The following is a 72,089-nucleotide window of genomic DNA, read 5'->3' as shown; positions in this document are numbered from 1 at the left end:
GTGTTTCTTTTGTAACTATATTTTTTTTTTCCACAATATTCAAATTTAATATTTTATCTAAGAATATTTAATTCAATTCTATTCATTCCAATATCTAAATCTGGTCTATTTATACCAACTATGATTTTCTTCGATGAAAATTTTTACCATTAAAACTTCACATATTCTTCTTTTTATTATTTAAATTCTCTATATTTTATTTTCAATTAAAGCTTAAAATTATTCTAATAAACAGAAATATCACATGAAAAAAATCTACCCAATGTATTTTTTTTTATAGACAAATGTCAGATGACAACACTATATTTTTTTATCTAAATATTTAATAATTTTTTATTTCATTTTTTCTTTCATAAAACATACAAATATATCTAATTATAACAATTATACAACACTATACAAAAAATAATTAATTATAATTCAATTCAATCTATTAATTAAATTATATATTCTAATACGTGAATGTATCTAATTATAGATGTCCCAAGAAGTTTGTTCATGCGAATTTGAATCCGAGCAACCTCTAAATGTTTTATATGCAAGGTTGCCACATCTATTGATACATAACTTCCTAATGTACTCACTAAAAATTCATAGAATTCTTCTCTCCATGCATGCACAAACATCACACCCATGCATGCATATCTCTTGTCATATTAAAATTAAGTAATTTTTATTAATAATTATTTATATAAGATTGTATAGTTTAAATTTACATTTCTCATTCTTTGGTAGGAAAGAAAATAGGTTAGATTAGACCAAACTTTAAATATATAGATTGTGTCTATTATATAAAATTAATGTTTAAGTTTGACTTATAATCTATCATAAACTCTCTTTACAAGTTTAGTTTAACTTTTTTAAAGTTTGATTTGACCTATTAACTTATTTAAAAGTCTGTTTAAATTATTAATATTAATTAAGCCAATAAAATTAATTTTTAAAAATTAATAAAATTATTTTTAAAATATATTTTACTCAATATTATTAAAATTTATTTTTTTAAAAAAATATAGAAGAAAAATTGAATCATTTTTTGTTGAAAGGACAATTCATACGTAACCATGTATGTTGATGAACATTCATGCACAATTATAAACCTATAATAAAAAAAATAAATGTACAAAAAAAATATTTTAAATATTGATAATTTACTTTTATTTTATAAATTTATTTATTTATTTATATTTTTAATAAATATATATTATTTTTATTATTATATTATATAAATAAATAAACTGACCTATAAGGTTCGACTTTTTATATAAATAATTTTTTTTTAAAAGTCTAAACTTGATCTTTTTATTAAACAAGTTAGGTTATATAAAACTTTAAAAAAAGTTAGGTCATAAGCCCTTATTTAAGGTTTGACATATTCTCATTTCTACTCTCTCATATAATTATAAATACTCTTCTCATTGGTACATTTTTTGTATTTTATTCAATTTATTTATTTGATGTTAAATTTTTTTATATATATAAATACTAACTAGTATGTTAATTTATATAATAAAAATGTTAAATATTTATTTTATATAACTAAAATTTACAATAAATTATATTATATTTAAAATTTATATAAATAAATATTATTTAAGATGTAAATTATATTTTAAATTTATGATAATAATTTATGTTATGACATAAAATTATTTCTAATTAGTAATAATTTATATTTTTTAAATGTTGAAATAAAATTTAAAGATAATATGAATATTACATAGATAGAAGATTAAAAGTATTTTTGAAAAAAATTTCATTCCAAAAGAATTATTAAAAATATTCTTGTTAAATAATTAATTAAATAAAGCTCTTAAAACAGTCTTCATTCAATGTAGTTATTTTCATTTCTAATTATATATATATATATATATATATATATATATTAATGTAAAATGATAAATATAATTCATATTTTACATTCATAAAAAGTTATATTAATAATTTTTATTAACTTTTTATGAATGTAAAATATGAATTATATTTATCATTTTACATTAATATATATATATATATATATATATATATATATATATATATATATATATTCTCATTTTTTAATATTTACTTAAATATATAATAAAAATTATGTCAAATACTTTATAAATAATTTAATATTATAGAGCGACAATAAAAAATGAAAAATATAGTTTGTTAAAATATGAAATGATAACATAGAGATGATAATATAATAAGAAGTTGAAAGCTATTGAAAAATAATTAATTAAAATAAAAATATTTATAAAAGCTTTTCAGGAACATATAATTGAATTTCTACATAGTTTCCTTCCCCTCTATATAAATCTCTGAATACTAGTGAATAATATATTTTATTCATCAATGAATGGAGAGCTTTATTATAATTTTGGTTTCTGAGAATGCTATTGAAGATGATTCTCTACACACGAGTATGAAAAAGGTTAAAACGAAGGTTTCAAGTGATGATACACCTAGTGCGAAAGATGCTTGTATGGAAGTTTTTGGAGATGATGCTGCAAAGAACAAAAGTCCATCCAAATCATATAGACAGTTTCATGTCATCTGATGGGGAAAAAGTTTTTTCGGATTTCAAAAGCTTAATCAAGGAGATGGAATGTCTAGAGGATGAGTTCTATAAAAATCAAGATGCATCTGAGGGTGATAACATGGAGCTTGATCCTTGCCCTAAGATTCACGTCACATAGGATGAATTTGAAGAATGGTGTGCACCCTGGAAATTTTCTTCGGTCATCAATGTTCTGGGGAATTGGGTGGCTTTCAGAATGTTGGATAACAAAATCCAACGAGAATGAGCAAAGAATCGCACAGTTAGATTAGTTAGATTAGTGGACTTATCCCAAGATTTTTATCTAGTGCAATTCATGTTTGCGGGTGGCTTTCAGAATGTTGGATAACAAAATCCAACGAGAATGAGCAAAGAATCGCACAGTTAGATTAGTTAGATTAGTGGACTTATCCCAAGATTTTTATCTAGTGCAATTCATGTTTGAGGACGATTACAAGCATGCGCTTTTTAGGGTCCATGGCTTATTGCGGATCATTACATCGTTCCAGGATTACCTATTAAGTTCTTCAATGATCGTTTCCTTTGGAGAGTTGGAAGCAAATTAGGTACTATGCTGAAAATCGAAAAACTCACTTCAATTCAATTCTAGGGTCATTTTGCTAGGATATGTGTGGAAATTTATTTAAAAAAAAAACTAGTGGCATAAATTAATGTGTTTGGACATATTCTAAAACTTGAATATGAAGGTCTCCACTCTATATGTTTCAACTATGGAACGTATGGCCATAAACAAGATTTTTGCCCTCGCAATTTGATCAATAATGATCACAATATAGGAAAAAAAGCAGCTGAAACAGAAATGGAGGTTGACGACCAAGTGATAAAGTCAAACAAAAAGGTGGAGAATCGTAATCAACTACCAAAGAGCTCACGGGAGGAAGCGGTTGACCAAATTTTCGAGGATGAACAACATGGGTCGTGGATGCTAGTCAAGCAAAACAAAAAATCCTTTAATTCTCAGGGTAAGAATTTTAAAATGATATCAATAAACCCAAGATTCTAGCATATAAGACCTATGATATGCGTAAAGATAATATACATGGTGTGAACAGTTTATCTTTTTTTTTAGGTTCGTTCCTGGAGTATTCACCGCCGATAGCAGTGACTAATCTCCTTGCTACGTTGGATGTGAAAAGTTTATCTAATCCTATCAATATTGGGACATCATCAACAAATCCTACCAAATCTCAAATTATGATCCGCAACACTTTTGGTGGAAAGAATCTACAAAGTAACCAAAAAAAAGATAATAATAGTCATTTAATTATTGGCAAAAGGAATATTGTAAGAAATGCTTTTGATCAACACCAAAGACATGAGACCCAACGTGAAAATAATAACCAATTTTTAAATGGATCATGCCAAGCAGGTGGGTCCCAAATAAAAGGAAAATTTGATGATTCCATGTTAACCGAGGCACATACAATTCATGCAAAACATGAAGCAAAAAACTCAGAGTTGGTTCTCGCGGGTCTTAAGAATTTTGCTACGTATGAAAATAAGCCCTTCATTAGGGTTTTGGATGCCTTATCCTTTATAATATAGTCTGACGAATAGACTAGGGCCTTGGCTAATCTTCTACCTCGTCACTTCAAAGAGGAGGGGAAGAAGATTTCAAGTTATCTAGATGGAAAGCAAGCTATATTGGATAGCCAGAATGGTTCCAGGGTTTCTAACCCCAATCTTTAACCAAGTTGTCATGAATGTGATGAGTTGGAATTGTAGAGGGTAGGGAGTAAAGACTTTACCCCTCTCGTTAATAATTCCATCAGAGAATATCGTGTAGGTGTATTGTGCTTGTTGGAGACCCACATTAGTGGTTATGTTGAAAAGAAAGTTATTAATCGAATTAGACTTGATAGTTCCTTTCAAGTGTATGCGCAAGGTTTTGTAGGTGGTATTTGGATGTTTTGGGATTCAACCAAGTGAAAAATTGATGTCATGAGCCACTTGAGCCAATTCATCCATACGAAAGTCACTCATGCATCAAGATCATGCTTCATGACTTTCATCTATGGTAGCCCTGATGGCATCCTACTTGCATTAACTTGAGATGATGAGCAAGTGGTGGAATCATGCTTTAGAGTGCAAGAGGTGACATACTCAAAGAACCAAGAGGAGTTGGCTAGACATGAAGGTTTGGGCCAGTCAGGGCCCAATGGGCCTGATGGGCCTGGGAAGGCCCAAGTTGAACTTTTCATGGGCCATATTTTGTTATAGCTATTTTCATATGTTTTGTATACATCATGTTAGTATAGGTATCATATATTTTGGTCTTGTATTTTGGACCACATAGAGTAGCATTTTAGGTTTTAGGCTAGTTGGGCCTAGTTTTGGGCTTCATGGGCCTTTGGGCTTTTGGTACCCAATATTGGGCTCATTTTCATTCTTGTAATTTTTCCTTTCCATTGTAATTGTTTGACCAATGTAATTAGGTCATTAGAATAGGAAAATACAAGGAATACTAAAGTATGCTAATTAGGTTAAATTAGGTTTAATTTAGAAGTCATTTAAGTTACATTTGAGTCACATGTTTAGCACCATGAGTGGCTGAACATGTGCCACTCAAATTAACCCTAAATGACTCTCAAATCACACCTAAATGCACCTTGGTACCTAAATTTTCGGACTTACACATGTGCACCAAAGTTTGAATTCAAAATTCAAATTTGAATTCAAACTTTAGGCGCCATTTTGTGAGGCTTTAGTTTAGGCACCTATGGGTCACAATTCCGTGCATACTTAAGCCATTCTTTCACCTTTTGTATTCACTTTGAACCTTATATGAAATTTGAGAGCCAAGAGCCGAATTTCCTTTTCAAAGTCTTCTTGAGAATTCACCTCAAAAACCTAGGGAGTTCATCTTCTTCCTTCTCTTTGAAGTGAGTCTTCCATTGATCTTTGAGCTTGGATGCTTCCATCCAAGGCTTGATCCTTCATCCATCCGTGTTCCTTCTTCATTCAAACTCCATTTCATTCGGTGTTATCTCCTTAAAGAGGATCCGTGGCTAGGAGGAGCTAAGGAGAAGAACATTCATCACTTCTCACTAACCTCTTCCATCATTTTTGGTATCAAAAGCAAGGTCTTCAAGGAGATAAGTTCTTCATCTTGTTTTGTGTCCGTGCTTGTGTTCTTGTATTTCTCCTTGTCTTGTTTGAGTTTCTCTTCGGATCTATATGTTTTAATTCATATTTTGTGTTCATAGACCCATGATTGATTGTTCTTGATTTTCTTCCACAATCAATGTTTTAGGAACTATTTGCTTTGTGCTAATTTTGAGTTTATTTTGAGTCTCTCCATTCCTTGTATGTGTCCGTGATTGGACCTCATGCATTGCATTTAGATTTTGGTTTTGAATCTATATTTTGTCTTAGAAGTTTGTGTTTAGTCCTTATATGTTGCAAATTCCTTGAATAGCATGTTTAACCTAGTGTTATTTTGAATTTTGTGTCTACATTGTTGATTCGGTCATACTTCATTTGTGCCTACCTATATGTGCTTTTTATTTTACCTTATTGTGTTCATGATTTGCTATTAGTCCTAGCAAGTTTCCTTAGAGTTAGGTTTCCATTGTGTTCTTAAGTTTTCAAATCACTTTCCATTGAAAATCTTATAAAAAAAATTTTGACTCAAAATTTCAAGTGCTTAATTCTACTTCTAGTGCACTCTTTCTTGTGGATTCAATTTTTAAAAAAATTAGAGGCTGAAAACAGAGATAAAACAGAGCCTAAATCAAAAGAAAAGACCTAAATTTCAAAAGAAAAAGTGTTCAAAAGGAATCCAAACCAAAACCTAAAGACTAGTGCACTAGTTTCTCAAGTTTACTTGAATTTTGACCTAATTTTTGGCTAACTTGTAGTCTCGGTTTCTATAGCTTGGAATCTTAGAAAAAAATTGAAACAAAAGGCAAATATACTCTCTGGACTCTTAACTTGAATATAGAAAAAGAAAGAATTAAAAAAAATTAGAGAAAGCATTTTTAAAGTGAAAAAGCCGAGAGGTGTACATTGGTGAAAAATCACTTGATTCCTTGTTATTGTTTTGACTACTACTTGTGCTATACTTATCCAATTGCTTTAAAAAAAAATTTGTTTTGTTCATCTACTCTAGTACCTATCTAGGAACATTCCTAACTGAGTGCTAGCTTTATTTGGAGTCTTATTTTCCAGTTTTACTTGTTGAACCTCTTTGAGTCTTGTCATATATACATATTACTCTTAACTTTTGGTATAAGCTTTCCAAATTGTGCTTCTATTGCTTGTCTAGTTTTCTTTCAATAATTTCCCTGTGCTGGAAGTGGCCTCAAATCCTTGCTCAAGGATCAAGCATTGCTCAACAAAGAGTAGGAAAAGTTTGGACACTAAGACCTAAAAATTTGACCTAATTTAGTGACCAAAACTTCTCCTAAACTTCCTTCACTTGAGTGACCATTCCTTTCACCTTGTGAGGTAGCCACCATTAACCTCTTTGTTGTGTTTCTTTTGCAGGTCCAGTAGCATCATATTGAAGGATTAGTGGCGGATTAAACACTTGATTAAGTGTTGGAAAATTTGCACAACAATCCGTCACTAGTTGGTTGCTAAAGCCGCCACTTTATTGCTTTCCTAGACTAGTTTACATTTTTGCCAAATCTTTTGTATTTTAAACCAATTTGTAAAGCTTGGAGGGAGTATTAAGAAGCTGGTCAGGTATATCTAAATCCTTGTTAGCATCCTCACGTGTAGTGCTAGTGGAAGTGGCTTGGAAATTTCATATGTTTCAAGCTTCCAATTAGGGAACCCGACTAGTTACTTATCTTGATTCCTTTAAGTTCTTTGTCTTTTAATTGCTTTATTTTGCTGCCTTGAAACGTCTAGACTTGTGTAGATTTACTTGCTCACGTTTAGTTTAGTCTCAAAAACAAACAAATTGTGAAAAAGCATTCAAAATTTTTGTGAAAAGTTTTGGGGAATTGGAAGTACCACAAAGGAGTTTAGTGATTTCCATTTGAAAAGGCTTGGTTATTAAGTGGCTCTTTGTAGCTCACCTCCCTTGATAGTGCAACTTGTACACTTAGACTTCCAAGTGCTATTTTCATTCCTAGAAAATACCAAAAATATTTTATAACTTTTTGCATAGCATATAAAATCTTATTGCTTAATCATGAGTCAACATTCTCAAAGTAGTAGTGACTTTGAATCTCCTAAAAGTTTTAAAAGAATTGTCAAGGAGGTTGAGGCACTAAAACTTTGGAAGCATGATGAAATACTTCAAAAACAAAAAGAAAAACTTGAAAAGGAAGTACAAATCATGGCTTTAGAACAAGAGATTCAAAAGATTAAGCAACGAGAAGAAAAACTTTTGAAAAGATTGAATAAAAATAAAAGTCCAAAAGGTTCTTCTAGGAGCTCAACCAAGAGCTCCAATGATTCTCAAAGCCAAGAATATGATGGTAGTTTGAACATGGATGCATACTACCAACCTCATCCTAGGAGAGTCATTAAAGAACACAAAGTGAGGGAATCAAGGGTTGATCTCCCTTACTTTCATGGAAAAGAAGATGTGGATGCCTACTTGGATTGGGAAATGAAAGTGGAGCAAATCTTCACTTGTCACCAAGCAGGTGAAGAAAGAAAAGTTCCCTTGACCACCTTAGCTTTCCAAGGACAAGCTATGTATTGGTGGACATCCTTAGAGAGAGAGAGAAGACTTCACAATGACCCTCCAATCACTTATTGGAATGAGTTGAGGAGTGCTATGAGAAGAAGGCACATACCTTCTTATTATAGTAGGGAGCTTATGGATAAGCTCCAAAGACTCCAACAAAAGAATATGAGTGTTGAGGAGTATAGACAAAAGATGGAGTTGTATCTCATGAGGGCTGGCATAAGGGAAGAGGAAAGATTGACCATTGCTAGGTTTTTGAGTGGTCTAAATTTTGACATAAGAGATAGAGTTGAGTTACTCCCTTATAGGGACCTTGATGATTTGGTCCAACTTTGTATAAGGGTGGAACAACAAAATTTAAGGAAAAATTCTTTAAAAGGAAAAACTCAAGCTAACTCTTATATCAAGAATGACTACAAGAGGGAGGGTCAATATGACTCTTCTAAAAGCTCTAGTAAAAGTCAAGAAAAAGAAAAAGAAAAAGATAAAAAATGTTGTCACTTCTAGTAGTAAAACTAGTGACATCAAATGCTTTAAATGTCTTGGGAGAGGCCATATAGCTTCTCAATGTCCAACTAAAAAGGTCATGATTTTGAGAGGACAAGACATTTATACTAGTCTTGATGAATCTAGTTCTACCACTTCAAGTGGTAGTGAGACTAGTGAGGAAGATCCTAAAATTGAAAAGTTATATCCTGTGGATGGTGATCTTCTTATGATCAAAAGGCTTCTTGGAAGCCAACCTTGTCCCACTTCACTATCTCAAAGAGAGAACATCTTTCATACAAGATGTTTGGTTTCTAAAAGAACTTGTTCTCTCATTGTTGATAGTGGATCATGTTCTAATTGTTGTAGTACAAGGTTGGTTAACAAGTTAGCCCTTACCACCATTCCTCACCCTCACCCTTATAAACTTCATTGGCTCAATGAAGGTGAGGAATTGGAGGTGAATCAACAAGTGAAGGTCAAGTTTTCTATAGGGGATTATAAAGACAAAGTTTTATGTGATGTGATCCCTATGGAAGCTTGTCATATTTTGCTTGGTAGGCCATGGCAATTTGATAAACAAACTATACATGATGGCCTCACTAACAAAATATCCTTCACTCATAAAAATAAGAAAATTGTTTTTAATCCTTTAACACCATCCCAAGTGTTTGAGGATCAAAAGCAAATGAAAAAGAAAAGAAACAAAGAAAAGAAAGAAGGAAAGAGTGTGGATAAAGGGGACTCCACTAAGACCTTTATGACAAAAGAGAGTTATTTTATGACCAAACAAGACTTGAAAAGAACTCTCTTTATTCACAAAAGTCTTGACTCTTATCCTAATGCTGCCACTTATCTTAAAGTTGAGAATGAGGAACAAAATGAATTTCAAGTAAAGAATTCTTCTCAACTTCGAGATATAGTGAAGAAGGAGTGGACTATACCTAGTGTTACTCCTTATACTACTTCCTTGAAGGTGCACAAGGAAGGAAGTATTTCTTTAGATTTCATAAAGCACCCAATTTTCGGTTTACATTGTTTAGTAGATATAACTTGTAATAATCTATATTCTATGTTTGATCTTATGGGAAGTTCTTATTTTTTTGAACTTAATATGCTTCCTTCCCTACAAGACAAAAATAGATTATATGACTATGAGTATCTAATAAACAATCAAATCCAAAATTGTTTAGGACGTTTTTTAGTAGTATTTTCTTTATATTTTAGGAAAAGCCTAGGATACCATTTAGGGTACTTTAGGCAAGATATTGTAGTGTTTAAAAATCAGTCTTTTCATTGTCTTAGTCATAGTGTTCTTACATTTTTAGGTTTTACTTCTAGGTTATGCTTAGAAGAGGAGCCTATTTCTAGAGAGTGTAATATTTTATCTTTCTTTGTTAGGTTAGATACTAAGACTCCTCTTAGGATCCATGATCTTTTATCTTATCATGTTATTTCTTATTCCTTGCATGTTTTATATGTAGGTGTTAATTTTTCTTCTTCCATTCATCCTCGAGATTTGAGGACAAATCCTTTTCAAGAGGGAGGGGATGATGGAATCATGCTTTGGAGTGCAAGAGGTGACATACTCAAAGAACCAAGAGGAGTTGGCTAGACATGAAGGTTTGGGCCAGTCAGGGCCCAATGGGCCTGATGGGCCTGGGAAGGCCCAAGTTGAACTTTTCATGGGCCATATTTTGTTATAGCTATTTTCATATGTTTTGTATACATCATGTTAGTATAGGTATCATATATTTTGGTCTTGTATTTTGGACCACATAGAGTAGCATTTTAGGTTTTAGGCTAGTTGGGGCTAGTTTTGGGCTTCATGGGCCTTTGGGCTTTTGGTACCCAATATTGGGCTTATTTTCATTCTTGTAATTTTTCCTTTCCATTGTAATTGTTTGACCAATGTAATTAGGTCATTAGAATAGGAAAATACAAGGAATACTAAAGTATGTTAATTAGGTTAAATTAGGTTTAATTTGGAAGTCATTTAAGTTAGATTTGAGTCACATGTTTAGCACCATGAGTGGCTGAACATGTGCCACTCAAATTAACCCTAAATGACTCTCAAATCACACCTAAATGCACCTTGGTACCTAAATTTTCGGACTTACATATGTGCACCAAAGTTTGAATTCAAAATTCAAATTTGAATTCAAACTTTAGGCGCCATTTTGTGAGGCTTTAGTTTAGGCACCTATGGGTCACAATTCCATGCATACTTAAGCCATTCTTTCACCTTTTGTATTCACTTTGAACCTTATATGAAATTTGAGAGCCAAGAGCCGAATTTCCTTTTCAAAGTCTTCTTGAGAATTCACCTCACAAACCTAGGGAGTTCATCTTCTTCCTTCTCTTTGAAGTGAGTCTTCCATTGATCTTTGAGCTTGGATGCTTCCATCCAAGGCTTGAGCCTTCATCCATCCGTGTTCCATCTTCATTCAAGCTCCATTTCATTCGGTGTTATCTCCTTAAAGAGGATCCGTGGCTAGGAGGAGCTAAGGAGAAGAACATTCATCACTTCTCACTAACCTCTTCCATCAGCAAGGGAGAGGAAGCCTACTCCAAGGATCAAGCCTTCCAAGGGTGATACGTGATTTAGAGAAGGAATAAGGTGGGATGGACGAAAATGGAGAGTGTGGGTGAAGTGTTTGATGAAAGGTTTGAGAGGGCACTCTAGGGTTTGGCTCACTTCAAGGTAAATGAAGGTCACTTCTAGGGTTTTGCTCTCAAGGTGGAGATAGGATGGGTGGTGGCCGGATTTAGCCAAGGGTGACTAAGGATGATATAAAGGCAAAAATGCTCTCTTTATATTCAATTTCCAAAGTATTTACAAGGTGTGGTGCCTAGGGTATTTATAGGAGTGGGAGGCATCTAGGGTTGCATTTAGGGTGCCAAATGCACACCAAATGAAACCCAAATTAACCCTAGATGCAACTTGGTGGCCAAGGATGGAATCTTTGGGTTTAGTTAGGCTACATCTAGGTGCATGATAAGACCATGCAAACTTTGCCCTCCACTTGGGCCTATGCCTTTCTAACACCAAAAATATGTACAATAGCCACAAAAATATGTCTAGGTTTTTTGTTCCCACCCTAATCAAATACCTTAGCCCAAAAATAAAATCCTATGATCTAAAGCACCCCATAATACAAGGGTAAAATGGGAAATACAAAAGAAAATAAATCCTATGACTAAGATACCCCAAAATACAAGGGTAAAATTGAAAATACAAGTAAAATAAATTCTAAGACTAAAATACCCCAAAATACAAGGGTAAAATAGGAAATCAAATACAAGGAAAAAATAGGAATAAATGCTATGCTAAGAAAATCTTAGGAGCTAAGGCCCAAAAGTGGGCTCACTCCTCCTATGGTTTTTCAACACTAACTCATTCCTTTTTCTTCCTTCAATACATCTCCTCTTGGACTTCTTGGCCTTAGTGTTATTCCATCATTCCCTCCCTCTTCAAAAGGATTTGACCTCAAATCAAAAGGTTCCTCATGGTGGGCATCATGACCAACAAAAACATAAAAATAAGCATTAGAGGTAATAATATATGATAGAAATGGAAAGTGTATCCTAAGAGGAGTTCTACTAAAAATGCTAAAAATATTGTCTAAATTAAAAGGACTAGACTCTTTAATGCGAAAGATAGGATCCTCCCCATGGTGAAGTCTAGATGTATAACCAAAACCTAAAAAGGTAAAAAGGATTTGTTTTTGAATCTCCACTTCATGACTAGTGGCAATGTGGGAGAAAGAGTTAAGGTCTTGATGAATGAAGAGGGTCTTTTTTAAATCATTTTCAATGGGAAAGTGACTCTCTTCAAGCATAAGCCCTTTGGAAGAGACATGATCCTCCTTACTCTTCTCTAAGAGTGTTGGTTGTTGTTTTTCATTTTCTAACCACTCTTGAACTTTTTCTATACTTTTCTTTATTTTTTCTTTCTTTTCTATTTTCTTTTCTTTTTCTTTTCTTCTAAGTTCTACCTCTCTTGTTGTATTTTCTTCCTCATGCATACTCCTAGGAACTCTAACTTCTTTGCATATTTGAGATCTAGGTGGAACATTCCTAGGTTTGGATCCACTAGTTTCTCTCCCCTCAACTAATTTTGCAAGTAATTGTTGTATTTCCTCCTTATTCCTAGCATTTTCTTTTCCCCTTTTTCTAATTTCTTCCTCTCTTTTTATGTGTTCCTCTTCTTTTTTTTCTTATGTACTCTTTTAACTCTCTAATCTCATCTCTAACACTAGACCTAGTACTACAAGAATTATAACCATGTACACTAGAATGATCACTCATCTTTGATCAAGAAAAGGTTTTCACAAATTTGTTTTCAAAAAAGGTTGAAAAAGGTTTTCACAAAGAGTGAGTGATAAAAGGTTTTCACAAAGATTTTTTTAAAGGTGTAGGATTGGTGTAAAAAGGCCTAAGTGTACAAATTGAACTATCAAAGGGAGGTGGACTACAAGGAATCACTTAAAAACCAAGCCTTATCAAGTAGGAATCACTAAGCCCTTTCACACTTTTTTTACAAAACAATTTTTGTACTAAAGTTAGGTGTGTGTGTGCACGGCCCCCTAGTAGGCAAATTGAAGCCTTCTAAAACGAAAACAATTAAAGTAAAAGACCTAAACAATTATACTACCAAAGCATTAAAGCATGCAAAGAAAGCAACTAAAACATGTGCTAGTCGGATTCCCTAGGGTGGAAGCTTGAAGTGACCTTGGTGGTATTCAAGCCACTCCCACAAGCACTACTCGAATTACCCTAAAAACTACTTGGTTTAAAGAGGCCAATTACAAACCAAAATCAATAAAAACAAAGGCCAAAAATACAAGTGGCCAAAAATTGCACAAGAGAAAAACAATTTTTAGAAGAAAATCAAGTCTTCAAGTCTCCAACTTGCTTCCCTTCACAATGAACACCCAAGTTAGTCCTCTCCTTGGTGTTTGCTCTCTAAGTGGTTTTTGATCCTCCAAAGCACCTTGGACACCAATTCGAACAACCCCTCCACTCAATCCACCAAGAGAATGTGTGGTGTTTAGAAGTTTTCCTCACCTAAGCCAAGAATAAACCAAACCAAGAGTACAAGAGGCCAAGGAATAAAAACTAAAAAGGCACAATTAAAAAGGCTAAACTCAAGTGGAGATTGGTGAGACAAACTTAAGAATAGAAGAAAGACTCAAAAACTAAAATTAAGGCACATTAAAGAAAGGTAGGCACATAAGAGAATAATTCTTAGAATGGCACTAGAATAGAATTTAGCAAGTAGGCTTAAAATGGAATGATGCACTTAATATGTTTGATTTAATGTTTCATACAGCCATACACTAGTTTGTTCAAAGGTCCAAGAATAACTCCATTGCTAAGGTAGGAAAATTTTTGTCCCAAAGTCCACAAGTCTAGCAAGGTTCCCTTTTTCTTGTTTTTGTTTCTTTTGTTCTTTTTGTGCTTGTCCAAGTCTTGATTTTGATGTTCAAAGTCTAGCCACTTTTCTCTTTTTTTTTTATATACTATAATCCTTCCTTTGCTTGGGTTTTACACTTGTGTCCAACAAATAGTTTAGAAATAATTTTAGGAGTATTCTTTATAATATTTTGTGATGGCTTAATGAGACAACATCTTGAGTGAATTTTAAAACTTTTAGTGTGCAAATGTCCAGCAGTAAAATGTGCACATAAAATTCACTCTCATGCTCAAAACATCAAACAATATATAGGCATACAAGTCCACTAAGAGATACTTCAAATTTGGCCAAAAATTTCAAGGCAAAGATGTGCAAAGAATGTAATCACACATGATATTTTAAGAATGTAGAACATGCTAGAACTAATTAGCATGCATGATTGACTTCTCTAAAGCACATATAAGTCACGGGCAATTCATCAAACATATGGCATGCATGTCATATTTTTCTCATTTCAATGGTTAAGCATAAAAACTTAGAATTTTTTTTAAGGTAGTTCAAAGAGACAAGCTCATGACAAAACCGGATGAATTAAAAAAATAAAAACATTAATGTATAACATGCAGCCCAAAATTTCCAGCAACTCAACAATTTAAAGAAAAAGGCAAGAACCTAAATAAGAAAGCCTAAAATGTCAAGATGATTCACAAAGAACATATGGTATGAATCAACACATGAGAAGAAATTTATGGATCATCAAAATATAGCAATGATGATGATTCATTTAGGCACACTTAGGAGACATGTGAGGAAGACATGACCGAATATTTTTAGAGATAAAGAGATTGTTACCCTTGAAGAACCAAGGCTCTAGATACCACTTGATGGCATCCTAACTTGCATTAACTTGAGATGATGAGCAAGGGAGAGGACGCCTACTCCAAGGATCAAGTCCTCCAAGGGTGATACATGATTTAGAGAAGGAATAAGGTGGGATGGACGAAAATGGAGAGTGTGGGTGAAGTGTTTGATGAAAGGTTTGAGAGGGCACTCTAGGGTTTGACTTACTTCAAGGTAAATGAAGGTCACTTCTAGGGTTTTGCTCTCAAGGTGGAGATAGGATGGGTGGTGGCCGGATTTAGCCAAGGGTGACTAAGGATGATATAAAGGCAAAAATGATCTCTTTATATTCAATTTCCAAAGTATTTACAAGGTGTGGTGCCTAGGGTATTTATAGGAGTGGGAGGCATCTAGGGTTGCATTTAGGGTGCCAAATGCACACCAAATGAAACCCAAATTAACCCTAGATGCAACTTGGTGGCCAAGGATGGAATCTTTGGGTTTAGTTAGGCTACATCTAGGTGCATGATAAGACCATGCAACCTTTGCCCTCCACTTGGGCCTAAGCCTTTCTAACACCTAAAATAGGTCCAATAGCCACAAAAATATGTCTAGGTTTTTTGTTCCCACCCTAATCAAATACCTTAGCCCAAAAATAAAATCCTATGATCTAAAGCACCCCATAATACAAGGGTAAAATGAGAAATACAAAAGAAAATAAATCCTATGACTAAGATACCCAAAATACAAGGGTAAAATTGGAAATACAAGTAAAATAAATTCTAAGACTAAAATACCCCAAAATACAAGGGTAAAATAGGAAATCAAATACAAGGAAAAAATAGGAATAAATGCTATGCTAAGAAAATCTTAGGAGCTAAGGCCCAAAAGTGGGCTCACTCCTCCTATGGTTTTTCAACACTAACCCATTCCATTTTCTTCCTTCAATACATCTCCTCTTGGACTTCTTGGCCTTACCCCAACTCCTAGTTTCGGGCGGAGCTTTGGAGAGATATTCAAAGACTTGCAACAAAGATTAATGGTCCGTGGTGCTTATTAAGAGATTTCAACGTTGCCCTACAAGATGGTGAAAGACAAGGAGGTTCACAAAAAGCTTGTTATCAAGGTGACCATTCCTTTCGTGAGATAGTGTGAGATTGCAATCTCATTGACATGGGATATCAAGGTTCTCCGTTCATTTGGAAAAGAGGCAACCTTTTCTAGCGTCTAGACTGTGTGTTGGCTAACCTTGATTAGCAGATGAACTTCCCCATGTTGATGTGATTCATTTACACCAGCTAAAATTGGATCATAACCTTGTTATGATTAGATTTAGTGGCAGGTTCAACTCCAATCAATAACTTCGTCCTTTTAGATTTAAAGCGGCTTGTCTCACCCACCCAGACCTTTCAAATGTAATCAGGAATAGCCAGATGGAGCAATATGATTGGCACAATAAAATGGAGAATCTTCAGAAACATCTCAATCATTAGAAACGCAAACATTTAGCAACATTTTTCTAAAGAAAAAGAGAGTCTTAAGGAGACTTAATGGTATTACTGCAAAATTATACCATATCAATAACCCTTTCCTTGAGAAACTCTCTCAAGATCTATAGAATGAATGGAACAAGTTTTGGTTCAAGAAGAGCTATTGTGGTTCCAAAAATCCTGTTGCAAATGGCTGGAACTTGGTGACCGTAACACAAAATATTTCCATGGAACCATGTTGATTAGGAGGAGGAAAAATAGGGTGATTAAACTACACAATGAGTTAGGGGTTTGATGGAAATCACTTGTAGGAGTGATTGTTGTACTCTTCCAAGTTCCATCTTCATGTCCACATCTTCTCTTGAGGATGAATATTGATTTGGAAGCAAGGTTCGAAGCTTCAAAAGCTTGAAGAAGCAACAATGGAGATGCAGATTCTTCTTGAAGAAGAAGAAGAATTAGGGAACTAAGGCACAAAGGAAGGATTCCTTTGTGAAGGTTCTTAAGAGGAGAGTGTTCTCCATGGTTTTAGAGACTCTTGAGAGAGAGAAATTCTAAAAATTCTATCTCATATATGTCAAAAGTGAATACAAAGGTAGGAGAAAGGTTTATATAGAGTATGGAAGCTTGTAGAGCAAGCTAGGCTAACTATGATTCAAAGGAACCATGGTTAGCTTAACTTGATTGTCCACCATGGTCTACGAGGCTTGTGGAGCAAGCTTCCAACTTAGAAGGTTGGGAAGCAAGCTAAGTTAGAAGCTTGTAACACAAGTTTCCCAAGTGTGCAAGGTAAACTAGGAATCTGGCTAGGGAACAAGGCTAGGCGGCCATGGCTTCATTCTCCATATTTAATCCAATCCAAAAAGTTGGAATTGGTTTAGTTAGGTTCACCAAATGACGGTGAGACCTAGCTAAATCAATTCCTTGGAAAATATGGAGAAGAACAAGCCCAATATGTAAAATTTGGCCTAGGCCCAATTGTGACCCAATTACTAGTTGCACCTACACACCTTACTATTTGTCACCCCACTTCTACTACTGAAAATACAAAAATGAATGACCTTTAATACAAGGTCAAATGGAGTAAAAGTCTCAAAGGAACATACCCTAAATACTCAAGAGAATATCCTATAAAGAAAGAAATAAAGTGCCTCACAAATACAAAGGAAAAAATGAACCTATATAAGAACTACTATGTACAAGTGAGCTAGACCATCTCTACAAGATATGATGGCCCACATGAAAAGTAGCTTGGGCTTAGAGAGCCCACTAACCCTCAAGCTAGCCAACCCTTCCTATATGCTTCTGGCCATAGCTCTAGTGATTGGGCCCTTGGCCCATGGTCCATCAGGGTTTGGATTGAGGATAAATAGGAGCTTGAAGAAATGACAACAAGTTTTTATAATGATTTATTTGCAAAACCTGGCGAGCATGAATCATTTTGTTAATAAAATTCATTTCCATAACCAAAACAAGATGATATAGAGAAGTTGGAAGCACCTTTTTCTCAATAGGAAATCCAAGTTGCTCTTAAACATACAGGGGTTTGAAAGCCCCTGGTCTGGAAGAATTTCATGTTATATTTTACCAGTCCTAATGGCCTATCGTGGCACCATCTCTTTGTGAGTTGATTCTCTCTATCTATGAGGAACCAAAAAAGGTTGCAAAGATAAATAAAATATTAATTACCCTTATTCCTAAGGTCGACAATGTTATTTCTCTAAAGCAGATGAGACCTATAAGCTTATGTAATGTATTCTACAAGATACTTACAAAGGTGGTGGCTACTCGCTTGAGAAGTATTATGGAAGATATAATAGGTCCTAACCGAAGTAGCTTTGTACCTAATTGACAAACTACAAATAATATTATCATAACTCAAGAAGTGATTCACTCTATGAAACATAAATCAGGAAAGAAATGATGGATGGCCATAAAGATTGATCTAGAAAAGGCTTACGATAGACTAAACTAGGATTTCATTGGAGAAACTTTATTCGATATTGGACTCCCGCAAAAAATGATTGAGTTAATTTGGTATTGTATCTCTTCTCCATCTTTGTAGGTTCTATGGAATGGGGAAGCATTAAAGGATTTCAATCCTTCTCATGGCATCAAACAAGGGGATCACTTGTCCCCATATATTTTTGTGTTATGCATGGAAAAGTTATTTCATCTAATCAATATAAATGAATAACAAAAGTTGTGGAAAACAATCAAATTATCAACAAAAAAAAATGCCCATCGTTATCCTACCTAGCATTTGCTGTTGATTTTATTTTTTTCTTTGAAGCGTCCTTGGAGCAAGTTGAAATTATTAAAGCTTTCCTGGAGACATTCTATAACAGCTCGGGCATGAAGGTGAGCTAGGAAAAGACAAGAGTTTGCTTCTCCAAAAATGTCGGATGGAATGTAAAGAATGTAATTAGTTCCTCGCTTGATTTCCAACGTACTGATGACTTGGGTAAATATCTTGGTGTCCAACTTCATCATGAGTGTGTGAGCAAACGAAAACTCCAAATAGTAATGGATCATATCAACAGAAGGTTAAACTCTTGAAAAACTAAGTCCCTCTCATTCGCAGGTTGCCTTACATTATCTAAATCAATCCTTGCTGTTTTACCTTCGTATACAATGCAAACAATTTTCTTTCCTAAACAATTGTGTGATGATATTGATAAGTCTAGTAGATCTTTCATTTGGGGGAGGATGGCCACAATCGATGTATCCATGCTTTTGCATGAGAAACTCTTTGTAAACCTAAAGATGGTGGAGGTCTAGGTTTAAAGGAGACACGTAAGGTTAATCTATCGTTTATGATGAAGAACTGTTGGGCTTTATGTTCCCAACCTAATAAGCTTTGGGTTTAGGTGGTGCGATCTAAGTATGTGTATGGAGAAGATATTATTCTGGTGATCCATAAGAAACCAACAACGTTTAACCTTTGGAGAGGAATCTATGAAGTGTGGGACAAGGTTGTACATAATATAGCATGGAACATAGGAAATGGTAAATCTACTAAATTTTGGTCTAACCGCTGGCTTCCAACCAACATGGTTCTTAGTGAGGTAGCTATTCAAACAGCACCATGGAGATACATAGTACAAAAGTTGTTGATTTTGTTGATGCGAACGGGAACTGGAAGCTTGATGAGGTGTGCTCATACATTCCTATTCAACACTAGCAAGAGATACAAGGTTTGACACCCCCTTCTCCTGAAAATGATGAAGACCGTATATTTTGGGGTGGTTCTAGGACTGGAAAATTTTCGATTATAGCTGCATGTGAATCCTTAAGAGCTTCGCCTTCTACAAAGTCACAATGTCTTTTTAATTTAATCTAGAAATGCCCCAACCCTAAAAGAATCAGATGTCTTTTGTGGAGAATTGCGCACAATAGTCTTTGCACAAATGATTGGAGAAATTCACGTTTTATAACTACAATTGCAACTTGCACACGCTGCCATGCAAGTCGTGAAACATGTTTACATGCACTAAGAGATTGCACTTTTTCAAAAAGTGTATGGAGTGAAATAATGACCCATAACGTGGATCAAGGGTTTTTTCTCTCTCCTTTAAATGATTCGTTATTGTCCAATCTAAATGCTTCCAATCCCGAATGGTCCCAATTGTTTGCTATGACTCTAGACTCCATTTGGAAGGCCCGTAATAATTTAATATTTTGCCAGACAGATATTAGTTCTATTCAAGTAGCTTGTGAGGTCAATGGTCGCGTATAAGTTTTAACAAAAATATTGTACGAGCAACCTAATGTTTCATCTCAGAACAATTCACACAAGTCAGTAATCAGATGGGTCCCACCTTCTCCCGATATACTGAAACTTAACTGTGATGGAGCCATTTCTAATAACTCTTTGGTTTCTTGTGGTGGTGTATTGAGAGACAGTAATGAAACCTTCATATTAGCATTTTCTGGAATGATCGGGTGTTGCTCTGTTGTACAAGCCGAGCTTTGGACTATTTTTCATGGACTACAAATTATTAAGGATAGCTTCTTACATTATCACTTCATAATAGAATCTGACTCCTCTATTACTATTCAATTATTGAATGATGGGTGTCCCTAATATATCCATGTTACTCTCTTCTTAATCAGATTATCAAGAGATTTTTTTGAATTAGATTGTGTTCATGTCTTCCGAGAAACAAATCAAGTAACTAATAGTTTTGTTAAGTTAGGATTAACTCCCTGAAGAATGTATTATTTTAACTCTTCGTCAAGTTAGATGCATTTTTTTATTACTAACTAATAGGTCTATTATTTTTTTTTCCTCGTTGATTCTAGTTTATTATTGGGCTTTTAGGCCCCTTATTAAACAAAATAAATAAATAAATAAATGCTTATAATTTATTTTTTAATCTCTAAAATGATAATGGAATATCTTTGGTATCCGAAAATAGACTTTTTTTTTCATATTTATTTACAATATAAGAAAAGTATATTAACAAAATACGGTAATTTTAAATTGTAAAAATTTAAATAAGAAACATATATAAGATTTTTTTTAATTTATTTATTTTTTTAAAACTTTCCTTTAATCCCATAAATTTCTTTGTTTTAAGCGATTCTCTTCTTTTTGCCTTAAACCCCTGACAAAAAAAAAAAAAAAATTACCGCGAGGATCACTTCTCAGATAACACAGTTTATTTTATTTTCTATGAAATTTTGCGCTTTCAAAGCCAATTCCGCACGAATTTGATAATCATTGATACCATGGTTAGTTTTCTTTTTCTTTTTGTATTTTTTTTTTATATTTTCCATTAAGGTTTTTTTCCTCTATTTCTATGCGCCATTTTGTCTTTTGTGAATGTGTAATTTGAAATTTCACACCCAAATAATTTGTGGGTGTTTGCGAAATTAATTTTTTGATGTTTGCTCTGTAATATGAGAAATATTTCAATCTTTTTCCCTTAAAAAAAAAAAATAACAGCAAAACAGTGAGGATTAAGATAAATAAATCCAATTGGAAGCATCAATTAAAAATGTTATTTCTTGCGGTAAAATTATCATTGTTATCAATTAAATTTGAATTCTTTCTTCATTTCAACAAGAAACGAAAATGAAACACAATCACAATTGAATATAGAAATTCGGGTTTTGAAATCCTGAATTTTAAATGTAAGTGTTACATATATGGGATAATTGAGAAATGTGAATTCAGATTTTAAAGAAAGGCCAATTATGCATATTAAAAGGTGAAGGAGGGCAGTTGCAGCATTATTTTACTCTCTCACTGGTGAACCATATGAGACATTGGTTCACCCTAGACATTGGTGAAGGAAGAGGAGTTTCGTGAGCGTCTTGGAAGAACAACGAGAAAATGTCGGTGCTGATCGTGACGAGCTTGGGGGACCTTGTCGTCGATTTGCACACCAACAAATGCCCCTTGACCTGCAAAAATTTCTTGAAGCTTTGCAAGTAATTTCTCATTCCCTAACCCTACCGTCCGTTGCAAATTTTCGATTTTGTTACTTTTTCGTGCTTCTGAAACCAAAACCCTTATTGGGTCGTTTTTCTTCACGCTGAACTTGCTTTTATTTTTTTATTTTTAAAATTTTTTAGTGTTATGCTATTTGCATATGTTGATTATTTCTTCATAGTGATAAGTTAGTCTCTGATGATCTGGACTTAGGGTTTGTTTGGAAAAAATTATTCACAACATATTTAAAATTTTCTTATGACATAAATAAGCGTTTTAGGGAGTATATGAAAATACCTTATGATATGTCCATAAGTTTTCAGTATCTTCTTATTAACTTCTGTAGGACAACTTGAGAAAATAGTTTATAACTTTTATTTTTTTTTTGCCCCATTGGAATTGTATTTGGTAACAAGTGATTTACAACAACTCAGGTGCTTTGTCCAACCAATTGAGCTAGACTCCCTTGGTAGTTTAAGATTTATATGAAAATAAGTTAACCCAATTATCTATTCAATTCTAAATAAATAACTTATATATAAGTGATTACATATTAAATACATATTCAATAATCTTTAATTAAGTTATTTTCCTAGATAGGACTTTATTGTTATTATTTTTTTTGAAAAAAAATATCGGCTGTGATATTTGCACATATTGGTGTTTGTTCAAATTATAACATGCTCTCTGTTGGTTTGGAATTGTTGAGCCAGGATAAAGTACTACAATGGTTGTCTATTTCACACTGTTCAGAAGGATTTTACTGCCCAAACTGGTGATCCAAGTGGCACGGGAACTGGTGGTGATTCTGTTTACAAGTACGTAACCAAAATTGCTTGTGCATTTAGTTACTGTATAACATTCACTAATTTTTTCTTTCAAATGTGAAGTTTCTGACACTGCATTCTCATTTTGTGCAATCACTTCCTCATTTGTCAGGTTTCTATATGGTGATCAAGCCCGGTTTTTCAGCAATGAAATTCATATTGATCTGAAGCATTCCAAGACTGGAACTGTTGCCATGGCAAGTGCTGGAGAGAATCTGAATGCTTCACAGGTATGTCATATTTTTGGGCAGGTTGATGGTTGGTTTCCTTTTTTTTTTTCAGACTCGTTAGTACATTGTGTAAAATAAATTTTCAATTGCCATTGTTTTGTTTCTTTCTGTTTTCAGTTTTATATCACTCTGCGTGATGACCTCGATTACCTTGATGGAAAGCACACAGTAAGTATCCTATGCATGCTTGCTTTACTTGTTTCACGGTTATGTGTGCATCCTTATGCTGATTGCATGGAAATATTATCTTTTGATGGATTTAGATATTTAGATATAATTGACATTTGGTAGTTTCACTTCTCCTGCACAAAATAGTTTTAATTTTTTTGTGGTCATTACAGAGGGATAAATTAGGGAGGATTTTATTTTGCATTTAATAATGATAATATTTGGTGAGTTCTTTTAACTTTTAAGCAGTTTGTGCTTTACAAAGTAAACATACATACCTTTTTACTTTTAGAAAAGAACATTAAAAATAAAATCTGTGCAAGTGTAAGTACTCAAAAGATAACCTCAGGCCCTTCTGCCAATAGCAGGTATGTTTGTGGAATCATGGATTATAAATTTTGGAATAAAGGCCATTCATTTCAGAGTGGTGATTAGTTTTAGTGCATTTTAAATTCAATTGTGTGCTATTATAAATAATGGTGATAGATTATTTTGATTTCATCAATGTGTTTGTAAAAGTTGATTTATGTCGATGGTTTTAGAACAAACATAGATATAATAGTATATTAAAGTGTTAGTTCCTCCTACATTTGTTTCTATGTAGCAGATGAGCTTTTTATTAGCATCACCTGGTCTCCTATGGTAATGCTGTTGATTCTGAAATATGCATTTTCCTTGCATAATAATTTTAAGTGCAAAGAAAATGATAATATTAGCTGCTCATTCTAATAAATAATCATATGAACTAGTTGAATATTTTCCCTACTGTTAATTGTTTCTCCAACCCTAAAGTGTTAAACAAGTCAGTTGTGGAATGGTTTTTGTTAGACAACTCATAATTAAAATTTGGGGGCGGGGGCGGGGGCGGGCCCACATCAAAGCGTGCAATAGTGTCATTTGGTGGTGGATCTGTCAGTTGGTACCAACTTCCAAGGAAGCTCCGCCTTGGATCATTTCATACAGCAGCAATTATGGCTAGTATAGCAGTCTATAATGGGACTTTTCATAGCTGTAGTTTCTTATATGCTGAACAGGTGTAAATTTCATTCTTTAGTGATTAGTACCAATAAGATTGACATATTGTTTGCTCAATGAGGGAGAAAATAGGACTCCCCATTTTATTCTGTTTTTAAGACTGTATTTCTTCCTCTCCGTTCAAATTTTGTAACCACAGTAATAAGAGCCATCTGAAGTGCATTCCTCCCAGCCTACCTCATTTTTTATTCTCCCCTTTGTCCCCCATGTTTCTGGCCATATATCCCAGCAGTGTTCCCTGTCTCCTATTTGTTGCTTAGTCATGTATCTGGTGAACAAGGTATTTATTCCAAATTATGTTGGTCAGAGTCCCCCTGTTACCCACTTTGTTATTGTTGCTTAACAAGGTGTTGTTTCCTTTGTTTTGTGTTGCAAGTAGGGGTGTGTATGTGATGATGAAAAGCATTTAAATATTCAGTTCTTTTTCTAGTTAATGGTTATTTAAAAAGCATGAAATATTACCTAATGGCTAATTCTATCAGACATTGATTTGGAAATGCTACTTTATTTATTTAATCACATATGACTTTTATACCATGGAAGTTAATTTGTTTTCTGAGATTCGTTCATTTTTACAGGTTTTTGGTGAGGTAGCTGAAGGATTTGAGACTCTAACTAGAATAAATGAGGCTTATGTAGATGAGAAGGGAAGACCATATAAAAATATAAGGTTTGTACTCATTGTTTTGTGCTACAAAATGTTGGTCGGAAATGATGTTTTCATATTTGTTTTTTTTGAGGTGAATAGAATGTATTAATCTTCTTGAATTACTTGAATAGAATCAAGCACACATATATCCTGGAGGATCCTTACGATGATCCTTCTCAGCTATCTGAGTTCATTCCTGAAGCTTCTCCGGAAGGAAAACCAAAAGATGAGGTAAGGGTTGATTGCAATACTGTATTTCATTGCTTGACACTGCAAAAAAAAAGTAAAAAAAAATTCATTGGTTATTTGTTGGAAGTGCAATGATCTTTTAACTTATAAAGCTATTTGTTATGAAAATGTGTCCATTTGATTAAAAAATGAAGCTATTTCCTTGACCTTATTTTTCTTAACTCAAGCATATGGGCAAATCCATTTGGGTACTATAGACACTCTTTAAAGAAGTAACTTTGAAGTTACATTAATTTGGCTGATAGAAATACGACGAGTCTGATTGTAGAGGCCTGTATTTTGAATTATTTGAAATGAACTATGCCTAACTCAATCTCAAAAGGTAACTCAAGGGAGGAAGATAGCCTGAGCCTTAAAAAGAGTATTTTGGTCTTATCTCTAATTGATGTGACATACCTTAACATCCACCCATCATGCCTAGATTTAGACTTCCGGGGCATGAAGTTTATAAGACTTGACATTTGTAGGTGACCTAGCATCAAGACTGGATAAAGCAATGATTTTTCATGAACCAACTAATACTATCTGAAATGCTAAAGTTAAATGAAAATGTGTTAATATCTTTATATCTTTAACATGCCCCCCTCACTTAAGATCCCTTTGGGATTGAAGTGTGAGTAATGCATAGGCTTATGTATGCTGGAATTCAATTTTTATTAAAAGGGGGTGGCAAGGTTCAATCTTTAGACTGCTTGGTCACAGAGGCTCCATTATCATATTAGAAATGGTCCAAGCCTAACTCGATGCCAAAAGGCAACACAAGGGAGGATTGCCCAAGACATGTAAGGAGTATTTTGGCCATATTACTAGCCAATATGAGACATGAATCTTTTCCTATGAGATGTTTCATTGAAATACAGGCTTGTTGAAAAAATTAAAAACCGTAGTTTGGAGGTAATATGATAGGAACTAGATTCAGATTCAATAGAAACTAAAAATATTATTGATTGGAGAAGAACTATTACAGAAGATGACCCATGGAATCCCAGAGCCACTGTTCCTCAGAGAAGAGATAATTCTCTCTCTGCTCAATTCATAAGATTTCTAACAGAATCGATACTCAAAGCCTTTTCCGTTAGCTGTGTGCTCTCCCTATATATGCATTACCTCCCCTAAATAATTGGTCACATCAGCTATTGTAACTAGTTCTCTTTTCAGCCCTCTTGTTGGGGCCCACAATTATCCTCTCATTATATGATCAGTAAAATACTTGCCACGACATTTGTAATGCTGTGCTGTTTATGGTGTCAGTTGCTTTTTTCATGCAAGGTTCGTTATCAATTGATATTTTATAGGATAAGCTTGTATTTTTTGCTGCACATAAGTGTGCTTTTCATGGTTTTTGAGTGGGTTTCCCCAAAAAATATGAATTGGAATAGAGAAGTTATTTGACTTGTTTTGCACTGATGCATTTGTTTAATTTCAGTGCTTTATTTTTTCAGAAATCTGGAGAATATCTCCTTCCTATTTTTTGTAGTTCTTCCAAAATATATTTTTTTCTTCTATAATTATGGTGGTGTGAAGACTGAGAATTGTTTCCTACATTGTACAAGTTACAACAATGAACCAGGAACTGATTACATGATGATTGGATTCTTGTGATATTACAAATTAACTATTTCTGGCTGTTATTTTATGGCTATAGATGGACGTTTGTATTGGATTTTACTTGTGCTTTTAGTGTATTTGTTCAGCATTCACTGTAAAAGTTCCTGACTCTCGCTGTATGGCTATAGATGGATGAAGGATGATTGGATCCTTGTGATATTACAATTCATTTAAAGCATTATAATCAATAGTCTTCAGTAAGAACACTTGTTCCAACTTCTAATTCATGACCTAATGGAATTTTACTAGGTCGATGATGAAGTGCGACTTGAAGATGATTGGGTGCCCATGGATGAACAATTAAACCCAGCAGAACTCGAGGAGGTTATTAGATCAAAGGAAGCACATTCTAGGGCAGTTGTACTTGAGAGTGTAAGTATGATGGATAAGAATTTTAGTACTTGATTTGTGAATGTGATCCCATTTAAACTCTTTTTGCTTTCTTGTTTTAGATTGGGGATATTCCTGATGCTGAGATTAAGCCCCCGGACAATGTATTATTTGTCTGTAAATTGAACCCAGTTACTGAGGTGAGTAATCTTTCTGTGTTATGGATCTATAATTATCATGTACTCTTTCCCTCTTGATTTATACCGAAGTTGTAATCAGTACTTAATTATTAATATATTTTTCTTTAAATTTTAGGATGAGGACTTGCATACAATATTTTCACGCTTTGGAACTGTATCATCGTGAGTAATATTAAGCAGTTGACTTGTCAGGAGACTTGCTGATGGTTATATCATTTGTTATGCTGTTCTCACCTACTTTTTTTCTTTTTTCAAATTATAGGGCTGAAATCATCCGTGATCACAAGACTGGTGACAGTTTATGCTATGCTTTCATAGGTCAGTATGCATGTATATCCACTTTGTCATGTGTGTAAAATTTGTGCATCTTTAATAGTGTTCCAATGGTTCTTATTTTTGTCCATCTTTAAGTCTTCCTTTTATTCCCATGTCATTGCTGGTTGAAAATTGATAGGCTCGAGAATGAAACCCAAAAACAAACCCTACAAGTCTATTATAGGAGGAAGAATAAAAGAGTGAATTAGTAGTTAGGAATCTGTTATGAATGTATTTCGAAAAGGGTCAGTTACAGTTGCGGATTTTGGTTACTATAAATAACTCTCTAATTGGGGAGTTAAGGGGGACTTTTCATGTATTAGGCGACTGGGAGATCCAGTGTAAAAAGGAGAGGGCTCCTTTGGGTACATTGTGTACATTCGTTACAGGTTTACTGATTCTAACTAATACTGAGGCATTATTTCATTCTTTTTTCTGTCTGTATTTCCTGGTGTTTCCTTTCTATCGCAGAAAGAATCCTAACAAATTGGTCCGACCTGCCGGATCCAATTCAAGAACGAGATGGAAAATCGAGTGGGGAATTTGGAGAAGTTGACCAGCGAACAAGGAATGAAATTAGCGGAGTTGAAACGAGACATCAGTTACATCAAAGAAAACATGCCAGACATGAAACAAATTAAGGAACTGATTCTTGAGTGTATGAATAAGAAGAAAGATCCAATTTCTGAGGAAGGGGAGAATGATTCAGTCAACAATGGGAATATATCGGAAGTGAAGGAGGGAGGAGAGTCATCGGAAGGAGAGAATGGGGGAATGCGTCATTCTTGGATGAAAAAAGTGGAATTACCCACTTTTGAAGGATGTGACCCGCTGGGATGGATAGCTAGGGCAGAAATTTTTTTTGAAGCACAACAAGTCAAACCTACAGAGAAATTGCGCCTGGCATTCATAAGTATGGAAGGGAATGCTGTTCACTGGTTCCAATTTTGGCGACAGAAGTCCAAGACTCCTTCTTGGGAAGAGTTCTCGACGGCTTTGTTGAGAAGGTTTGGGGGAAACGGTCGCAGCACGGTGTATGAAAGGCTGGCAGCACTAAGACAGACTTCGAGCGTGGAAGACTATGTGCAAGAATTCGAACTGTTGGTGGCACAATCAGTTTCAACACCAGAGGATCAATTGCTGGGTTATTTCCTAGCAGGACTACGAAAAGATATCAGGGGTCAAGTGCGTCCTCATGATCCGAAGGATTTAACTCGTGCCATGGAGGTGGCGTGTGATGTGGAAGAAGCAATGAAAGAAGCGCGAACATACGGGGGTTCTTTTAACCGTCAAAATGCAAGTTCACGATACCAAACTGGAGGGGGAATTGTGTCGCGAGTGGGCATTGGCGAAGTGGGTCGCCATGCACAAGAAGGAGGTAAGTCGGAGGCCGTGACTTCTGGAATTAAAACAAGTGAAAGTGTAAATTCGTGGTCAAGAAATAGAGGAACAAGGAACCTATCTTATCCTGAATATGTGAAAAGGAGAGATGAGGGCAGGTGTTTTCGTTGTGGACTAGCATATGGACCAGGGCACCGCTGTTCAGGGAAGAATTTGCGGGTATTAATTTTGGTTGAGGATGAACAAACTGGAGCGGAACAGGAGGAGGCGCTAGAGGAAGAAGGAGGAGAAGAGCTAGAAGCGGTGTGCCAATGGATGGACCTGTCCATGTGTTCAACTGGAGGATGGACACAACCTCAAACCATGAAGCTTCAAGGAACCATTCAGGGCAAGAAAGTGCTGATTTTAATTGATAGTGGAGCCAGTCACAATTTTATCTCTAGCCAATTGGTACAGAAATTGGGATTGGAGGTGGAATCAACCGAACCGTACCAAGTGAGGCTGGGAGACGGGAAAAGAAAAGAGACCTAGGGGCGTTGCAAAAATTTGAAGGTACACATGGAAAATTATGAATTATCTGAAGAATTTTTTCTATTTGACTTAGGAGGCGTGGATGTGATTTTGGGAGTGACTTGGTTGGCTACCTTGGGGGAGGTAAAAGTGAATTGGAAGACTTTGAGCATGGATTTTGTAGATCAAGGACAGAACGTTCGGATACAGGGGGATCCAAGCTTAGCTAAATCAGTTATTTCTATGAAGTCCTTGATTAAACTGCCACAAGATGAAGTAGCAGGAATGTCAATGTTGTGGGTTGTGGAAAAAGAGGAGAGAAAGAATGAGTCTTTGCCTGTGCCAATGGGAGATCAACTGCAGAAACTGTTAGGAGAATTTGGTCATATTTTTGCTGAACCGGTAGGGATACCACCTCATAGAGAAATTGATCACAAAATTCCAATCAAGGCTGGAACGGATCCTATAAGTGTTAGACCCTATCGATACCCTCACATACAGAAAAATGAAATTGAGAAGCAAGTGGCTGAGATGTTATCTACAGGGGTTATTAGACCGAGCAACAGTCCATATTCAAGTCCAGTGATTTTGGTAAAAAAGAAAGATGGTAGCTGGAGGTTCTGTGTGGATTACCAGGCTTTGAACAAGGCTACAATTCCGGATAAGTTTCCTATTCCCATGATTGAAGAACTTCTCGATGAGCTGAATGGGGCTGCATATTTTTCTAAGATTGATTTGAAGGCTGGCTACCACCAGATAAGAATGTATAAGGCGGATATTCCGAAAACAACTTTTCGTACCCATCAAGGGCATTATGAGTTTTTAGTAATGCCATTTGGATTAACCAATGCCCCAGCAACTTTCCAATGTGCCATGAATTCCATATTAGGACCCCTCCTAAGAAGGTATGTATTGGTGTTCTTTGATGATATATTGGTGTATAGCAAATCTTGGGAGGATCATTTGCAGCATCTAAAGAAGGTACTGCATATTCTGGAACAGCACAGGTTTTTGGCCAATCTAAAGAAATGTGAATTTGGTAAGACGGAGTTGAGTTATTTGGGGCATATAGTTTCTAAAGCAGGGGTTTCTATGGATCCTCAAAAGGTTGAAGCTATATTACAATGGCCTATTCCAAAGTCTATCAAGGCGCTAAGGGGATTTTTGGGCCTTACCGGATATTATCGCTGCTTCATATGCAATTATGGAAAAATAGCCAGGCCTTTGACCAACTTGCTAAAAAAGGGAAATTTTGCATGGAAGGAAGACAGTACCTTGGCGTTTAGGCTATTGCAACAGGCTGTCACGTCGGCTCCTGTTTTAGCTATGCCTGATTTTTCTCAACCCTTCTCTATTGAATGTGATGCTTCAGGAAAAGGAATAGGAGCGGTGTTGACACAAAACAAGAGGCCTATAGCATTTTTCAGCAAAGCTTTGGGGGAGGCATCCTGATAGCAAAACTAGGAGAAGTGAAAGATGTTCTTCTCCATGGATTTGCTTAGGCCGGATCTTCTTCAATGGAGGATGAATTCTTCAACTCAAGAACACTTGCAAGCTATGAACTCACGGATGAAATCAACCTAGAACTAGGAGGGAAGCATCCAAGCTCAAGCATCAATGGAGAGCACACTTCAAAGAGGAGGATTCTAGGTGAATTCCTAAGGCTTTTGAAGATGAACTCAAGGAGACTTTGAGAGGAAACTCGGCACTATGGCTCACAAATTTCATTAAGGTTCAAAGTGAATACAAAATGGTGAAGGAAACACTTTAGTAAGCACGGTTTTGCACACTTTGGGCGCCTAAATCAAAAGGTGACATGTGGCGCCCAAAATTTGAATTCAAATTTGAAATTTGAATTCAAATTTTGGCTCCCATGTGCTACTCCGAAAATTCAGGTACCTAAGGTGCATCTAAGTGTAATTTGGAGTGTCATTTAGGGTTAATTTGAGGTCACATGTTCAGCCACCAAAGGTGCAAAACATGTGACTCAAATGTAACTTAAATGGCTTCCAAATTAAACCTAATTTAACCTAATTAGCCTACTTTAGTATTCCTTGTATTTTCCTAATCTAATGACCTAAATACAATGGTCAAACAAATACAATGGAAAGGAAAAATTACAAGAATGAAAATGAGCCCAATATTGGGTACCAAAAGCCCAAAGGCCCATGAAGCCCAAAACTAGGCCCAACAAGCCTAAAACCTAAAATGCTACTCTATGTGGTCCAAAATACAAGACCAAAATATATGATACCTATACTAACATGATGTATACAAAACATATGAAAATAGCTATGACAAAATATGGCCCATGAAAAGTTCAACTTGGGCCTTCCTAGGCCCAATGGGCCCGATGGGCCCTGACAGACCCAAACCTTCATGTCTAGCCAACTCCTCTTGGATCTTTGAGTATGTCACCTCTTGCACTCCAAAGCATGATTCCATCATCCCCTCCCTCTTGAAAAGGATTTGTCCTCAAATCTCGAGGATGAATGGAAGAAAAATTAACACCTACATATAAAACATGCAAGGAATAAGAAGTAACATGGTAAGAGAAAAGATCATGGATCCTAAGAGGAGTCCTAGTATCTAACCTAACAAAGAAAGATAAAATATTAGACTCTCTAAAAATAGGCTCCTCTTCTAAGCATAACCTAGAAGTAAAACCTAAAAATGTAAGAACACTATGACTAAGACAATGAAAAAACTGATTTTTAAACACTACAATATCTTGCCTAAAGTACCCTAAATGGTATCCTAGGCTTTTCCTAAAATATAAAGAAAATACTACTAAAAAACGTCCTAAACAATTTTGGATTTGATTGTTTATTAGATACTCATAGTCATATATTCTATTTTTGTCTTGTAGGGAAGGAAACATATTAAGTTCAAAAAAATAAGAACTTCCCATAAGATCAAGCATAGAATATAGATTATTACAATTTATATCTACTAAACAATGTAAACCAAAAATTGGGTGCTTTATGAAATCCAAAGAAATACTTCCTTCCTTGTGCACCTTCAAGGAAGTAGTATAAGGAGTAACACTAGGTATAGTCCACTCCTTCTTCACTATATCTCGAAGTTGAGAAGAATTCTTTACTTGAAATTCATTTTGTTCCTCATTCTCAACTTTAAGATAAGTGGCAGCATTAGGATAAGAGTCAAGACTTTTATGAATAAAGAGAGTTCTTTTCAAATCTTGCTTGGTCATAAAATAACTCTCCTTGGTCACAAAGGTTTTAGTGGAATCTCCTTCTTCCACACTCTTTCCTTCTTGTCTTTCTTTATTTCTTTTTCTTTTCATTTGCTTTTGATCCTCAAACACTTGGGGTGGTGTTAAAGGATTAAAAACAACTTTCTTATTTTTATGAGTGAAGGTTATTTTGTTAGTAAGGCCATCATGTATAGTTTGTTTATCAAATTGCCATGGCCTACCAAGCAAAATATGACAAGCTTCCATAGGGATCACATCACATAAAACTTTGTCTTTATAATCCCCTATAGAAAACTTGACCTTCACTTGTTGATTCACCTCCAATTCCTTACCTTCATTGAGCCAATGAAGTTTATAAGGGTGAGGGTGAGGAATGGTGGTAAGGGCTAACTTGTTAACCATCCTTGTACTACAACAATTAGAACATGATCCACTATCAACAATGAGAGAACAAGTTCTTTTAGAAACCAAACATCTTGTATGAAAGATGTTCTCTTTTTGAGATAGTGAAGTGGGACAAGGTTGGCTTCCAAGAAGCCTTTTGATCATAAGAAGATCACCATCCACAGGATATAACTTTTCAATTTTAGGATCTTCCTCACTAGTCTCACTACCACTTGAAGTGGTAGAACTAGATTCATCAAGACTACTATAAATGTCTTGTCCTCTCAAAATCATGACCTTTTTAGTTGGACATTGAAAAGCTATATGGCCTCTCCCAAGACATTTAAAGCATTTGATGTCACTAGTTTTACTACTAGAAGTGACAACATTTTTATTATTTTCTTTTTTTATTTCTTTTTCTTGACCCTTACTAGAGTTTTTAGAAGAGTCATATTGACCATCTCTCTTGTAGTCATTCTTGTTATAAGAGTTAGTTTGAGTTTTTCCTTTTCTCAAATTTTGTTGTTCCACCCTTATACAAAGTTGGACCAAATCATCAAGGTCCCTATAAGGGAGTAACTCAACTCTATCTCTTATATCAAAATTTAGACCACTTAAAAACCTAGCAATGGTCAATCTTTCCTCTTCCCTTATGCCAGCCCTCATGAGATACAACTCCATCTTTTGTCTATACTCCTCAACACTCATATTCTTTTGTTGGAGTCTTTGGAGCTTATCCATAAGCTCCCTACTATAATAAGAAGGTATGTGCCTTCTTCTCATAGCACTCCTCAACTCATTCCAATAAGTGATTGGAGGGTCATTGTGAAGTCTTCTCTCTCTCTCTAAGGATGTCCACCAATACATAGCTTGTCCTTGGAAAGCTAAGGTGGCCAAGGGAACTTTTCTTTCTTCACCTACTTGGTGACAAGTGAAGATTTGCTCCACTTTCATTTCCCAATCCAAGTAGGCATCCACATCTTCTTTTCCATGAAAGTAAGGGAGATCAACCCTTGATTCCCTCACTTTGTGTTCTTTAATGACTCTCCTAGGATGAGGTTGGTAGTATGCATCCATGTTCAAACTACCATCATATTCTTGGCTTTGAGAATCATTGGAGCTCTTGGTTGAGCTCCTAGAAGAACCTTTTGGACTTTTATTTTTATTTAATCTTTTCAAAAGTTTTTCTTCTCGTTGCTTAATCTTTTGAATCTCTTGTTCTAAAGCCATGATTTGTACTTCCTTTTCAAGTTTTTCTTTTTGTTTTTGAAGTATTTCATCATGCTTCCAAAGTTTTAGTGCCTCAACCTCCTTGACAATTCTTTTAAAACTTTTAGGAGATTCAAAGTCATTACTACTTTGAGAATGTTGACTCATGATTAAGCAATAAGAGTTTATATGCTATGCAAAAAGGTATAAAATATTTTTGAGATTTTTCTAGGAATGAAAATAGCACTTGGAAGTCTAAGTGTACAAGTTGCACTATCAAGGGAGGTGAGCTACAAAGAGCCACTTAATAACCAAGCCTTTTCAAGTGGAAATCACTAAACTCCTTTGTGGTACTTTCAATTCCCCAAAATTTTTCACAAAAATTTTGAATGCTTTTTCACAATTTGTTTGTATTTAAGACTAAACTAAACGTGAACAATCAAATCTACACAAGTCTAGACGAAATTAAGCAACTAAGTAAACACAATTATAGACAAGAAACTTTAAAGGAAGCAAAAACAAGTAGCTAGTCGGATAACCCTAAGTGGAAGCTTGAAACATATGAAATTTCCAAGCCACTTCCACTAGTACTACATGTGAGAAGGCTATCAAGGGTTAGATATACCTGACCAGCTTCTTAATACTCCCTCCAAGCTTTACAAATTGGTTTAAAAATACAAGAGAATTGACAAAAATTAAACTAGCCTAAAAAGCAATAAAGTGGCGGCTTTGGTGACCAATTAGTGACGGATTGCTATGCAAATTTTCCAACACTTAATCAAGTGTTTAATCCGCCACTAATCCTTCAATATGATGCTACTGGACCTGCAAAAGAAACACAACAAAGAAGTTAATGGTGGCTGCCTCACAAGGTGAAAGGAATGGTCACTCAAGTGAAGGAAGTTTAGGAGAAGTTTTGGTCACTAAATTAGGTCAAATTTTTAGGTCTTAGTGTCCAAACTTTTCCTACTCTTTGTTGAGCAATGCTTGATCCTTGAGCAAGGATTTGAGGCCACTTCCAGCACAGGAATTTATTGAAAGAAAACAAGACAAGCAATAAAAGCACAATTTGAAAAGCTTATACCAAAATTAAGAGTAATAGATGTATATGACAAGACTCAAAGAGGTTCAACAAGTAAAACTGAAAATTAAGACTCCAAATAAAAGCTAGCACTCAGATAGAAGAGTTCCTAGATAGGTACTAGAATAGATGAACAAAACAAAAAAAATTTGAAGACAATTGGACAAGTATAGCAAAAGTAGTAGCCAAAACAATAACAAGGAATCAAGTGGATTTTTCAGCTTGTACACCTCTCGGCTTTTTTCCTTTTAAATTGTCTTCTCTATATTTTTTTTTATTCTTTCTTTTTCCAGTATCAAGTTTAAGAGTCCAGAGAGTATATTTGCCTTTTGTTTCAAATTTTTATATGATTCCAAGCTATAGAAACCGTGACTACAAGTTAGACAAAAATTCAAGTGAAAACAAGGAAACTAGTGCACTAGTTTTTAGGTTTTGTCTTGGATTCTTTTGTACACTTTTCTTCTTTGAATCTTTGTACTTTTCTTTTGATTTAGGCTCTGGTTTTGTCTCTGTTTTCAGCCTATTTACTTTTTAAAATTTGAATCCAAAAGATAGTGCACTAGAAGTAAGATTAAGCACTTGAAATTTTGAGTCACAAAAATTTTTATAAGATTTTTCAATGGAAATGTGATTTGAAAACTTAAGACACAATGGAAACCTAACTCTAAAGAAACTTACTAGAACTAATAGAAAGTTATGAACACAATAAGGTAAAAGAAAAAAGCACATATAGGAGGCAAGAACAACAAGCAAACCGAGAACAACAAATTGATGAACAAGACACAAAGAAATTTAGGTCAACATGCTATTCAAGGAATTTTGCAACAAGTAAGGACTAAACACAAACTTCTAAGACAAAACAAAGATTTAAAAACAAAATCTAAATGCAATGCATGAGGTCCAATCACGGACACATACAAGGAATGGAGAGACTCAAAATAAACTCAAAATTAGCACAAAGCAAATAGTTCCTAACAAGTTGATTATGGAAGAAAAATCAAGACAATCAACAATGGATCTATGAACTCAATAGCATCAAAATATAGATCCGAATTGAAACTCAATTAAGACAAACATAAGAACACAAAGAACACAAAAATATTCGGACCAAAAACAAGATGAAGAACTTATCTCCTTGAAGACCTTGCTCTTGATACCAAAAATGATAGCAAAACTAGGAGAAGTGAAAGATGTTATTCTCCATGGATTTGCTTAGGCCGGATCTTCTTCAATGGAGGATGAATTCTTCAACTCAAGAACACTTGCAAGCTATGAACTCACGGATGAAATCAACCTAGAACTAGGAGGGAAGCATCCAAGCTCAAGCATCAATGGAGAGCACACTTCAAAGAGGAGGATTCTAGGTGAATTCCTAAGGCTTTTGAAGATGAACTCAAGGAGACTTTGAGAGGAAACTCGGCACTATGGCTCACAAATTTCATTAAGGTTCAAAGTGAATACAAAATGGTGAAGGAAACACTTTAGTAAGCACGGTTTTGCACACTTTGGGCGCCTAAATCAAAAGGTGACATGTGGCGCCCAAAATTTGAATTCAAATTTGAAATTTGAATTCAAATTTTGGCTCCCATGTGCTACTCCGAAAATTCAGGTACCTAAGGTGCATCTAAGTGTAATTTGGAGTGTCATTTAGGGTTAATTTGAGGTCACATGTTCAGCCACCAAAGGTGCAAAACACGTGACTCAAATGTAACTTAAATGGCTTCCAAATTAAACCTAATTTAACCTAATTAGCCTACTTTAGTATTCCTTGTATTTTCCTAATCTAATGACCTAAATACAATGGTCAAACAAATACAATGGAAAGGAAAAATTACAAGAATGAAAATGAGCCCAATATTGGGTACCAAAAGCCCAAAGGCCCATGAAGCCCAAAACTAGGCCCAACAAGCCTAAAACCTAAAATGCTACTCTATGTGGTCCAAAATACAAGACCAAAATATATGATACCTATACTAACATGATGTATACAAAACATATGAAAATAGCTATGACAAAATATGGCCCATGAAAAGTTCAACTTGGGCCTTCCTAGGCCCAATGGGCCCGATGGGCCCTGACAGACCCAAACCTTCATGTCTAGCCAACTCCTCTTGGATCTTTGAGTATGTCACCTCTTGCACTCCAAAGCATGATTCCATCACATCCCTTACCAAGTCAGTGTATGAGAAGGAATTAATGGCTCTAGTGTTGGCCATTCAACATTGGAGACCTTACGTGCTCGGACAGAAGTTCACTGTTTTCACGGATCAAAAGAGTTTGAAACATTTATTGGAGCAAAGAATTACGACCCAAAATCAACAAAATTGGTTGGCTAAGCTGCTGGGATACGAATTTGAAATTGTTTATAAAACTGGGGCCGCAAATAGAGTGGCGGATGCACTTTCAAGGCAGAATGAGGAGAAGGAATTACAAGTAATTTCGAGGCCCTATTGGCAAGATATCACGGAGATTGATGAGGAAGTAAAGCAAGGTTATCAATAAGGTTATACGGCGGATGGCGGCAAGGACCTTTAAGTGCCATATTGCCATGGCGGATGCCATGGCGGTCTATGGCGGACATCATGGTGGACGAAAAAAAATATATATATATATAATATGATGCAAAAGTAGAAAAATAACAAACACACTCACATATTAAAACCAACAATATAACAATCTAAAATTCATGGCATTTATAATCTATTGATAGTCATCATAAAGAAACATAAACCCCTAACCAACAAAAATAGCCATCAAAACAAAGCAACAATGTTAAAAAATAGCAAAACACAATTGTCATTCCTAAAACTATTTTGTTTAATCCTCTTCACTCTTCATCCTCATCAATGTCTACATAATTAATTTCCACATGATGATGTTGCTCATTCAAAAATCCTTCAGCTTCTTCTCCATTTGAATGTATAGCATTTGGTTCCTCCTCCTCACTGTTAGTGCTAGAATCTTCTGATGCCTCAACTTCTTCAACCCTTTTCCCCTTATTCTTTGAAGCTAATCCTTTGGCTCTTTTAGAAGGATTAGTAGATGTTCCTACTTGCTCCTCCCGAGTTGCTCCTCTCCTTTTGTGACGCCTAGTGTATTGTCTAGGCTCATCAAGTCGCGAAGCTTGATAAACTTGTCTCCAAGTTAGGTCATCATCTCCTTCATGAACCCTCTCATCTTCACCTTCTTCCTCATCCATCTCTCCAATTAGCCACTCATTGCAATCATCAATCCCATTGAGACTAATGGGATCGATTTCATCCTTAAGGTTATACCTTTGATGGAGTGCTTGATTATACTTGACAAATACCAAGTCATGTAGTCTTTTATGCTCGAGTCTATTCCTTCTCTTGGTATGAACCTAAAACAATTAAATAAATACTTATTACTTAAGGAATAATAAGCAAAACATTGATTATTAACTTTAAATTGGAATTAAGAAATTAATTACTTGCTCAAAGACGCTCCAATTACGTTCACAACCCGAAGCACTACATGTCAAGCTAAGGATCCTTATTGCAAGTTGTTGCAAATATGGAGTATCTGAACCATACATCCGCCACCATTGAGCTACAAATGCAAACAAAATATGTTAACACAAACACTTGAGCAAATGACTTTATTATTTAGAGAATAAAAGTTCAAAAGTTGCAATGTTTTGTCTCTTACCCGGTGCAACTTCACCCCTCATTGCTATGGCAGTTGTGCACCCAAAAATACCACTCGCAGCTTTATAGTGAGCCAACTCCTTATGAACAGTCTTTTCCATCTCCAAATCTCCCAGCAATTTATTGATACAATCATACAAACCCCTAATAATCTCACCATTAAACTCCATCTGTGGGTTGGCATAAAAGAACTCGGTTCAAAAAGTGACCAGCAGCATGTAAAGGGCGATGAAGCTGAATATCCCATCTTTTATCAATGATTTCAAACACATCCTTGTATTTGCTTTCATTTTTAAAAGATTTCATAATGGTTTCCTTTGCCTTGTCCATTGCCTCATATATGTAGCCCATGGCTGGTTTTTTCTCACTATCCACAAGCCTAAGCACTTTCACAAGAGGAGCCATCACTTTCAGAATGAAAACTACATTCTTCCAGAAACTAGGCATCAAGACAGTTTTTGTGGCTTCTTTTCCCTTGGCCTCCTTTGCTAGCTTGTTTTCATTCCACTCTTCTGACACAAACATCTTTCGAAGATTAGTTTTCTCTTGATGAATCCTCTCCAAGGAAAGATAAGATGTGGCAAATCGAGTGATTGCATGCCTGACTAATTCCCTCCCCCCAGTAAAGAACCTCAACATGCTCAAAGTGCTTGAATGGCTATAAATGAAGCCAACAAGAGAGATAGCTCGCTGAATGGTCTTCTTTATATGGGGCAGCTTGCCAATATCCTCTAACATCAAATCTATACAATGTGCAGCACAAGGAGTCCAATAAATTTTTTTTCTTTTCTTCTCTAGCAACCTACTAGCAAGAACGTAATTACTTCCGTTGTCCGTTATAACTTGGACAACCTTTTCCTCTCCAATCTCCTCCACAATAGAATCCAGCAACTCAAATATCTTTTCACCAGTCTTTACATAATCAGATGCATCAACCGACCTTAAGAACATTGTCCCAGAAGAGGAGTTCACCAAAAAGTTGATTATGCTTCTTTGTTTCCTATCAGTCCAAGCATCTGACATTAAGGAACACCCAAAACTTGCCCATTGATCCTTGAGTGGCTTCATTAATTCATTAGTGAACTCCACTTCTTTTTGAAGGAGTGGTACTCTAATGTCATGATAGGAAGGAGCTTTCAAATGCTTCCCAAAATGCCCAATTTCACGAATCATATCTTGAAAACTTTCCAACTTTATCAAGTTGAAAGATATGCCACCTTGGTACCAAAAGCGTGCTATATATTGGTAAACCCTTTCTACAGCTTTTTTATCGCAAAGCTCTCTTATGCCCGCTTGCACCACCTTGTCTTTCCTATTTTTTGCAGCTGTAGATTGAGGTTGAGTGTAAAGGTCCATAGGTCCTTTCCTAGTATCCTTCAATCTAAAATCACCAATTGGAGGTAATCGAGAATCAGAACCTCCAAATTCCATAAATCCTTCTTCACATTGTACCTCAATCTCTTGCATTGTCTTCTTGAATGCTTCATTTTGCCTCTGCTTCTTACCATCCATAGCTGCCCTTATCTCAACTTTGACAGCTTCAGGAGCCATCAAACAAGCTGTAACATTGCCCGCCTTTCCAATCAAATGTTGTTTCACCCTTGTGATACCTCCTTTCATGACCTTCCGACAATAATTACAAAGAATCTCATTTGTATCATTCTCTCTGACCGGTGTACAATGCTTCCAAGCAACGTTACTCCTCTTAGAATTAATGGAACTAGAAGATGACATTGTCGGTGGCCGAGAGTTTGAATCTGCCTCCCCTGACATTGTCGGATTGTCGGATGCGGTGGCAATTGTGATGGCAAAACTCAAAGGAGGAGGAAGAAAATCTTGTCGGAGGTCACGGTGGTGCTGTCGGAGGTCACGGTGGCGTGCAGAGGTGACGGCGGAGGTGGTGGTGGCTCGCGGGGAGGCTAGGGTGGCGTGCGCGGAGGCAGCTGCGGTGGTGGCGGAGGTTATGGTGGCGCGACATGATGCAAGCGGAGGAGAAGAGACTTCTTAGTTCTTACGTGATGGTGGCGGCTGCGTCGGAGGCTGCGACGGTGGCAGCTGCGTCGGAGGCGACAGCGTCGGTGGCGGTTGCGTCGTCGGCGACGGTGGCAGATGTGGCGTGGGAGTCAAAGCAGTTGCGGTGGAGGTTTGCACGAAAGGGACTGTAAGTGATTTAGGGTTTCTAATGCCCTATTTCATCTGTTGGGTGCCCAACCTAGAAAACAAACTCGGGTCCAAACCAGAAAATAAAAAAAAAGAGGCCCAAAACGAATAAAAAAAAAAGGGCCAAAACGAAAAACAAAAAAAAAATGGCCCAAAAACGGCGCCATGTACGCCATGTCCGCCACGGACCGCCACGCCAAACCCGCCGTAACGGCCGCCATATCCAAAATGGCGGAACCCCGCCATTTTCACCCTAAACCGCCATAAAGGATTGCGGCCGCCGCCGCCACGCCGTTATGGCCCCGTTATGGCGCCGCCATAACCGTTTTTTGATAACACTGAAGTAAAGAGGGATCCTACTTTGGCTAAAATAATTGAGGATCTGAAACGTGATCCGGATTCTCATCCTCAATATACCTTGGAACATGAAAGGTTGTATCATCGGGGAAGATTAGTGTTGGCAGCATCTTCCAGCTGGATTCCGAAATTCTTACAAGAGTTTCATTCTTCTCCCATTGGAGGACATTCGGGAGTATTCAGGACTTATCATCGGTTGGCCCAGTCACTTTTTTGGATAGGAATGAAGGGTACAGTGACACAATTTGTGGCAGCATGTCATATATGTCAGCGCAGCAAATATCAGGCCTCAAGTCCAACTGGTTTACTGCAGCCCTTGCCTATTCCAAATGCTATTTGGGAGGACATCAACATTGACTTTATTGTTGGATTGCCTAAATCAAAAGGTTTTGATGCAATTTTGGTAGTTGTTGATAGATTGAGTAAGTATGGGCACTTTATATTACTTAAACATCCATATTCGGCTCGATTGGTGGCAGAGGTGTTTATTCGAGAGGTGGTGAGACTACATGGAATTCCAACTTCAATTGTTAGCGATCGAGACCCTACATTCGTCAGTCATTTCTGGCAGGAGTTGTTCAGATTGCAAGGGACTCAATTAAAGATGAGTACAGCTTATCATCCGGAATCGGATGGCTAAACGGAAGTGCTAAACAGAACCTTAGAAACTTATCTTCGTTGCTTCAGCTCTGAACAACCTAAAATTTGGGCAGAGTTCATCCCTTGGGCAGAATATTGGTATAATACCAGTTTCCAAAGTGCTGCACATAGCACCCCTTTTGAGATAGTCTATGGTAGACCACCCCCTTCGTTAGCCAGATTTATTCCAGGAGAAGTTTTGGTAGAAGCAGTAGCTCAAGACCTGAGAGACAGGGATGAAGCTCTAAAGCAATTAAAGTATCATTTGGGGAGAGCTCAAGATTGAATGATCCATTATGCGAATGCTAGGAGAAGACCAGCTAAAATACAACCAGGGGATTGGGTTTACCTCAAGATTCGACCACACAGACAGGTTTCTATGCCAACAAGACTTCATCCTAAATTGTCAGCACGTTATTATGGTCCGTATTTGGTTTTGAAACAGATAGGTACAGTAGCCTTTCAGCTAAAGCTACCGGAGCAAGCAAGAATCCACCCAGTTTTCCATGTGTCTCAGCTTAAGAGGGCAGTGGGAAATCATACAGTAGAATCTGGGCTTCCCACAGAGTTTGAGGGAACAACCACAGGGTATCAACCAGAGCAAATTTTGGGCAGCCGTGTGATTACAAAATATGGGGATCAGAGTCAGCAGGTTTTGGTGAAATGGAAAGATAGGTCATCAGAGGAAGCTACATGGGAAGACGTCACTACTATCAACGGCCAATTTCCGGAGTTCAACCTTGAGGACAAGGTTGTTTTGGAGGGGGAAGGTATTGATAGGCTCGAGAATGAAACCCAAAAACAGACCCTACAAGTCTATTATAGGAGGAAGAATAAAAGAGTGAATTAGTAGTTAGGAATCTGTTATGAATGTATTTCGAAAAGGGTCAGTTACAGTTGCGGATTTTGGTTACTATAAATAACTCTCTAATTGGGGAGGAGTTAAGGGGGACTTTTCATGTATTAGGCGACTGGGAGATCCAGTGTAAAAAGGAGAGGGCTCCTTTGGGTACATTGTGTACATTCGTTACAGGTTTACTGATTCTAACTAATACTGAGGCATTATTTCATTCTTTTTTTTGTCTGTATTTCCTGGTGTTTCCTTTCTATCGCAGAAAGAATCCTAACAAAAATGCTACACTGTAGACATCCTGAACACACATTTTCTATTTCTAAATTGGGAATATGCTTAACATGTGTACAAATAAGATTTCTATTTCCGAATCAGTTTTTTGTGTTTGTAAATATTTACTTATGCCTTTTCATTTTCCCTTTTAGTGTGTATGTATAGGGACACATGCAAAAGCACACACATATATCTAAAATCTAATATATTCATACAGCACTTTGGTACTGTGGTGTTTTTGTTTGGAGTGTACCCTATGTTGGTGAGGTTGTTCCATAGCACGACACTTAATTCTGGATAATATTAGTATTTGGCTTCAATTTGGTTGAAGTACATAGCCTTTCTAATGTGGTTTCCCCAATAAATACGTTGATGCATTGACTAGCTTTGCTCTGCAAATTTTCTTTCTTTTCTTGTTTGTTCTGTTATTTTACATTCCCATACCCTCCATTCTGATTTTCTTTCCCCGTCTTGATGAATTTCTTCTTTTATCATTATTTTAATGAAAAGTATCTATTTTCCCTTTCTTGATTTTGATATGATTTCCAGATTGCTGATTTCAGTTCAATCCTGAATATTATACTATAAGTAATAGTTTAGTTGTTGATTGTTTATCACTACCTTTTCTAAGGCATCTCAACATCAGTTCTAAATATTATGCCGAGTTCTTCTGATCCACTTAAATCCAATTCAACAAGTGTCTGTTGGTGTCTGGTTGATATTCAGTATCAGAACTTCAGATATTTATTGCCTAATGCATACATAGCTCTCGTAGTTACATGCATATTTGGGAAGAAATGGTGGTTTATTATTTTATTATTAACATGAATTATTTCATGATAAAAATATTATCGGAGACAAGACAAAGAAACAAGTAAAACGAAGGAAAAAAAATCCTACTTACTACTTAGGAATGAATAAGTAAAAAAATAAGAAAGATGATTCGGGTATCTCTCCCCATTGGCTTTTTACAAATTAATAAGTGTGTTCCCTTTAGAAGCTTTCCATAGACAAAATTCCACTCCACGAAATACACTAAAGAACTGCTGATACCGCAAACTGTATATCTTGCGTTTCTTGCATCTTCCTAAACCTGTAAAATTCATCATTAAGAACTCTTCCAGATACAAAAAGCATATACAGTAGAATTCATAAAAAGAAAAAAAAAACTCCAATCAATTTATTCCCATCAAAAGTGGCAGTAGTTGAATCAAGTACAACTAGTTGTCAACTCTTTCTGAACATCAGCCATAAAAACACATTTAGGGAGCTTTGTTTAGTGTGAACTCTAAAGACTTAACCCCTATCCTCAGTTTTGATCATGTTATGTTCCATATGACAAAAGGCTCGAGCTTTGAAGATTTGGATGTAGCCTCTAATGAATAAATATTAAATAGAAATGTGTATACTAATATTTGCTTCAGACCAATTGAGCAACCATTATCAAGATTTCATATTGGTTTCCTTTAAATACATTGTCAAGTTTATTTAGAAGTTGTAATTCTTAATATTTGGAATTGTTTGTTTTTCAGTTTATATTATAAAAACTTACTCTCTAATTAGAAAATGAATGGTCTATTTTTTATTTATTTATTTTAATGTTAATGCAATAAAAAATCATTAGTATCTTATATTTACTTCTTGTAACAGAGTTTGAGGACAAACTTTCATGCGAGCAGGCATATTTTAAGGTAAGCTGAAGCTTTTGAAGCATCTTTTTCCTAAACAAGTACAGTTTTTTTTTCTTTCTGTGCAGTAAATGATTCTGTTCTGCATCAGACATTACTTTTTCTTTCTATCCTGGTTGGCTTAAATGTACTATAGATGCACTTGGTGCAGCTGCTGGACAATGTTTGTTATATTAGGGGGTGTTGTATTTTATGTACAGAAAATAAAGATAATTTTGTTATTGTTTCGGTTGCTTGCTTTACCTGTTTTATATGCTTTGTGTTATAACACTTCAATTTTTATTGGACTTCTAGATTTACTGGATTACATAGTCGTTATTTTCTTTGCAATTTTGAATTTAAACAAGCATTTTTAAGTGTATTGTCAAAGAGAACTTTGCCTTGGTATGAAAACAAACTCGTATCCTAAACTCTTTTCTCTTTTAATATCTCCTGAACTACAGATGGATAATGCTTTGATTGATGATCGAAGGATTCATGTGGATTTTAGTCAAAGTGTGGCAAAACTATGGACACAATACAGGCGGAAAGATCAAAAGGGTAAAGGTAACCATAAAGATATCTGTTAGGATCTAATTGCTAGTTTGGAATTTTAGCTATATTGTTTTATACTAGTTTCTTTTTTACAGCATTGTGCTGAATGCCAATGTTTGGATGTAAACACCTGCTCGGCTGCACCACCCCCTCTGTAATCTTAATACAATAATTTATTGCTGTAGGTGGTGGTTGCTTCAAATGTGGTTCTACAGATCATATAGCTAAGGATTGCACGGGAGATGCTACAATGAAACAACCACAAGCAAAATACATCTTAAAGGACGATAATACCCAACGTGGTGGAGATAATGCGAGGTATGTACTTCTGATTGCATATGCATGTCTTTAACTGTCCCTCTCATTAAGTCCGTCCAAATGTGTGACTGCAACTTCATGGTGCAGTTATGAAATGGTTTTTGATGGAGATAACGTGGAAAGTCCAAGGCGAGATGTAAAACACCAAAGGCATGACAGGGACGACCCAGTTGAAAGAATAGGTAGGAAGGAAAATTTTAAAGATCATAGAAGTCGTAGGGATCAGGAAATGGTAGACTCAAACAGAGATAGGTATGGTCATAGAAGCAGAGGGCATGGGGGAAATGGGGACGACAAAGCACGATCAGAAAGAGCTGCAAGAGATGCCAGGGATTTTGATTCCCTTGCTGACAAGAAAGACAGAGATAGGCATATAGGAAGACAGAGAGATGATGATTACAAGCGGAAAGATGAGCGGGACTCAAGAAAAAGAGACGAAGACAATAGCTACAAGCGAAAAGATGAGCGAGATTCAAGAAAAAGAGACGAAGATGATAGCTACAGAGAAAGAAGAGGTAGCCGAGATGATAGGAGAAACACAGATTCTAGCCATTTGGAAAGAAGGAATGATAGAGATTACAGAAAGAGACCTGAAGACAGTGGTAAGCAAGATGCGAAGATTGATTCCGGACGAAGAAAAAGAAGTCCGGGTGCTGAGGATTACAAAAATGGAAGGGAGGATGAGGATTGCAGACCCATAAGGGAAGAACGTAGGCATAAAAGACAAGACATTGAAGCTGATGAGGATTACAAGCGCAGACGAGAAGACACAGATTACAAACGTAGAAGGGAGGATGGAGATTACAGACATAGAAGGGAAGAACGTGGACATAAAAGACAAGATATTGAAGCTGATGATCATCCTCATAGGAGGCATCATGGTGACAGGAGATGATTATTGGTATCACTATATCCGAATGTTAAGCACAGAACATTTGAATGGCTGGCCATCTTGTATGTTCCCCTTTTGCTTCAACTTTTATGGTGGAGCAAGTTATTGATGTTTGAGAACAAGGTTTTTGAAATATTCTAAATTTACCATTAAGAAACAAATTTAATGAATTTTATTTTCTTTTAAGTTGTAATTTTGGGGGGTTGGCAGTTGGGATTTAAAAAGAATGTTTACATCGCTTTAGAGAAAGAAAAAAAAAATGAAAGGTGCACCACAACAATGTGGCAGACCTATTGGGATTTCGTAAATTGTTAAATGGTGCTTGACTTAACACTACTATATTCGTGTTATATGGGTGTGCTTGGAAAAATGTTAGCTTTAACCTCTAAGCCTTGTTACTTTTGTATTTCATACATCGGAAGGTGCAAACTCCTGTTTCAAACGAATCAAACATAATCTAAAAGGTTTTAATTAAATGTACTAACAGCAGTTTGAGTGACGATGGGTTTAAGTTTTTATGTATGTGGCTTTAAATGTACAAACAAGTAGTTTGAGTGGCGATGGGTTTGAGTTTTTAAATATGTGGTGGGGTATCTCGTGTATTACCTTTGATTCGCCCTCAAATTTTCCTAAGAATATCTACAATGGGAGTTGTTTATAAGCAATTCCTAACTATTTTAAATAAGTCTCATTGTGCCACATCACTCATAAGCAACTCATACTATATTTGTACAACTTTTGTTCCAATGAAAATTGCTTATAAGTACTTCAACTTTTTACAACTCATATTACACTTTTTGACACCTTACATTATATTTTATGATAAATTTTTATAAAATTAATTATTATGAATAATATATAAATATGAATAGCTAATAATTAAAATAATTTTCATAATTAAAAATTTTCAATAATAAAAAAATTACATAATAAAAAAAATATCAAAAATTTTAATAATAAAAAAAATTACATAATAAAAAAAATCAAAAATTACAATAATAAAAATAAATTTATTAATAAAAAGAAATACAAAAAATTACAATAATAAAAAAATTAATTATTCTCTCTTCCTTCACTCTATTCATTCTCTCTTCTCCCACCGCGCTCTCTCTTCACTCTCTCTTCTCTAACCGGCGCGCGGAGGTGGTCTGGGCAGAGGGGTCGCGCGCGGAGGGGTCGCGTGGGGTTCTGGCGGAGGTGGTCACAAGCGGAGCCGCGCGGTGGTTCTGGCGCTCGCGGTGGCACGCGGTGGTTGTAGAGGTTCTGCTCGCGGCTGACGGGGTCGGTCAGGGGTTGCGCGCGCAACTGGGGGGTTCGGTGGGGGGTTTTCGCGCGGTTGACGGGGTTGGTTTGGGTTTCCGCGTGGAAGAGGTTTCCATCGGAGGGAGTTGACCAAGAGCAGTAACAGGTGAGGGAAGTTTTATCAGTTTTTTTGGTTTACAAAACCGTGCCACCTTGGATGACCCTCATCCAATCAAATCTCTTCATTTTCAATTTTACAGGGTTAAGAACCGTTGCTTCTACAAGCAACAAAGAGAAAAATTTAAGAACCGTTGCTGCCACGTAGATTTACTCCAACGGGGATTTCTTGTAAGCACCGTTGCTTACAACTAAGACACGCAACAAGCACCTCCCGCTGGAGGTGCTCTAAAGAAATTAGATTCAATAGACCACCGGATATATTTATTGCAAACATATATGTACTGGAAAAAAAAAGGTTTATACGCAAAGGTTTTAGGATTTTTTTTATTTTTTATTTTTGTAAATTTTATCCTTGCATGTGATAGCCTTATACTAGAGGACAAGGGTTGTGTAACAAAATTATATTTGTTCACCGAAAAGTTAAATAAAGAGCATCACAATTTCTAATTGACTCAATGTTTTAAAAATCAAATTATTGTAATTTTTGACAAAGACTCATATATAGTCAAACAAAATGATGGATCTATGCTTTTTGTAACTTAGAGAAGGAACAATCTCTATGAGATTGATTTGACTAATTTGAGCAAACAAAATGTTACATGTCTAGTGTCTAGAGAAGATGAAAGATAGATTTGACATAAAAGACTTGGACATGTCCATATGAAACATTTCTAAAATAAACAAGAAATGCTTAGTAAGGAGATTTCTTGAGATATCTTGGAAAATTCATATTCTCTGTGATGCGTGTCAAAAGGAAAAACAAATTAAATATTCTTTCGAATCTAAAAAGGTTGTTTTCACTTCTAGAACACTAAATTGTTGCATATGGATCTATTTGGTTCAACTGGGACACTGAGTTTGGGAGGTAAAAAATATGTTTTCGTTATTATAAATGACTATTTTAGATATACATGGGTATTTTTCTTAAGCCACAAACACGAGTCGTTTAGGATCTTTAAAATATTCTGTAAGCGTGTTTAAAATGATAAATGTTTTTGCATATTTGCTATCAAAAGTGATCATGGAATAAAATTTCAAAATTTTGATTTCAAAACTTATTGTGAAAACCAAGGTATCTTCCGTAACTTATTTTCATCGCGAACTCCTCAACAAAACAAGGTAGTTGAAATGAAGAACAAAACCTTGCTGGAGATGGTTAGAACTTTCCTTTGTGAGAATAATTTACTAAAACATTTATGGGAAAAAGCTGTGAACATTGCATCTTAGATTCAAAACATAATATTAATAAGATGAAACACTCCTTTGTGAGTGTTTCATCTTAAACACTAAGGTGTTTAACTCTGAAAAATTTGATTCCAAAGTGGACAAGGGGATCTTCTGATGGAATCATGGTTATGAAGGCAAGAGGAGACATCCTAAAAGACCCTAGAGGAGTGGGCTAGGCATAAAGACTTGGGACAGTTAAAGGCCCAATAGGCCCAATGGGTTTGGAAGGTCCACAGTGGAGTTTGTGCATGGGCCTGTCTTGTTGTTATTTGGTAGTATAGGTTTGGGCTTTAAAGCCTTGTATTTCTTTTAGGCCTTGTATTTTGGCCAAGTAGTTTAGGAATTTAATTTCATGGTCATTTGAATTTAGGGTTATTTAGGTTACATGTGTAGTTGCATTAGAATGTAACTAGAGGTGTGCATTTCGGCCATGTGCAACACATGCACATGGTGTTATCCGAAATGCAACTCAAATGGAATTCTAATGACATTCCAAATGAGCTTGCACATGGGTGATCCGGGTTTGGGCGCCTAAGGTTAAGTGAACCTTACCTTGGTTCCACTTAACCTTAGGCTAACCCATGGTCACCTTGACCTAATTTTCTCCTATAAATCACTATGGCCGAGACTTGTATGAACACTTTGGATATATTGATGAGTTTTCTCTCTTTGAATTCATCTCCTCCAAAGTCACCTTGCTTCCTAAAATCTACCCTCCTTGAGTGCTTCTCCTTGTAGAGCTAGGAACTTTAGTCTTCTCCGGACTTAGCTTCTATGCAAGCTTAGGTCACATTGAGCCTTGTGGAGTCTCCATCCTTGAAGCTTCTTCCAAGGAATTCCGTGAAGGCTTGAAGAATTCTTGTGATTTCCAAGTGGAATCACATCAAGTGGTATCAAGAGCATCCGATTTTCTTCAAGAGATAAGTCTTGTTCTTGTCTTTTGATGATTGTGATCCGTGGTTAATTCTCTTCATCTTGTGTTCATCTTGTTTTGAGTTCTTGTCACATGAGAGTTTCTTCCTTCCTAGATTTATTTTTAGCCTTAAAATTTGATGGATCTAGTTTATTGATTGCTTGAATGATTCATTTATACTTCATTATTATATGCTTCCATGAATCATGCTCCAATCTATTGCCTATTAGGAAATTTTCTGCCTAAGAACGTTTTTCTTTCTTTGAGTTATATTTGAAATTTTATTCGGTCATTACATGCTTGAGTCATTTGGTTTTATTTTTGAATCCATGTCTAGTAGGTTTGTGTAGTCCTTTGTATGTTCATCTATCTTAGCAATGCTTGTTGATCCGTTTTGAATTTTGATTTGCATCTTGAAAATATTTTTTCTGGATTTGGCCGAGATCCCTAGTCATTTGGTATAAGCTCATAAGTTTTGTTTCACTTTGAGTTCATGAACTACTATTAGATCATTAGTAGTTTTCTTAGAAAATTTTTTAGGTTTCCAATTTTTGAAAATGTCTTCAAAATTTTCTAAATCCGTGAGTGTTTGATCTTGATTATTGGGAGTGTGCTGGAAAATTGTGTTTGTGATGGAGGAGGCCCATGGGCTAAGGGCCCAACTACTAGGGCTATGGCTAGGAGGATGCATGAAGAGTGGGCCCAAGCCCAAGAGAAGCCTGCCACTTTATTTTGTTGGGCTTTATCTCAAGTCCATTAGATTAGGGTTAGTGTAGGATTAGGCCTTGGTGCCTTGTATTTTCTTTTGGCCTTGTATTTCCGGCCTTGTAGTGTAGGAATTACATTTAGAGGTCATGTGAATTTAGGGTGAATTAAGGTTACATGTGTAGTTACATTAGCATGTAATTAGAAACACATTTGGAGTGCATTTCGGCCATGTGCAACACTACAAGGCCGGAAATACAAGGCCAAAAGAAAATACAAGGCACCAAGGCCTAATCCTACACTAACCCTAATCTAATGGGCTTGAGATAAAGCCCAACAAAATAAAGTGGCAGGCTTCTCTTGGGCTTGGGCCCACTCTTCATGCATCCTCCTAGCCATAGCCCTCCAAGTGGAAGCACATCAAGTGGTATCAAGAGCATCCGGTTTATGATCTTCAAGAGATAAGTCTTAGCTCTTATCTTTTGAATTCTTGTGATCCGTGGTTCTTTGTTCTTCATCTTGTGTTCATCATTTTAATTCATGTCACTTTAGAGTTTATTCCTTCCTAGATCTATTTTTTGTCTTAAAATTTGATGGATCTAGTTTCTTATGCTTGAATGATTCATTATGCGCCTATGTTATATGCTTCCATGAATCATGCTCCAATTTCTTTTACCTATTAGGAAAATTCTGCTTAAGAACGTTTTGAATTTTCTTTGAGTCATAATTGAAATTTTAATCGGTCAAATTGAATGTTTGAGTCATTTTATTTTGAAATCCATGTCTAGTAGGATTGTGTAGTTCTTATATGTTCATCTATCTTAGCTATGCTTGTTGATCCTTGTTAATTTTTGATTTGCATCTTGAAACAATTTTCTGGATTTGGCCGAGATCCATTGCTTTTCTTTGGTATAAGCTCATGAATTTTTGTTTCATTTTTGAGTTCATAAACTACTACTAGATCATTAGTAGTTTTCTTAGAATTTTAGGCTTCCAAAATTTTGTTGAAAATGTCTTACACAAAAATTTTAATTCCGTGAGGTTTGATCTTGTTTATTGAAAGGAGTGCTGAAAATTGTGTTTGTGATTCAAATTTGAATTTGAATTTGTGGAGCCAAAACCGTGCATGTGCTACCTAAACAACCAAGCAACAAAAGCATGTCACATGTTCATTACATTTTGACCTAATTTGTGTGGCATTTGGATTTCAATTTGAATTCGGTTTTGGTGTTCCTTGAATTAGTGACCGAGACTTCATTGTGACACAATCATATAGAAAGGAAAAGGCAACTCCTATTTGATTAAAAAAAAATTTTAAGAAAGATCAAAAGAAAATTTAGAACAAAATTGTTAAAAAAAAAAAAAATATACTAAATCAAAATTTGAAAAGCAAAAGCCAATTTAAGGAGTTTTTGATTTCTCATCTCTTGTTGATTCATTTCTTCTCGGTTTCTAGTAGCTTTGAAGTCAATAATTTTCAGCTATACAATTTTTGAGTGTTTTGGTTTTGAGTATCCAATCTAGAACTCATCATAGGACTATTCTTTCTTGTGCTAGTTTCTTGTTTGTTTGAAGTCATCTAAACTTGTCAACTACTAATCAACTCTTGTCCTTCTTTTTCCTCACTATTCTTTGCTGTCCATATATTTGTTTTAATCAAAGTGTGGCCTAAGTTTGACCTAGCCTATCTTCCTAGAAGCTAGTTCTACAAGGGTCATCAAAAGAAGCCTAAGGAAAGGAGGAGAAAGGAAGCTAGGAGGCATTCGGAATTGGATCCCTAAACACCAAAATACTACACATTTTTTTTGCTGGAATTTTGTGCTTGCTGGCTGCACCAAACCGTGAAGACTTGGAAGAATTCTTTTGATTTGTAATTGCAAAATTTAAAAAAAAAAAAAACAGAGGATTAGTGACGGATTTAGAGACCAAGTTTTCATTACTAATTGACATTTTTTTTGTTGCAAAATTGGTCACTAATTCCTCACTAATTTTTGGTGGCTGTTTTGGTTACAATTTTAAGCCACTTTGTAGTTGTTGTTTAGCTTTGTTTATACCTTGTATTTGGCCATTTAAAGGAGTGTCTTGGGGGTGTCTTTGGTACACAACCATCTCTCCTTAGGGATAGAATTTTCGCTAGCACTTTGGTGGGAGTGGTCCTTGAATGATCTTTGGTATCTTTCAAGCTCTCACCTAGGAACCGTTTAGATAGTTTAAATTGTTGCTTAATACTTGTTTTACTTGCTTACACGACTAGTATGTTTTAGTTCATCAAACATCAACAAAACAATTTCATTGAAAAGAATTTGGTAGAGATTAACTACAAAGGGGATTAGTAATTTTTACTTGAAGAGGCTTGGTTTTTAAGTGGCTCTTAGTAGCTCACCTCCCTCCAAAGTTCAATTTGTATACATAATCCTCCTAGTACTTAGTCTTAACCTTGCACAAAAACAAAATTGCTTTTAAAAGTTCATTCATAAAAAAAGATCTTTCACCTATAATGGAAGAATTTTCTACTCCTCATAGTGATACTAATTCAAGTGACAACAAAAGTGTTTCTAGATTGTCACGTGAATTAAGATCATTAAAGTTATGGCAAGAGCAAGAATTACAAGCAAAACTTGAAAAAGAAGCTCAATTTGCTCTTTTGGAGGAAGAAATTCGTTTATTAAAGGAGAAAGACAAAAGAAAACACCATCATGGTCCACATAGTTCATACGCCCATAGTTCTACTTTAGGAGAGTCAATGCATGATAGCCTAGCTTTAGGAGATCACTATCAACCACCTCCTTGGAGAACTCATAGAACCTCTAAGCCAAGGGAATCTAGGGTAGATCTCCCTTATTTTCATGGTAAAGATGATGTGGAGGGGTATCTAGACTGGGAAATGAAAGTGGAACAAATTTTCACTTGCCATCAAGTGAGTGAGGAGAGAAAAGTACCCTTAGCTACCTTGAGTTTCCAAGGTCATGCCATGTATTGGTGGACCTCTCTTGTGAGAGATAGGCGTCTCCATAATGAACCTCCAATTCAATATTGGAATGAATTAAGGAGTGCCTTAAGAAGGAGACACATACCCTCTTATTATACTAGGGAGCTAATCAATAAGCTCCAACGACTCCAACAAAAAAATTTGACTGTTGAAGAATATAGACAAACAATGGAGTTGTATATCATGAGGGCGGGTATTAGGGAAGAAGAAAATCTTACCATTGCTAGATTTTTGAGTGGTTTATCTTTTGACATAAGAGATAAGGTTGAGCTACTCCCTTATAGGGATTTGGATGACTTGGTTCAACTTTGTATAAAGGTTGAACAACAAAATTTGAGAAAAGGTTATAAAGCAAGCTCATACTCATCTTCTTTGTCTAAGGATAGCTACAAGAGGGAAGGTAGGAAAAATAATTTTGAAAAGAAAGATACTTTTCCCTCCAAAAATCTAGATAAAGGTAAAGAAAAAAAGACAAAAACAAACACTAGCACCAAGTCTAGTGACATCAAATGCTTTAAGTGTCTTGGGAGAGGCCACATTGCTTCTCAATGCCCTAACAAAAAAGTAATGATTTTAAGGGGTCAAGACATTTATAGTAGCCAAGATGAAGCTACTTCTTCTTCATCTTCAAGTGAAAATGAAGAAGAAGCAAGTGAAGAAGAGTCATGTGAGGTTACTTACCCTTATAATGGGGAACTTCTTATGATGAGAAGGGTCCTCAACAACCAACCTAGTGATACACAATCCCAAAGAGAGAACATCTTTCATACAAGATGTAACATTTCAAGCAAGGCTTGTTCTCTCATTGTGGATAGTGGATCTTGGTGCAACTGTTGTAGCACTAGGATGGTTGAGAAGTTAGGTTTGACTACCACACCACATCCAAAACCTTATCAACTTCATTGGCTTAATGATGATGGGGATATGGTAGTCAATCAACAAGTGGAAGTTGAGTTTTCTATTGGGAACTATAAGGATAAAGTTAAATGTGATGTAGTTCCCATGGAAGCTTGTCATATTCTATTAGGAAGGCCATGGCAATTTGACAAACAAACACACCATGATGGCCTCACTAATAAAATTACTTTCACTCATAAGGGTAAAAAGTTTGTACTTCATCCTCTATCACCTTCACAAGTGAAGGAGGACCAAGTACAAATGAAAACCAAACGTGACCAAGAAAAAGAAAAACAAAAAAAAAAGGAAAAAAAAAAAAACATTCTAAAAATTGATGAAAAAGAGGATCCTAGAGAGACTAGTGTTCCCTCTCTAGAGATAGTTCAAGAAGAGAATTTTGACACAAAACCTTTACATAAAACTTCTCTCTTTATTGAACCATCTTCTCATATCCTCATGTGTAGAGGAACACTAACTTGCACTGCCACATCTTTGGAAACTTCTCTCCCTCTTGTGGTTAAAAATCTTTTACAAGAATTTGATGATATATTTCCCAAGGAAGGCCCAATTGGACTTCCTCCTTTTAGGGGAATAGAGCATCAAATAGATCTTGTGCCTGGGGCTAGTCTTCCAAATAGACCAGCCTATAGGACCAATCCACAAGAAACCAAAGAGATAGAGAAGCAAGTCCATGAGTTGTTGGAGAAGGGCTGGATTCAAAAGAGTCTAAGTCCTTGTGCTGTACCAGTCATCTTGGTGCCAAAAAAAGATGGAAAATGGAGGATGTGTTGTGACTGTAGAGCCATCAACAACATCACCATAAAATATAGGCACCCAATTCCTAGGCTTGATGACATGCTTGATGAATTGCATGTGTCATCCATATTTTCCAAAGTAGATCTTAAGAGTGGTTATCACCAAATTCGAATCAAAGAAGGTGATGAGTGGAAAACTGCTTTTAAAACTAAATTTGGACTATATGAATGGTTAGTAATGCCTTTTGGGCTTACTAATGCACCTAGCACATTCATGAGGCTCATGAATCATACCCTTAGGGATTGCATTGGTAGATTTGTAGTTGTTTATTTTGATGATATTTTAATTTATAGCAAAAGTCTAAGTGATCATGTTGATCACCTAAGACAAGTTTTCCTTGTCCTTAGGGACAATCACTTGTTTGCCAATGTGGACAAGTGCACTTTTTGTGTGGATAATGTTATATTCTTAGGGTTTGTGGTTAGCAAAAATGGGGTTCATGTGGATCCCGAGAAAATTAAAGCCATCCAAGAATGGCCTATTCCTACTAATGTTAGTGAAGTTAGGAGCTTCCATGGATTGGCAAGCTTTTATAGGAGATTTGTTCCTAACTTCTCTACATTAGCTTCACCCCTCAATGAGTTGGTGAAGAAGGATGTGGTCTTTGAATGGACGGATAAACATAATTTAGCTTTTCAAGAACTTAAGCAAAAACTTACTCAAGCACCTGTTCTAGCTTTGCCTAATTTTTCTCAAACTTTTGAGCTAGAATGTGATGCTTCAGGTCTTGGCATAGGAGCTGTGTTGTTACAAGGTGGTCATCCCATAGCTTATTTCAGTGAAAAACTTCATGGGGCTGCCTTGAACTACCCTACCTATGACAAGGAGTTATATGCTTTAGTTCGTGCCCTTCAAACTTGGGAGCATTACCTTGTCACCAAGGAATTTGTTATCCACAGTGACCATGAGTCACTCAAATACTTGAAGGGTCAACATAAATTAAATAAGAGGCATGCAAAATGGGTTGAGTATTTAGAACAATTTCCTTATGTCATCAAATATAAAAAAGGCTCTACAAATGTAGTAGCTGATGCTTTGTCACGAAGACATGTGCTTTTGAACATCCTAGGTTCTCAAATACTAGGGTTTGATGACATCAAGGAGTTGTATGAGAAAGACCTTGATTTTGCTAACTTTTATTCTTTATGTATTCAAAAACCTTACCAAGGTTACTATATTTCTGAGGGGTTTCTTTTTAAAGAAAATAAACTTTGCATCCCCCAAGGATCTATCAGGAAACTCTTGGTTAAGGAGAGCCATGAGGGTGGGCTCATGGGGCATTTTGGAATTGAGAAGACTCTTTCTCTTTTGAAGGAGAAATTCTTTTGGCCTCATATGAAGAGAGATGTTCAAAGATTTTGTAGTAGTTGCATTGCTTGTTTACAAGCAAAGTCTACTACAAAACCTCATGGACTTTACACCCCCTTGCCTATATCCTCTTCTCCTTGGGTAGACATTTCCATGGATTTTATCCTTGGTTTGCCTCGAACCCAAAGAGGAAAGGATTCCATATTTGTGGTTGTGGACCGTTTTAGCAAAATGGCACACTTTATTCCATGCCACAAAGTGGATGATGCAAGTAATATTGCTAAGTTATTCTTTCAAGAGATTGTGAGACTACATGGGTTACCCAAAACTATAGTCTCTGATAGAGATGTTAAGTTCTTAAGCCACTTTTGGAAAACTCTTTGGGCAAGGCTTGGAACTAAACTTCTATTTTCTACCACATGTCATCCTCAAACTGATGGCCAAACTGAGGTAGTCAATAGGTCTCTAGGGACTATGTTGAGGGCCATCCTCAAGGGCAACAAAAAGTCATGGGATGACTACCTCCCTCATGTGGAGTTTGCCTATAATAGAGTGGTTCATAAAACCACCAACATGTCTCCTTTTGAGATTGTCTATGGCTTTAATCCTCTTACTCCTTTGGATTTATTACCTCTCCCTGATGTGGCTTCTTTTATCCATAAAGAAGGCACAACCAGTGATGGAGTGTAGCTTAGTTCCATACACGCCCTTGATCTTGGTTCAACAAGGAGACTCCAAAATGGTGGTGATGTTGGCGGAAGCACAAATAGATGATGGTGAAGATGGTTTGCTCAAGGTAGTATCATCCAAGTGTAGGATGAGACCTAAGTAGGGTTTTGCTTTTATGGTGGAGATGGGAGGAGGTTAGCCAAAGGCAACCTAGAACTATGGAAAGGTTGATGTTTAGGGTGGTTGAAGGTGGCGCACAAGGTGAAGGGAAGGTGTTTGGTGGAGGTGATGCTCCTTTTGGCTAGCTCACTTCACTAAGGTGGTGAAGGCCAACCAAGGAAGGCCAAGCTCACTCACTCACGGTGGTTTAGGGAGGAGGAGAAGGGAGGGGCCGTGGAGTTCCTAAGACTAAGGAGAATGACAATGAGGCAAGAATGCACACTCAATATCACTATAATCCAAAGTGTCTACAAGGAGCTAGACTAGGGGAATATATAGGAAGGCTTGCATTTAGGGTTGCATTTAGGGTGAGTGGCCGAATTTCACTAGGGAGAAATGCACCCTAAATGAAATGCCAAATGCAACCCTAGATGCTACTTGGTGGCCAAGTTTGGCATCTTTAAGGGTTTAGGTTGGCTACAACAAGGTGCATGATAAGTCCATGCATCCTTGGCCCTCCAATTGGGCCTAAGCCTACCTAACACCAAAAAAATGACCAAACAACACCACTAAGTGTGCGTCACCTCCTTAATGGATGCACCCTAGCCCAATTAAAATCCTAAGCATCTAAATTACCCCAAAATACAAGGGCAAAAATGGGAAATACAAAGAAATAAATCCTAGGACTAAAATACCCCAAAATACAAGGGTAAAAATGGAAAGCAAATTAGTACTAGACTACTCTAATTATAAACCATGTGATGGGTTCCACATGAAGTGTCAAGGATGGTCCTCCATCATACCCTCCTTCTTGAGAAGGATTTGACCACAAATCTTCAAGCTCTTCCAATCCATTGATCCTTCAAAAGATGTAACCACAATTAGGGAAGTAAAATACTAAAACTTAACTATGCAATCCTTAAGCACACAATTTGTTGAATGAAAGCACTAGGGAAAAGGAAAGAGCCAAAGAGGCTTTACCTTTAAAATTATTGGCCCCATGCAATTCATTCACCAAATTATCTAACTTAAGGATTGGGTGCCTTTTATACAATGATGGCTTTTCTTAAAAATAGTGCACATCCTCTATTGCCATCTTTCTTTGGCACCAAAGAAAAGAGGATGGCACAAGGGTTAAGGTTCACTTGAACCTAGCCCTTTGTTGTTAAAGGAAAAATTCTTTTTGTCTTTTCTTTTCTTTTTGTTTTTGTTTTTGCTTTTCTCTTCCTCATCTTTCTTAGCTTTTAGTTTGAGTTGGTCCTCATTCACTTGAGAGGGTGAGAGAGGACTCCACACAAACTTCTTACCTAAGTGTTGGAAACTTATTTTATTAGTGAGGCCATCATGGATTATGTGCTTGTCAAATTGCCATGGCCTCCCAAGCAAGACATGACTAACCTCTAATGGCACTATGTCACACAAAACATTTTCTTTATAGTTGCCAATAGAGATTGGTACACTTGCTTGTTGGTTAACTACAACACCTCTTTCCTCATTGATCCATTGCATTTTGTAAGGCTTAGGATGAGGTTTTGTAGTCAAGGCTAACTTATCAATTAATCTAGTGCTACAACAATTAGAAGTTGACCCACTATCTACAATGAGAGAACAAGTATTTTCTAAAATCTTGCATTTTGTTTGAAACAAGTTCTCTCTTTGAGATTGGTCAAAGTCACTAGAGTGATTGTTAAGAAGCCTTCTTACCAAAAGTAAGTCTCCTTCACAAGGTAAAATTTCTTCCTCGGATGCTAAAACTTCTTCTTCATCACTTGAAGATGAGGAAGTAGCTTCATCAAGGCTACTATAGTGATCTTGGCCCTTTAAAAGCATTGTTTTCTTGGTGGGACATTGTGAAGCAATGTGCCCACGGCCAAGACACTTAAAACACTTGATGTCACTTGTTTTAGTGTCTTTGGAAGAAGCCTTAAAAGATGGTTTTTCTTTTTCTTTTTCTTTTTCTTCTTTGGGATAAGGTAGGGAAGAGTGGCCCTCCTTCTTGAAATTCTTGGAATAAGAGGGAGTGGAGTCTTTTCGAAAAGGTTTTCTTTGAAGTTGGTGCTCCACCCTTGAACAAAGTTGAACTAGTTCATTCAAATCCCTATAAGGTAAAAGTTCAACTTTGTCTCTTATCTCAAGATTAAGACCACTTTGAAATCTAGAGATTGTGGTCCTCTCTTCCTCCCTAATCCCAGCCCTCATCATTAGCAACTCCATAGATTGCCTATATTCTTCCACACTAGAGGACCCTTGTTTTAACCTTTGAAGCTTATCCATAAGCTCTCGGTCATAGTATGGAGGAATATGCCTCCTTCTCAAGGCACTACGGAGCTCATTCCAATATTGGATTGGGGGCTCATGATTTATTCTTCTTTCTTTTTCTAAGGAGGTCCACCAATACATAGCATGCCCTTGGAAGCTAAGGGTTGCTAAGGAAACCTTCCTATCTTCACTTATTCCATGGCAAGAGAAAAGTTGTTCAACTTTCATTTCCCAATCTAAATAAATTTCAACATTATCTTTGCCAAGAAATGAGGGAAGATTGATGTTAGGTTCCTTATTGGAAGACTCCCTATGTCTATGAGGCCTAGGGGGTCTTTGATAGTAATCATCATTGTGATGACTACTATAAAAGACTTCACTTGGAGGTGATGTATGATGCCCTTCCTCCTCATGAACACTTGAATGCATATGCCCCTTACCTCTTGAAGGTTGAGGAGAAGTGACTTTTGGTTTTGAACCACTAGCCTCTCCTCCCACAACTAATCTTTCTAACAATCTTTTTATTTCCTCATTATTCTTTTCCATCTCTCTTTCTTTTCTTTTTAATTCCTCTTCTCTCTTTATATTTTCTTCTTCTTTTCGTCTTAGGTAATCTTTCAATTGCCTAAGCTCATCCCTAACACTAGACCTAGTGCTATGGGAATTATGACCTTGTACACTAGATTGTTCACTCATCTTTGATCAAAAGGTTTTCACAAAATTTTCACAAAGAGTTAAAAAGGTTTTCACAAAGATTGAGTGATAAAAAGGTTTTCAAAAAGTTTTAAAGGTGCAAGATAAGTAGAAAAGGCCTAAGTATACAAATTGAACCTTCAAGGGGAGGTGGACTACAAAGAATCACTTAATAACCAAGCCCTTTTCAAGTAAAAATCACTAAGCCCTTTTTACCTTTCTTACAAAAACAATTTTGACACTACCAAGTGTGTGTGTGCACGCACCCCTAGTAGGCAAAAGAATTAAGCCTTCTAAACGTTTTGGAAGCAAAAGTAAAAAAATCCTAGACAATTATACTAGTAAAACTATAAAGCATGCAATGGAAAGCAATTTAGAACATACACTAGTCGAGGTCCTAGTGAAGGTTTTCAATTCACCTTCTCTACACGCTCTAAAACCCAAGTTGAAGAGGTTTAAAATGGCCAAAATTACAAACCAAAGGGAAGAAATGAATGGCCTAAAACAAAGGGCCGAAAGTAAGTAAAACAATGTAAACAAGAAAAACAAGTCTTCAAACTCCTCCTCTTGTGGTTCCTTCACAATGAGCACACGTGTTAGCACCTCTCCCAAGTGTTTACTCTCCTTTTGGTTTAGTGAAAACCCTTCCAAAGGCTAGGTTGGGTTTTGGTTCACTCCTCCACTCAATCCACCAAAGGATTGCTACTTTGCTAGATAGGTGCTTCACCTACAATCAATGAAAACCAACCAAGAGCAAGAGTTCCAAAAAGATAAAACTGAAAAGGCACAATTAGGAAAGCTAAACTCAAAGAGAATTGATGGAGACAAACAAAAGAGGCCAAAAGAAAGACAAACAAAAAAAAAAAATTAAGACTCAATCAATAAAGGATAGCACTCAAAAGAATAAACCTAGAATGGCACTAGAATGGGTTTGTGTTTAAGTTTCACTTGCTTAAGTCTTGTTAATGTTTTCGGTCCAGCCAAGGTATAAGTCCCAAAATGTGTCCAAAAATGTCAAATATCCAGCTCCAAAAGCATAGGTATTGTCCAAGTCCACAAGTCTAGCAACTAGTCCTTTTTATCCAAGGAAAATTTTTTTTGTTCTTTTGATTTTTCTTTAGGTCACGGTCTTTTCTTTTTAAATGTCCTTGGGTCCAGATTTTTTTTAAATTTTTCAGCCCAATTAGTTGCTTAGGTTTTGCACTTGTGGTGGTACAAAAATTAGGTCAAAATTTTGTAGTATAGGAGCAAGACAAGTGGCACAACCTTAGAGGTTCTTAAAGAATCTTTTGAGTGGAAAATGATCTTGTACTATTTAGGTCAAGTTGTTTAGCACAAAATGTCCAGCACACTTTTTTTTTTTGATTCTTTTAGGGTTCTTGGCCAACAAGAAATCAACTTAAACAAGTGAAAATGCAAGGGTAAGGTGGGCGGTTTTTAGCATGTGCAAGAAAGTTCACACATGGAAAATCATGGCAACATATAGAACATGCTAGAAGCTAATAGCATGCATGAATGACCTAGATAGTATTCTATATGGCACGCCCACTTAAGATGTATGCATCATGGTATTTTTCATGTTTTCATGCAAGGTGTTTGGGCACATACATGGAAAATATGTAAGACAAAATATAGGAAGTAAAAATGACAAAACAATAGGTAGATTCAAAAAGAAAAATGCATGAACATGTAATACTCAACCTAGCATAGAAATATGACAACCTAACAATGGGAACCTAAAATATGGAAGGTTCAAGGAAAACAAGTATGAACCACACAAAAATATTCGGTCAAGAGAGGAGAAGAAGAGAAATGACCGAATACAAAAATAGAGAACAAAGAAGACTCAAAGGGAAATAAGGAAGGAAAACATTTACCCTTGAAGAACCATGGCTCTAGATACCACTTGATGGAGTGTAGCTTAGTTCCATACACGCCCTTGATCTTGGTTCAACAAGGAGACTCCAAAATGGTGGTGATGTTGGCGGAAGCACAAATAGATGATGGTGAAGATGGTTTGCTCAAGGTAGTATCATCCAAGTGTAGGATGAGACCTAAGTAGGGTTTTGCTTTTATGGTGGAGATGGGAGGAGGTTAGCCAAAGGCAACCTAGAACTATGGAAAGGTTGATGTTTAGGGTGGTTGAAGGTGGCGCACAAGGTGAAGGGAAGGTGTTTGGTGGAGGTGATGCTCCTTTTGGCTAGCTCACTTCACTAAGGTGGTGAAGGCCAACCAAGGAAGGCCAAGCTCACTCACTCACGGTGGTTTAGGGAGGAGGAGAAGGGAGGGGCCGTGGAGTTCCTAAGACTAAGGAGAATGACAATGAGGCAAGAATGCACACTCAATATCACTATAATCCAAAGTGTCTACAAGGAGCTAGACTAGGGGAATATATAGGAAGGCTTGCATTTAGGGTTGCATTTAGGGTGAGTGGCCGAATTTCACTAGGGAGAAATGCACCCTAAATGAAATGCCAAATGCAACCCTAGATGCTACTTGGTGGCCAAGTTTGGCATCTTTAAGGGTTTAGGTTGGCTACAACAAGGTGCATGATAAGTCCATGCATCCTTGGCCCTCCAATTGGGCCTAAGCCTACCTAACACCAAAAAAATGACCAAACAACACCACTAAGTGTGCGTCACCTCCTTAATGGATGCACCCTAGCCCAATTAAAATCCTAAGCATCTAAATTACCCCAAAATACAAGGGCAAAAATGGGAAATACAAAGAAATAAATCCTAGGACTAAAATACCCCAAAATACAAGGGTAAAAATGGAAAGCAAATTAGTACTAGACTACTCTAATTATAAACCATGTGATGGGTTCCACATGAAGTGTCAAGGATGGTCCTCCATCAACCAGGGCTGAATTTGTTAAGAAGTTACATGAGAGGGTTAGAGATCATATTCAATCCCAAACTGCAAAATATCAAAAATATAATAATAAGGGTAGGAAAGAGGTTATCTTCAAGGAAGGTGACTGGGTTTGGCTTCACCTTAGGAAGGATAGGTTTCCTTCCAAAAGAAAGTCAAAACTCAGTCCTAGAGGGGACGGTCCTTTCCAAATCCTTAGGAAAATCAATAATAATGCCTATGTCCTAGATCTTCCTTCGGAGTATAGTGTTAGTTCTAGTTTCAATGTCTCTGACTTATCTCTTTTTACAGGACTAACTCATTCTGAGGACAACGCTTTGGATTTGAGGACAAATCCTCTTCAAGAGGGAGGGGATGATGGAGGAGGCCCATGGGCTAAGGGCCCAACTACTAGGGCTATGGCTAGGAGGATGCATGAAGAGTGGGCCCAAGCCCAAGAGAAGCCTGCCACTTTATTTTGTTGGGCTTTATCTCAAGCCCATTAGATTAGGGTTAGTGTAGGATTAGGCCTTGGTGCCTTGTATTTTCTTTTGGCCTTGTATTTCCGGCCTTGTAGTGTAGGAATTACATTTAGAGGTCATGTGAATTTAGGGTGAATTAAGGTTACATGTGTAGTTACATTAGCATGTAATTAGAAACACATTTGGAGTGCATTTCGGCCATGTGCAACACATGCACATGGTGTGATCCGAAATGCAACTCAAATGGCTTCCTAATTACATGCCAAATGAGCTAGCACATGGAGGTTCCGGATTTGGCTCCTAGAATTTGAATTTTGAATTCAAATTCTAGGCGCCTAAGGTTAAGAAACCATACCATGGTTTTACTTAACCTTAGGCTAACCCAAGGTACCATTTAACCTAATTCTAACCTATATATTCTAAGTGGCCGGATATTGTAGATACTTTTGGAATTAATTGAATGAGTTTTCATTGCTTGAAAACCTCTCCATCCGAAAGTCACTTGGCTTCCTTCTCTACCCTCCTTGAGTGCTTCTCTTTGTAGAGCTAGGTTGCCTTACTTCCTTGGACCTTAGCTAGAAGCAAGCTTCGGCCACCTTGAGTCTCTTGGAACTTCCATCCTTGACCAATCTCCCAAGGATCCGTGGAGACTTGAAGAAAGTTCTATGTGCATCCAAGTGGAAGCACATCAAGTGGTATCAAAGCTCTGATACCACTTGATGTGCTTCCACTTGGATGCACATAGAACTTTCTTCAAGTCTCCACGGATCCTTGGGAGATTGGTCAAGGATGGAAGTTCCAAGAGACTCAAGGTGGCCGAAGCTTGCTTCTAGCTAAGGTCCAAGGAAGTAAGGCAACCTAGCTCTACAAAGAGAAGCACTCAAGGAGGGTAGAGAAGGAAGCCAAGTGACTTTCGGATGGAGAGGTTTTCAAGCAATGAAAACTCATTCAATTAATTCCAAGAGTGGGCCCAAGCCCAAGAGAAGCCTGCCACTTTATTTTGTTGGGCTTTATCTCAAGTCCATTAGATTAGGGTTAGTGTAGGATTAGGCCTTGGTGCCTTGTATTTTCTTTTGGCCTTGTATTTCCGGCCTTGTAGTGTAGGAATTACATTTAGAGGTCATGTGAATTTAGGGTGAATTAAGGTTACATGTGTAGTTACATTAGCATGTAATTAGAAACACATTTGGAGTGCATTTCGGCCATGTGCAACACATGCACATGGTGTGATCCGAAATGCAACTCAAATGGCTTCCTAATTACATGCCAAATGAGCTAGCACATGGAGGTTCCGGATTTGGCTCCTAGAATTTGAATTTTGAATTCAAATTCTAGGCGCCTAAGGTTAAGAAACCATACCATGGTTTTACTTAACCTTAGGCTAACCCAAGGTACCATTTAACCTAATTCTAACCTATATATTCTAAGTGGCCGGATATTGTAGATACTTTTGGAATTAATTGAATGAGTTTTCATTGCTTGAAAACCTCTCCATCCGAAAGTCACTTGGCTTCCTTCTCTACCCTCCTTGAGTGCTTCTCTTTGTAGAGCTAGGTTGCCTTACTTCCTTGGACCTTAGCTAGAAGCAAGCTTCGGCCACCTTGAGTCTCTTGGAACTTCCATCCTTGACCAATCTCCCAAGGATCCGTGGAGACTTGAAGAAAGTTCTATGTGCATCCAAGTGGAAGCACATCAAGTGGTATCAAGAGCATCCGGTTTATGATCTTCAAGAGATAAGTCTTAGCTCTTATCTTTTGAATTCTTGTGATCCGTGGTTCTTTGTTCTTCATCTTGTGTTCATCATTTTAATTCATGTCACTTTAGAGTTTATTCCTTCCTAGATCTATTTTTTGTCTTAAAATTTGATGGATCTAGTTTCTTATGCTTGAATGATTCATTATGCGCCTATGTTATATGCTTCCATGAATCATGCTCCAATTTCTTTTACCTATTAGGAAAATTCTGCTTAAGAACGTTTTGAATTTTCTTTGAGTCATAATTGAAATTTTAATCGGTCAAATTGAATGTTTGAGTCATTTTATTTTGAAATCCATGTCTAGTAGGATTGTGTAGTTCTTATATGTTCATCTATCTTAGCTATGCTTGTTGATCCTTGTTAATTTTTGATTTGCATCTTGAAACAATTTTCTGGATTTGGCCGAGATCCATTGTTTTTCTTTGGTATAAGCTCATGAATTTTTGTTTCATTTTTGAGTTCATAAACTACTACTAGATCATTAGTAGTTTTCTTAGAATTTTAGGCTTCCAAAATTTTGTTGAAAATGTCTTACACAAAAATTTTAATTCCGTGAGGTTTGATCTTGTTTATTGAAAGGAGTGCTGAAAATTGTGTTTGTGATTCAAATTTGAATTTGAATTTGTGGAGCCAAAACCGTGCATGTGCTACCTAAACAACCAAGCAACAAAAGCATGTCACATGTTCATTACATTTTGACCTAATTTGTGTGGCATTTGGATTTCAATTTGAATTCGGTTTTGGTGTTCCTTGAATTAGTGACCGAGACTTCATTGTGACACAATCATATAGAAAGGAAAAGGCAACTCCTATTTGATTAAAAAAAAAATTTTAAGAAAGATCAAAAGAAAATTTAGAACAAAATTGTTAAAAAAAAAAAAAAATATACTAAATCAAAATTTGAAAAGCAAAAGCCAATTTAAGGAGTTTTTGATTTCTCATCTCTTGTTGATTCATTTCTTCTCGGTTTCTAGTAGCTTTGAAGTCAATAATTTTCAGCTATACAATTTTTGAGTGTTTTGGTTTTGAGTATCCAATCTAGAACTCATCATAGGACTATTCTTTCTTGTGCTAGTTTCTTGTTTGTTTGAAGTCATCTAAACTTGTCAACTACTAATCAACTCTTGTCCTTCTTTTTCCTCACTATTCTTTGCTGTCCATATATTTGTTTTAATCAAAGTGTGGCCTAAGTTTGACCTAGCCTATCTTCCTAGAAGCTAGTTCTACAAGGGTCATCAAAAGAAGCCTAAGGAAAGGAGGAGAAAGGAAGCTAGGAGGCATTCGGAATTGGATCCCTAAACACCAAAATACTACACATTTTTTTTTGCTGGAATTTTGTGCTTGCTGGCTGCACCAAACCGTGAAGACTTGGAAGAATTCTTTTGATTTGTAATTGCAAAATTTAAAAAAAAAAAAAACAGAGGATTAGTGACGGATTTAGAGACCAAGTTTTCATTACTAATTGACATTTTTTTTGTTGCAAAATTGGTCACTAATTCCTCACTAATTTTTGGTGGCTGTTTTGGTTACAATTTTAAGCCACTTTGTAGTTGTTGTTTAGCTTTGTTTATACCTTGTATTTGGCCATTTAAAGGAGTGTCTTGGGGGTGTCTTTGGTACACAACCATCTCTCCTTAGGGATAGAATTTTCGCTAGCACTTTGGTGGGAGTGGTCCTTGAATGATCTTTGGTATCTTTCAAGCTCTCACCTAGGAACCGTTTAGATAGTTTAAATTGTTGCTTAATACTTGTTTTACTTGCTTACACGACTAGTATGTTTTAGTTCATCAAACATCAACAAAACAATTTCATTGAAAAGAATTTGGTAGAGATTAACTACAAAGGGGATTAGTAATTTTTACTTGAAGAGGCTTGGTTTTTAAGTGGCTCTTAGTAGCTCACCTCCCTCCAAAGTTCAATTTGTATACATAATCCTCCTAGTACTTAGTCTTAACCTTGCACAAAAACAAAATTGCTTTTAAAAGTTCATTCATAAAAAAAAGATCTTTCACCTATAATGGAAGAATTTTCTACTCCTCATAGTGATACTAATTCAAGTGACAACAAAAGTGTTTCTAGATTGTCACGTGAATTAAGATCATTAAAGTTATGGCAAGAGCAAGAATTACAAGCAAAACTTGAAAAAGAAGCTCAATTTGCTCTTTTGGAGGAAGAAATTCGTTTATTAAAGGAGAAAGACAAAAGAAAACACCATCATGGTCCACATAGTTCATACGCCCATAGTTCTACTTTAGGAGAGTCAATGCATGATAGCCTAGCTTTAGGAGATCACTATCAACCACCTCCTAGGAGAACTCATAGAACCTCTAAGCCAAGGGAATCTAGGGTAGATCTCCCTTATTTTCATGGTAAAGATGATGTGGAGGGGTATCTAGACTGGGAAATGAAAGTGGAACAAATTTTCACTTGCCATCAAGTGAGTGAGGAGAGAAAAGTACCCTTAGCTACCTTGAGTTTCCAAGGTCATGCCATGTATTGGTGGACCTCTCTTGTGAGAGATAGGCGTCTCCATAATGAACCTCCAATTCAATATTGGAATGAATTAAGGAGTGCCTTAAGAAGGAGACACATACCCTCTTATTATACTAGGGAGCTAATCAATAAGCTCCAACGACTCCAACAAAAAAATTTGACTGTTGAAGAATATAGACAAACAATGGAGTTGTATATCATGAGGGCGGGTATTAGGGAAGAAGAAAATCTTACCATTGCTAGATTTTTGAGTGGTTTATCTTTTGACATAAGAGATAAGGTTGAGCTACTCCCTTATAGGGATTTGGATGACTTGGTTCAACTTTGTATAAAGGTTGAACAACAAAATTTGAGAAAAGGTTATAAAGCAAGCTCATACTCATCTTCTTTGTCTAAGGATAGCTACAAGAGGGAAGGTAGGAAAAATAATTTTGAAAAGAAAGATATTTTTCCCTCCAAAAATCTAGATAAAGGTAAAGAAAAAGAGACAAAAACAAACACTAGCACCAAGTCTAGTGACATCAAATGCTTTAAGTGTCTTGGGAGAGGCCACATTGCTTCTCAATGCCCTAACAAAAAAGTAATGATTTTAAGGGGTCAAGACATTTATAGTAGCCAAGATGAAGCTACTTCTTCTTCATCTTCAAGTGAAAATGAAGAAGAAGCAAGTGAAGAAGAGTCATGTGAGGTTACTTACCCTTATAATGGGGAACTTCTTATGATGAGAAGGGTCCTCAACAACCAACCTAGTGATACACAATCCCAAAGAGAGAACATCTTTCATACAAGATGTAACATTTCAAGCAAGGCTTGTTCTCTCATTGTGGATAGTGGATCTTGGTGCAACTGTTGTAGCACTAGGATGGTTGAGAAGTTAGGTTTGACTACCACACCACATCCAAAACCTTATCAACTTCATTGGCTTAATGATGATGGGGATATGGTAGTCAATCAACAAGTGGAAGTTGAGTTTTCTATTGGGAACTATAAGGATAAAGTTAAATGTGATGTAGTTCCCATGGAAGCTTGTCATATTCTATTAGGAAGGCCATGGCAATTTGACAAACAAACACACCATGATGGCCTCACTAATAAAATTACTTTCACTCATAAGGGTAAAAAGTTTGTACTTCATCCTCTATCACCTTCACAAGTGAAGGAGGACCAAGTACAAATGAAAACCAAACGTGACCAAGAAAAAGAAAAACAAAAAAAAAAGGAAAAAAAAAAAAACATTCTAAAAATTGATGAAAAAGAGGATCCTAGAGAGACTAGTGTTCCCTCTCTAGAGATAGTTCAAGAAGAGAATTTTGACACAAAACCTTTACATAAAACTTCTCTCTTTATTGAACCATCTTCTCATATCCTCATGTGTAGAGGAACACTAACTTGCACTGCCACATCTTTGGAAACTTCTCTCCCTCTTGTGGTTAAAAATCTTTTACAAGAATTTGATGATATATTTCCCAAGGAAGGCCCAATTGGACTTCCTCCTTTTAGGGGAATAGAGCATCAAATAGATCTTGTGCCTGGGGCTAGTCTTCCAAATAGACCAGCCTATAGGACCAATCCACAAGAAACCAAAGAGATAGAGAAGCAAGTCCATGAGTTGTTGGAGAAGGGCTGGATTCAAAAGAGTCTAAGTCCTTGTGCTGTACCAGTCATCTTGGTGCCAAAAAAAGATGGAAAATGGAGGATGTGTTGTGACTGTAGAGCCATCAACAACATCACCATAAAATATAGGCACCCAATTCCTAGGCTTGATGACATGCTTGATGAATTGCATGGGTCATCCATATTTTCCAAAGTAGATCTTAAGAGTGGTTATCACCAAATTCGAATCAAAGAAGGTGATGAGTGGAAAACTGCTTTTAAAACTAAATTTGGACTATATGAATGGTTAGTAATGCCTTTTGGGCTTACTAATGCACCTAGCACATTCATGAGGCTCATGAATCATACCCTTAGGGATTGCATTGGTAGATTTGTAGTTGTTTATTTTGATGATATTTTAATCTATAGCAAAAGTCTAAGTGATCATGTTGATCACCTAAGACAAGTTTTCCTTGTCCTTAGGGACAATCACTTGTTTGCCAATGTGGACAAGTGCACTTTTTGTGTGGATAATGTTATATTCTTAGGGTTTGTGGTTAGCAAAAATGGGGTTCATGTGGATCCCGAGAAAATTAAAGCCATCCAAGAATGGCCTATTCCTACTAATGTTAGTGAAGTTAGGAGCTTCCATGGATTGGCAAGCTTTTATAGGAGATTTGTTCCTAACTTCTCTACATTAGCTTCACCCCTCAATGAGTTGGTGAAGAAGGATGTGGTCTTTGAATGGACGGATAAACATAATTTAGCTTTTCAAGAACTTAAGCAAAAACTTACTCAAGCACCTGTTCTAGCTTTGCCTAATTTTTCTCAAACTTTTGAGCTAGAATGTGATGCTTCAGGTCTTGGCATAGGAGCTGTGTTGTTACAAGGTGGTCATCCCATAGCTTATTTCAGTGAAAAACTTCATGGGGCTGCCTTGAACTACCCTACCTATGACAAGGAGTTATATGCTTTAGTTCGTGCCCTTCAAACTTGGGAGCATTACCTTGTCACCAAGGAATTTGTTATCCACAGTGACCATGAGTCACTCAAATACTTGAAGGGTCAACATAAATTAAATAAGAGGCATGCAAAATGGGTTGAGTATTTAGAACAATTTCCTTATGTCATCAAATATAAAAAAGGCTCTACAAATGTAGTAGCTGATGCTTTGTCACGAAGACATGTGCTTTTGAACATCCTAGGTTCTCAAATACTAGGGTTTGATGACATCAAGGAGTTGTATGAGAAAGACCTTGATTTTGCTAACTTTTATTCTTTATGTATTCAAAAACCTTACCAAGGTTACTATATTTCTGAGGGGTTTCTTTTTAAAGAAAATAAACTTTGCATCCCCCAAGGATCTATCAGGAAACTCTTGGTTAAGGAGAGCCATGAGGGTGGGCTCATGGGGCATTTTGGAATTGAGAAGACTCTTTCTCTTTTGAAGGAGAAATTCTTTTGGCCTCATATGAAGAGAGATGTTCAAAGATTTTGTAGTAGTTGCATTGCTTGTTTACAAGCAAAGTCTACTACAAAACCTCATGGACTTTACACCCCCTTGCCTATATCCTCTTCTCCTTGGGTAGACATTTCCATGGATTTTATCCTTGGTTTGCCTCGAACCCAAAGAGGAAAGGATTCCATATTTGTGGTTGTGGACCGTTTTAGCAAAATGGCACACTTTATTCCATGCCACAAAGTGGATGATGCAAGTAATATTGCTAAGTTATTCTTTCAAGAGATTGTGAGACTACATGGGTTACCCAAAACTATAGTCTCTGATAGAGATGTTAAGTTCTTAAGCCACTTTTGGAAAACTCTTTGGGCAAGGCTTGGAACTAAACTTCTATTTTCTACCACATGTCATCCTCAAACTGATGGCCAAACTGAGGTAGTCAATAGGTCTCTAGGGACTATGTTGAGGGCCATCCTCAAGGGCAACAAAAAGTCATGGGATGACTACCTCCCTCATGTGGAGTTTGCCTATAATAGAGTGGTTCATAAAACCACCAACATGTCTCCTTTTGAGATTGTCTATGGCTTTAATCCTCTTACTCCTTTGGATTTATTACCTCTCCCTGATGTGGCTTCTTTTATCCATAAAGAAGGTACAACCAGGGCTGAATTTGTTAAGAAGTTACATGAGAGGGTTAGAGATCATATTCAATCCCAAACTGAAAAATATCAAAAATATAATAATAAGGGTAGGAAAGAGGTTATCTTCAAGGA

The 72,089-nt window shown here is 36.3% G+C and overlaps 2 protein-coding genes across 3 annotated transcripts; one reads left to right on the top strand and one right to left on the bottom strand.

The window, feature by feature from the left end:
- Positions 1-21,539: 21,539 nt before the first annotated feature.
- Positions 21,540-46,809, top strand: CYP59 (cyclophilin 59). Of its 2 annotated transcripts, none has more exons than XM_020350345.3 (14): positions 21,540-21,887; positions 22,602-22,706; positions 22,828-22,945; positions 23,063-23,113; positions 24,727-24,818; positions 24,929-25,028; positions 26,904-27,026; positions 27,107-27,184; positions 27,300-27,346; positions 27,447-27,502; positions 44,842-44,882; positions 45,323-45,419; positions 45,599-45,731; positions 45,819-46,809. In XM_020350345.3, exons 1-14 carry the CDS (start codon positions 21,790-21,792, stop codon positions 46,624-46,626), a joined length of 1,947 nt encoding a protein of 648 aa, XP_020205934.1. In that variant the 5' UTR covers positions 21,540-21,789; the 3' UTR covers positions 46,627-46,809. The 2 variants fall into 2 exon arrangements, with proteins under 2 accessions (XP_020205934.1, XP_020205933.1); XM_020350344.3 differs by having other exon boundaries at positions 21,543-21,887; positions 45,323-45,425.
- LOC145950727 (uncharacterized) lies at positions 38,069-40,529 on the bottom strand. Its single transcript, XM_083062404.1, has 4 exons — positions 39,231-40,529; positions 38,911-39,100; positions 38,693-38,811; positions 38,069-38,602 (listed from the first exon to the last, which is right to left on the bottom strand). The coding sequence occupies exons 1-4, from the start codon at positions 40,527-40,529 to the stop codon at positions 38,069-38,071; spliced, it is 2,142 nt and encodes a 713-aa protein (XP_082918530.1).
- Positions 46,810-72,089: the final 25,280 nt, after the last annotated feature.

This window comes from Cajanus cajan, chromosome 8 (genome assembly GCF_000230855.2).
Source record: "Cajanus cajan strain Asha chromosome 8, NIPB_CcT2T_4, whole genome shotgun sequence".
NCBI lineage: Eukaryota > Viridiplantae > Streptophyta > Magnoliopsida > Fabales > Fabaceae > Cajanus > Cajanus cajan.
This window is presented reverse-complemented; position numbering and strand designations above follow the sequence as displayed.

Excerpts from the sequence above, each read along its gene's own strand:
- CYP59 (XM_020350344.3), top strand. The coding sequence starts at position 21,790 with ATGTCGGTGCTGATCGTGACGAGCTTGGGGGACCTTGTCGTCGATTTG. Across the intron at positions 21,888-22,601 it reads AATTTCTTGAAGCTTTGCAA|GATAAAGTACTACAATGGTT; the intron begins GTAATTTCTCAT and ends TTGTTGAGCCAG. Across the intron at positions 23,114-24,726 it reads ACCTTGATGGAAAGCACACA|GTTTTTGGTGAGGTAGCTGA; the intron begins GTAAGTATCCTA and ends TCATTTTTACAG.
- LOC145950727 (XM_083062404.1), bottom strand. The coding sequence starts at position 40,529 with ATGAAAGGAGGTATCACAAGGGTGAAACAACATTTGATTGGAAAGGCG. Across the intron at positions 38,812-38,910 it reads GAGGGGTGAAGTTGCACCGG|CTCAATGGTGGCGGATGTAT; the intron begins GTAAGAGACAAA and ends TTGCATTTGTAG. Across the intron at positions 38,603-38,692 it reads ATTGGAGCGTCTTTGAGCAA|GTTCATACCAAGAGAAGGAA; the intron begins GTAATTAATTTC and ends TAATTGTTTTAG.